We start from the raw sequence: 72089 nt of genomic DNA, 5'->3' as shown, positions 1-72089 counted from the left end.
AAAAACAAGGGTTAATCAGTACTAACATATTTAATTGGTCTACAAATTTAAAACAATGTAAATTAGAACAAGTTAATACTTGCCGTTTGTGCCACGCTTGACAAATATCAATTCACTTTTTGAACAAATCAGTTATTTGTGTGTGTGTGTGTGTGTGTGTTACTCCTTGGTTTCTCTGCCGCTGAGCAAAATCCCTCAGATTTCTCAACTACATGAGCTTTATGTAGTCAACATTTTGGGTCTCCAGCCACCTTATGGCAATATCAAAATATTTGATTGCTTCCTGTGCAGAGGGGTGGGGGGCGCAACATCTGCGTCTGCATCACTTTCAACACTTGTGTTACTCCAGTTAGAATCGTCTTCTGCTGCAAATTTGTTCGCTATAGAAATAATTATAGTTCCATCTGACATGTATTCGGCTGTGGGGCAATCATTGTCAGCACAAATCCACTCCTCCATATCATCAAGAGAAACGCCCATCTCAGGACCACGAGTCTGTACAAATTTCTCCCAAACAGCCTCGGCATTAATGACATCAGTTTCACTGAAACATTCTAAGTCACTATCATCGTCGTTGTCTCTGTTACTGTTTTGCTTTACGTCAAAGGCAGCTCCAAGACCCTTAATCCAGCACCCGAGGTCTCTTGTAATTGATTTTTTTAATGCAACAAACACTTCCCCAAGTTGTTGATCAAAACAAAGTCGGCATGTACATGTAATTAGGTTCTCACAGAAGTACTCACGAGTTTTGATGTGACGGTCGATTGACTCTTTTCATGTTTTCAATGAACAGAATATGTTGTGATTATAATGTTTACACTGAAACGGAATTAAAGGATTAGAACGTGACGTTCACACAGGAAGACGTTTAATTGGTGTTTATTTCATTCTCTGTTGCCACCTGTTAGCATTTACCAGAAGTTTTCATTGATCGCTATTTCACCAGACTGTTTATTTACAGTATACTGACAACTATTTATCATATAAACTTACATAATATATGATATCTTTAAACAGAGGTCTCGCTAGGATTTTAAAACTGGGTCTTTCTGCCTCTGAATTCAATCACTAAATATCAGTATATTTTCTCACTCGGCCGCTAGTCAAAGCCTTTGAACTAGCCGCCTAGCTGTTGCATCATGTTCTTTTTTTTTTGTTGTAACGTACTCTTATAAGATGGCAACAGGACATCAAAGAGTGTTGCAGTCACTGAATTCTGTCATTGTAAATATCAGCACAGTTAACTGATCAACACATTTTCCCACAAAGCAGGCGGCTGAAATAGGACCGACAAATCTTTGAATTTTCCCACGCACCTATTACATGCGTACGGAGGACTCCCGCCTCAGTGATTTTCTGCATCCCAGATCAAAAATTGGCGTCCAAATACACGTAATTAAGCGTTTTCGAGATCTCTGAAATTAATTCTTCTTTAGAACTTGCAAATTTCAAAATATGGATCATATTTTTATGGGCATTAATCACCATTTTCGAAGATGAAACGAGCAACGTATAAAGAATTTATCAACTCTTATCGTAATTTTTTCATGTTCAGCATATTTTAAAGATATTTTAAATACATTTTCTCTGGAAAAAATCGGGAGCCAAGACGGACACCACGTTATAAGCGGGATCGCAAGTTATCCGGGCGCGAGTTATCGAGGGAGCGGTGTATACACTTACTGGGTAAGATAATACAAATTTATATATACCACTGACACTGATATCAGCATCATTTCTACCCCAAGGCATTTGCTTTCTGGTTCAATTCCTACCACAAGGGACTTAATCTCTGGGTTAGCTGTCAGGAGTGACTTGATCCCAGCATTAATTTCTGGGTCAATTTCTGCCCTGGAGGACTTTGGTCTCTTGTTGAATATTGGTTCAAAATGGACTGTTCACTGGGTCATAAGTCGGAAACTAAAGATCAACATTCCCAACCTATAACTGTATCTACAATTAATGGGCATAAAAAAGAAATTTAAATATGCAACTACAATTTGCCAGTCTACTTTTACCCAGGGACTTGACCCTAGGCACAAATTTTGTTGGTGGGTTGGACAAGCAGAAAAGAGTGGAGATCTGTATTTACAACACTATTATTTATCCATGTATTTATATCCAAAGCTATCACCCTGCACGTTTTTCAATACAGTAGTGTCTACATTATTGAACCATGCATGATCTGAATTTTCCATTCACCCAAACCAATAACAACAGGTCTCGGTAAGATCTCTCTGATTCATATTTCAGTACTGCCTCACTGTAATGCCATTTATGGCAGCTTTGAGTATAAACGCACACCTTATATATGGACTGTCTATATTGGGTTGCTGTATAATGAGGGAGTACTGTATAAGGAACAGTTAATGTGAATTCATTTAACTTTGTATATTGGCTGTCATGAATATTAAATGTTTCAGGCATTTTTGGTGGTAATTTAAATTGATGGATTTAACAAAAAGATCGTTTTTCACATGGTATTTAAATCTGTGCTTTGTAGCAGCTAGGAAATCAGTGAAATTTGGTAATGTGTCAAAATTATCATAGTAAATTCATTTCATTAAAATTGGAACCTTGTGAAAATTATCAAAGTAAATTCACAGTCAGAAAAATCAGTACCTTGTAAAAATTATTAAAAACAAATATTTAGTCAGGAAATTGGTACCTTGTAAAAACATTTAACATAGCAAATTCATAGTTGCTCAAAAACTTGTTGCTGGAATTCTCAACCCTAATCCATAGTGCCTAGTCTTGTTAAGCAATTGTACCAACCACTGATCCATAGTGTCTAGTCTTAATAAGCAATCATACCAACCACTGATCCATAGTGCCTAGTCTTGTTAAGCAATCATACCAACCACTGATCCATAGTGTCTAGTCTTAATAAGCAACCATACCAACCACTGATCCATAGTGCCTAGTCTTGTTAAGCAATCATACCAACCACTAAGCCATAGTGCCTAGACTTGTTAGGCAACTGTACTGACCATTAATCCATAGTACCTAGTCTTGTTAAGCAATCATACCAACCACTAAGCCATAGTGCCTAGACTTGTTAGGCAACTGTACTGACCATTAATCCATAGTATCTAGTCTTGTTAAGCAATCGTACCAACCACTAATCCATAGTGCCTAGTCTTGTTAGGCAATCGTACCAACCACTGATCCATAGTGCCTAGTCTTGTTAAGCAATCATACCAACCACTAATCCATAGTGCCTAGTCTTGTTAAGCAATCGTACCAACCACTAATCCATAGTGCCTAGTCTTGTTAAGCAATCGTACCAACCATTAATCCATAGTGCCTAGTCTTGTTAAGCAATCGTACCAACCATTAATCCATAGTGCCTAGTCTTGTTAAGCAATCGTACCAACCACTAATCCATAGTGCCTAGTCTTGTTAAGCAATCATACCAACCATTGACAAATCAAAATTACGTTATTGTCCTGGTTCCACAAAAAGTTTAAGATACAGTCTATCAGCTTAGTTACTCCATCTATTAAACAAAAAAAAAATCATTCTCTCTGACTCAAATGTTTAAGTCGCTAAAGTCATATTATACACCAGTCATCTTAATCTGGACGACAAGATCAATCAAATAATGCTACAGTTTGAAACCAATAAACTTACTGTTTACAATAATCACTAGTGACTGTAAATAAAAATGTAAAAAATGTATCATTATACCTTGTGTGGATTTGTTCTGTTCCGATAGATTTAGAAGACTCCAGGCAATCTCACTGTCCTTTTTTTTCTTCTCTGCATCACCCTCTGCAATAATCACAAAACACACAAGGTTCATGGGAACTCACTTAATAGGCAAATGAATTCAACACTAAAGGTTCATGAGCACTTGCTCACAAAGAAATACAGAATTCAACACTGACAGAGTGCAAGAGAACTCACAAGGCATGTGAATTCAGCACATAAGGTTCATGAGAACTCACTCACAAGGCAATATGGAATTCAACACTCGAGGTGCAAAAGAACTCACGAGGCAAGTGGATTCAACACTCAAGGTTCAAGAGAAATATCATGGCAAGTGGAATTCAACACTCAACGGCCATAAGAACTCACAAGGCATGTGGAAATCAACATTCAAGGTTCATAAGAACTCACAAGGCAAGTGAACTCAATACTCAAGGTTCATGAGATCTCACTTACAATGCAATATGAAATTCAATACTCAAGGTTCATGGGAACTCACAAGCCAAGTGGAATTCAACACTCAGTGGTCATAAGAACTCATAAGGCAAGTGGAATTTAACACTCAAGGTTCATAAGAACTCACAAGGCATGTGGAATTCAACACTTATGGTTCATGAGAACTCACAAGGCAAGTGGAAATCAATCCTCAAAGTTCATGAGAACTCACAAGGCAAGTGGAATTCAATCCTCCATGTCCATGAGAACTCACAAGGCAAGTGGAATTCAACATCCACTTAAATGCACAACCATTTCTTCACCCATCAATAACTATTGTCCCTACTCATAAAAGAAACAAATTCAAAATCAAAATTTGTTTGAAATTTCCCCATTGATTTCATTTTAGTGACTGAGCATTTTTTATAACAATATTATTGTTTTACAAGATTAAATATTCACAATCTCTGCTACAAAGGTCAAATGATGGAATTCGTTAAATTAAGGTTGACAAAAAGTTAAATAAATGTTTCTTAGTTATTGCCATATAAAGTATGTGATATAAGGTCACTGCCATGCTGCCATATGCACTATGTGTTATTAAGTTGCTACCATAATGCCACATATAGTATATGATATTAAGTCACTGCCATACTGCCATATGCAGTATGTGATATTAAGTCATTGCCATACTGCCATATGCAGTATGCGATATTAAGTCATTACCATACTGCCATATGCAGTATGTGGTATTAAGTCATTGCCATTCTGCCTTATGCAGTATGTGATAACAAGTCATTGCCATAATGCAATATGCAGTATATAATATAAAGTCACTGGCATACTGCCAAATGTACTATGTGATATTATGTCACTGCCTTATTGCCATATACAGTAGGTGAGTATTAACTCATTGCCATAATGCCATATACAAATATATGACATTAAGTTATCACACTAGCATATACAGCATGTGAAATTAAGTCACTGACATACTGCTGCCATGAATAATATATTTATTGCTTGATTACACCTGTAACATCTGAATAACACAGTACAAACCAGTGGCAGTTGTTTGCTTGACTATACCTGTAACATCTGAATAACACAGTACAACCAGTGGCAGTTGTTTGCTTGACTACACCCGTAACATCTGAATAACACAGTACAAAACAGTGGCAGTTGTTTGCTTGGCCACACCCATAACATCTGAATAACACAGTACAAACCAGTGGCAGTTGTTTGCTTGGCTACACCCATAACATCTGAATAACACAGTACAAACCAGTGGCATTTGTTTGCTTGACTACACCTGTAACATCTGAATAACACAGTACAAACCAGTGGCAGTTGTTTACTTGGCTACACCCGTAACATCTAAATAACACAGTACAAACCAGTGGCAATTGTTAGCTTGGCTACACCCATAACATCTAAATAATACAGTACAAACCAGTGGCAGTTGTTTGCTTGGCTACACCCGTAACATCTAAATAACACAGTACAAACCAGTGGCAGTTGTTTGCTTGACTACACCCCTAACATCTGAATAATACAGTGCATTCCAGTGGCAGTTGTTTGCTTGGCTACACCCGTAACATCTAAATAACACAGTACAAACCAGTGGCAGTTGTTTGCTTGACTACACCCATAACATCTGAATAATACAGTAATATCTGAATAACACAGTAGCATCTAAATAACACAGTACAAACCAGTAGCAGTTGTTTGCTTGACTACACCCATAACATCTGAATAACACAGTACAAACCAGTGGCAGTTGTTCAGACATGAGAAGAAAAACAGTCAATATATTTTCAGTTTACTGTACTTTCCAATATGGTAAGGTGTAGAGGTTTGCTAGGGGAAGAAATGGTTGGAACATCAGATTAATACACTCTGTATGGAAACAACCTGCTAAATTTCTCCTTATCTAGTCACTTAATATAAGCGATGGAAAATTTCCTCAAAACATACTGTATGTACTTTCTAATCAAGTTCTTGCTAATTAAGTTAAGTCCAACTGCAAACTGCATGAACCCAAGTCTGCCATCACATAATATACCAGCAGATCCCAGTCTATGCAATAATATAGGAGGAAACAGTAGAAGAAGAAAAACACAATCCCTGATATGCTGGTGCATTATGTGATAGCAGACCAGGGTCTCTGTTGTTTGCAGTTAGGTCTCGACTTTTAATTAAGAATAGATGGTATAAAAAGTGTTCTCACAAAAGTGTTCAGCTTATGAAAGTCCTAGAAGTGATCTGTGTAGTAAGTCCTAGAAGTGACCATTGTTGTAAGTCCTAGAAGTGACCTGAGTTGTAAATCCTAAAAGTAACATTTGTAGTAAGTCCTAGAAGTGACCTGTATTATTAAGTCCTAAAAGTGACCTGTGTTGTAAGTCCTAGAAGTGGCCTGTGTTTTAAGTCCTAGAAGTGGCCTGTGTTTTAAGTCCTAGAAGTGGCCTGTGTATTAGGTCCTAGAAATAACCTGTGTATTAAATCCTACAAGTGACCTGTGTTTTAGGTCCTAGAAATAACCTGTGTATTAGGTCCTAGAAGTGACCTATGTTTTTAGGTCCTAGAAGTGACCTGTGCTTTAAGTCCTAGAAATAACCTGTGTTTTAAATCCTAGAAGTGGCCTGTTTAGTAAGTCCTAGAAGTGACCTGTGTTTTAAGTCCTAGAAGTGACCTGTGTTTTAAGTCCTTGAAGTGACCTGTGTTTTAAGTCCTAGAAGTGACCTGTGTTTTAAGTCCTAGAAGTGGCCTGTGCTTTAAGTCCTAGAAGTAATCTGTGTATTAGATCTTAGAAGTGACCTGTGTTTTAAGTCGTGGATGTAACCTGTGTTTTATCTTGACATTTTATATATCTTCTTTCTTCATATGGAATTTTAGGATTCTGAAGGTTTCAACAGGTAATTTATGGTTTGACATCCTAAAAGTCAAGATAGGAAAGTACACTATTTTCAGGGAATCTGAGGAAACTACACATTTTTAGGGAATATGAGGAAACTACACATTTTTAGAGAGTCTGAGGAAACTATACATTTTGTAGGGAATCTGAGGAAACGACACATTTTTAGGGAATCTAAGGAAATTACACATTTTTAGGGAATACGAGGAAACTACACATTTTTTTAGGGAATCTGAGGAAACTACACATTTTTTTAGGGAATCTGAGGAAACAACACATTTTTAGGGGATCTGAGGAAACTACACATTTTTTTAGGGAATATGAGGAAACTACACATTTTTAGGGAATCTGAGGAAACTACACATTTTTACGGAATCTGTGGAAACTACATATTTTTAGGGAATCTGAGGAAACTACACATTTTTTAGAGAATCTGAGGAAACTACACATTTTTAGGGAATCTAAGGAAACTACACAGTTTTAGGGAACCTAAGGAAACTACACATTTTTAGGGAATATGAGGAAACTACACATTTTTAGGGAATCTGAGGAAAGTAAACATTTGTAAGGAATTTGATTAAATATTCATCCAGTTAGATACCCGTTTTAAATGTTGCGTGAACGCTATTGTTGACAGTCCCAAGAAGTGAAAGTCAGTGCTGAAGAGTTTCCCACTCAAGGACTATATATCAGTAACCGAAAAAGCCTATACAGAATACTCAAATGCCGTACCTTTGCTTAGTTCTCCTCCACCAAATCCATACACTGTACTCAAACTGAAATATAAACAAGAAAGGAGTATCATCAATATACATATTAGCATTTCCCAAGATAAAACAATTAATAAATAACCACAAGGGATCAAGCAATTAATAAATAACCACAAGGGATCAAACAAAATGGGCAGCTCTCATCAAAATGCTTTCCATATTTATCAAGTTCTCCACATGTATCTATTTTATTTCATTTTGGTTTTACATTTTTGCGTCTGCAAACTGGCTTTTGTAAACCATTATTAGAGAGTATGTTAAAATTAGCAATGAAGCGCTAGCCATCACCAAAAATATTTTCTGTAGTCCTACAAATTATTATCCATAGTTTCTTATTATGGTGTACTAGCAGATTTTAAGTGGCCCCCTCCCCCATCAAGGGGGCTTAGGGGTGCAGAATAGGCCCATTGCACCCTATTGCATGTCATTAAAAGGGATTAATGGTGGCTACCATTTTACCATGGGACAAGTACCATGATGATGCACTTTCTGAGAATGTGTTAGACTTTTGAAGAAAAAAGAGTTTATGTCAAAAATTTAACATGGCACTATAAGGATTTTACCCTTTTCGGATTTATCTTCATTATTTATGGGTTTCTGAATACCCAAACTAATAGTCTGCATTGTACAGCTAGGACTGAGTCAGCACGACATAAACTCAATACCTATTTACAACTTACTAGTAAAACTCATAGTGACTGGCACAGAGTTGAAATCATCTGCAATGCTCTGAAAAGCAATATACAGTAAAATCTACATTTTCTACACTTTCTCTCAAGTATATGTTAAAATTTTAAGTATTTGTTATTATTTATTATCTTGAGATGTTTGTTGTCATTTTACATATTTGTTTTTAAGCATTTATTATCATTTAAGTATTTGTTCCTATTTCAATTATGTTATCATTTTAGGTATCTGTTATTATTTTAAGTGTTTGTTATTAATGTAAGTATTTGTTACCATTTTAAGTATTTTAAGTATTTATTATTTTAAGTACGGCTGTATCTGTTATTATTTTAAGTGTTTGTTATTATTTCAAGTATTTGTTATTGTTTTAGTATTTGTTATCATTTGAAGTTTGTTATTATTTTTAGTATTTATCATTTTAAATATCTTTTATCATTTTAAGTATCTGTTATTATTTTAAGTACCTGTTATCACTCTAAGTATGTTCTTATTTTAAGCTGAATTTAAAACAATTAAAAAAATCACAAGAAATGAGAAAAAAATGCATTTTGAATAATATTGGAAGAAATGGATAAAATATAAGTTTACTCCAAAATCCTTGTGCACTCACTGGGATGCAATCAGAAATGTCTGCTTTTCTGTATCTCCTCCAAATTCTGTGCTTGCTTCAGATTGCTGTGAACAGGTAACCAGTCTGGTGATACTGACTGGTACATGTGTAGGTTCATCTCCATTGACCAACTGCTTGGCAACAATTCCAAGTGTCTGTAAGAAGAGGTTTCTATTCGTCTGGCTCGAACATGTGACTTGAGGACTGGATGTACCCATTGAGTGTACGATGATGCTAAACAATATACAAACATAAATCTATATTAAAATTTCATAATGCTAAAAAATTATTTATTTAAAACTTTTTAAAACTGATAAATGAGATCATTTGTAGCTATGACATCTGTATAGTTAATACCTATAAAACCCTGGCTACACAGAAAAACAAATTAATACATAAATTATCAATTACTGAGTGCTATGTAACTCCATAGCTGTATTTTAAATAAATATAAATATTGTTGCACTTTCTGGCACAGTGCCAAGATATTAATCTTTGGTTCCTAGAAATGCCAAATATGGATATATCCAAAGGAAAAGCCAAGTTTCCTTAAAGCAGCAACCCTTTCAACCAGTAGATTACATGTCAAATATATATATATATATATATATATATATATATATATATATATATATATATATATATATATATATATATATATATATTGAAACTCCTCAAAACTGAAACCTCATTGTACAGAAATCCCTTCAAGACTGATTTTTTTTGTCCCTAATTTTTTCTTAACTAATATATTATTTTCTCCCAGTAAATGTTTCAATTTACTTGGAGAAAATTATGATATTAATTAAGGAAAAATAAACCATAAACTCTGAATGTCAAAAGAAATTTCAATCCCAATTTTAAATTTTAAACTTAACCCCCACCAAAAAAATAAACCTCAAACTTGGAAAAACTGTTTAGCTGCTATATTATTGACTCACACTGAAATAGATTAATTACAGTTATAAGTACTGTAGCAGGCTGATCTGTGAGACAAAGACAGTGAAAATGTCCCAAGGGCACACAAGGTTAAAACAATACTGAACACATATGCTGACACAGATTAGGGCTGACAATAGGTTAATCTGAAGTCTTTGCACCCAAGAAAAGAGCCAGCTTTAAGGTGAGTTGTTCATAACTAAATGCCATTTAAGAAAGATTGTTTATTTGTTTATTATTTAATTATGACTGATGGTATGTTTTTTATACAACATCAACAGAACACTGTTTGCTTGTTTTTTTAATTACATATCATGGCTGTATTAACTAGGCACGTGGCCTCACTTCTGATGCTTTGCCAACAAAGACAGACAAACTCTAAATTCACTCAATGACCCTAAAGTTTAAGATCTTATACTGAGATTAAAATCTTTGCGATCATTAAGGTTGAGTGTTATCTGTCTAAAGCACAAGAAATGGAAACCATTAACACAAGCCTTATTAGTTTAAGAATGATGTAAGAAAAAACAGACATGTTTCATGCCTTCTTCAAGCCTGGCTATTTAACCGTGAACATTATAAATTATGGAGCATTATTTATAATTCCCATGGATGGAGAGAAAAATCATAAAAGTACTGTATTACATTCCCAAGATTATTCTTGAGAAAAGGACTGTATTTCTATGTGAAACAACTGTATTTATTTATGTGACAGGATGTGATTTTTGGAAGGAACATATGTTATTCAGCTGATTCTTCCTTAAATACATAAAAAATACATGTAATAAATAACAGCTTATTAATGTTGTACAATCTAAAGCAGACAGACAGACACTGATGTTATTGTGATTATAGTCTCTATCTCTCTGTGGTCACATAAGCATTTAGAAAAAGACTTTTTATTACATCTGCAAAAATCTCAGCAAAGTGAAAACTTCTCGGAACAGATGAAATCTTTTAGTCCTAAGGGTTTTCACTTTTGAGGAGTTTCACTTTACTTTGAAACATTGCTTTGATTGCATTTTGTTATCTACATTTACATATATTTTGATTTGTATGTATATTGGTTAGCTAGTATATCTCTCAAACTGATGATATTAGTTCAGGTAAACTCAAGCAGTAATTAGTTCAGGTAAACTCAAACAGTAATTAGTTCAGGTAAACTCAAGCAGTAATTAGTTCAGGTAAACTCAAACAGTAATCAGTCCAGGTAAACTCAAGCAGTAATTAGTTCAGGTAAACTCAAGCAGTAATTAGTTCAGGTAAACTCAAACAGTAATTAGTTCAGGTAAACTCAAGCAGTAATTAGTTCAGGTAAACTCAAGCAGTAATTAGTTCAGGTAAACTCAAACAGTAATTAGTTCAGGTAAACTCAAGCAGTAATTAGTTCAGGTAAACTCAAACAGTAATCAGTCCAGGTAAACTCAAGCAGTAATTAGTTCAGGTAAACTCAAGCAGTAATTAGTTCAGGTAAACTCAAGCAGTAATTAGTTCAGGTAAACTCAAACAGTAATTAGTCCAGGTAAACTCAAACAGTAATTAGTTCAGGTAAACTCAAACAGTAATTAGTTCAGGTAAACTCAAGCAGTAATTAGTTCAGGTAAACTCAAACAGTAATTAGTTCAGGTAAACTCAAGCAGTAATTAGTTCAGGTAAACTCAAGCAGTAATTAGTTCAGGTAAACTCAAACAGTAATCAGTCCAGGTAAACTCAAGCAGTAATTAGTTCAGGTAAACTCAAGCAGTAATTAGTTCAGGTAAACTCAAGCAGTAATCAGTCCAGGTAAACTCAAGCAGTAATTAGTTCAGGTAAACTCAAGCAGTAATTAGTTCAGGTAAACTCAAGCAGTAATCAGTCCAGGTAAACTCAAGCAGTAATTAGTTCAGGTAAACTCAAGCAGTAATTAGTTCAGGTAAACTCAAGCAGTAATCAGTCCAGGTAAACTCAAACAGTAATTAGTTCAGGTAAACTCAAACAGTAATTAGTTCAGGTAAACTCAAACAGTAATCAGTCCAGGTAAACTCAAGCAGTAATTAGTTCAGGTAAACTCAAGCAGTAATTAGTTCAGGTAAACCTTCAATTAAAAAATCATAATTGTGTAAATTCTGAAATAGATTTTAACTCAGGGATCTCAAACTCAAACCACCCTGAGGGCCACATGAGGACATTTTCAATGGCTCAAGGGGCGCATTGCCTTTATTATCTCTCATGACACCTTGTGACGCCAATCATTTTGCAGGCCATAGTATATGACTTGGCAGGCCGCATGCGGCCTGTGGGCTACATGTTTGAGATCCCTGCTCTAACTTGTAAACTTTTGGTAATATGAATATTTCATCAACAGATACAGACAAACAGGCACACCAAAATGTACTCAAAGGGTGGACCGATGTACAAGCAATTCAACTTACCTGACATTGGATTCCTTGCTTGTACTTTCTTGTGTAAAGGATTTAGGTACATCCACTTCCTCATCATTTACTTTTCCAAGATCCTCCTCCTCTCCTTCCTCTATATCCTTGTCTTCAGTACCTTCATCTCCTTCCCCCTCTCCTTCCTCCTCCTCTTCCATATCTTCCTCTTCTTCCCCATCCTTATCAACATCTTCCTCTAGTGCCTCATTATCACAAACACTATCAAAAAGGTCTGCTATTTTGGCATCCTTGGTCATGGCAAACTGAGCTGCCAAAGCAGACTGGTCAATCTGAGAATCGTCTATAGCAGTTGGTACGGGGACAATCCCGAGTTCAATGCACCGCTTTTGATGAGATTTAGATTTCATGTGTTTTGTCAAGTTGCCTTTAGTTTTAAAGGAGAATCGACAATGCCGACAATGATATGGGCGAAAGTCTGTGTGGGTTCGAATATGTTTCTTCAACATGCTTGGTTTCTTGCAACGAATTCCACATGTTTGACAGACATACTTTCCCCTGCCTCTACCACGGACATATAAATATGGATCCAAACTCTTAAAACCACCTTTAATTATCTTCTCCTGGGAATCCTCTTTCTTCAGAACAATAATATTTCCCTGTCTATCTTTTCCTGAGGGTCCAACTTGTTTCAAACTACTTTTGGAATCCGTCGGTCCGTCTTCTGTTGGGATCTGGAATTTAGAATCTGTCGGTCGGTCGATCTTAGGAATATTTATAACAGCCTTAATCTGAATCTTATTAGAACCTGGACCTGGTCCCATATTCAGGACCTGCTTTTGTTTATAGGTCCAGTAGCTACTATGAGTGACCAGTCCCTTTGTGGGTGAGGTTTCTTTGCTAGTCACAAATACCGGATTTCCAGCATAGTGTGAGTCATAGAGTGAAAGAAGCATTTTTGTTGTGAGCCCATAAGGATTTGGGTCTTTCTGAGCTGTCCGCCAATTGGAGTACATTGACACTTTTTTATTGTTCCCTACTAACACGTACATGGGCTGGGGCCTCTGCAAACAACAGAAAGTCACATATGTTCCACCTCTTAGACTTGGATATGAATGACCATAAAGGTACTGTATTTTAGCATTTGTAGTTCCTTCAGATGATGCAAGATCTTTTGTTTTTTCTGCTGATGAATCTGCTGTTGAGTTACCTCCTCCATCATTTTTCCTAAGCTTATCTTCAGAACTTTCCTTCCCACTTGACTCTGATGCATTCAAAGGTTGTAACTGTGGTGGTGCTCCAATTAATACTGGAATAGGTACACTGTTATTCACAGAAAAAGGGATCTGTTTCTCCAAAGGAGTTGCAGGCACCAACAAACCTTTAAACTTACCATGCAGACTTGCTGGGATTTTGCCATGACTAGATCGTAATACAGCCATATGTATATCAGTGGAGAAACAACAGACTAATCCTCTTGGATGAGCCAAGTGATTAGACTGATAAACAGGTGTGACTGACATGAGAGGATCTAAAAATGGCTGGGCAAGCACCACTGGAACATGGACATTTTTCAACTGCCAAGTCACTGCTGTCTTATCTTGTGTTTCTTGTGCGGATTCCGTTACTTCTACAAGGACTACATCATCGGAACATTCCACAGGTCTGCTTTCATGATCTTCTCTAGCTACCTCCTCAGCTCTTGGAACAGACTCAGACCTTGAAAATCTGAGTATCTTCAAGTGCTCCTTTTTATTGGGTGACCCAGTGTTCATGCCATGAGGACCACGATCATACAACTCTCTACTCTTTCTCCTCTCTACCACGGACTTGGTTTTGGTTAATTGATAATCTCCACTTGCCAAGTGCTGGGTGGATTCATTCTCACTAGATCTCTCCATCACAAATTGATCTAAACTTAAGGATCGCTTCATCAGAACCTTCTTCTTCAGTTTCCTCATTAGAATCTGACCTTTCAACTTTGGTTTCCACTCAGACTGCTTATTTTCTCTGTAAATTGACTGAGATGCTGATGATTCAGTTGAAGAATTGGTGTTTGCTTGGGAGAGAGGGATGAACTTAGACTGCTGTGAACTATGAGCCGCTGAAAAACTGGTGACAGGAATATCTGTTATTATTATAGGAATGCCAACTGTATCTTGATGAGCAACAGGAAGTAAGGTGGCCCAATCTTTCTGTCCCTCAAATCTAGGAAGGGAAGAAAAGGAAAATGATTGACTTTTACATCGGAGTGTTTTAGGTTTCACTTTTTTCTTTGGCCAGATGGTGGGTTCAAAGTTTTCGAAAATCAAACTAGATTTAGGCACTCCATCTTGAGCTTGTTCTATTTCCTGTGTTTGATCTTCATCATCCTTATCTGTGTTCACTCTCATGGTCACACCAGCACTGACAAACAGTTTGGCTACTGCCTCTTTGTCAATGGTATTTCCATCGTCAGATCCCATGGAACTGTGCTGATTTGCTAGTGACACTGGCTTCTCTTTGCAATAATAAGTCTTGTGCAGTTCAAGTGTCTGCTCTTTTAGAAAAGACGTATTACAAAAGGAGCAACGGTAAGGTCCATATTCATCGTCACTTGCTAAGCTAACCTTTGAGGTAACTTGCTTATAGTGAGAACTGGGAGTTGAAAAAAGAGTTGCTTCCCCTTGTTTACTCTTTAACAGCAAGTTCTTTATAGTGCTGCCATCATTTATTTGTATGACATTTCCTGGCAGTGGTTCTCTTTGTGGCAAGGTGGATGTTGGCATTTGAAACCTAAACACTGGATGAGCAATTCTAGAACTGGGTGATGTGACATCAACACTTTTCTGTGTCAAGACAACAGGGTTACTGGTATGTTTGAATGAAGTCATAACTTGACTAGGTGTTAGTATTACAGTTGATGGGTTATTGTGACTGCTACTAATAGCTGCATTCTGGAAACGAAATACAGGCCCCACAGGAGTTGATGGTTCCCGCATACATGTACTTTTGTTGCTGATATTAGCAGTTTGGAAACGAATTGATGGCGTATCATGAAAATGTCCTGAGGACAAAATATTACTTGATCCGGGAGCTCCACCTCCCTTATTTAGTTTAAATTCTATTTTAATTTCCTGTGGCTCATTTCTGTGTTTTGAGTTATCTCCTTTTACCTCAGCACTAACCTTCGTAGGCAGGAGAGCTGAGAGCAGCTTAATTTGTTCACTGCTGTCAAGAGTGACTACCTTCTGTGGTGTGAGAGAAGCTGTCTGACTTGTAGCTAGCTTCTGCCCAGGTTTGGAGACAGCCTGTGGAACTGCAATCAAAACACCAGAACCACTCGTTATAGGCGGTGTGAACATGTTGACTGTTTTAATAGAGGTTGGAGTACTGAACTGTGTCATGGTCTTTGTATTTGTTGCTGGAACCATGAATGGCTCAGACCTGGATACACTCCTACTTCTTACATTGGCTGATTGCAATGCACTGCTTCTGGTCTGACTCACAGCAACATTTATATTTTGTGGCAGTTCAGTCAAAGAAACAGTCTGGTATGGCACATGAATGACTGCACTATTAAAGGATGGATTAGGACCGGGTTTGGATTCAGAAATTTGAAATTTTGTGTTCAATACAGAAGCACTTTCAGTAATGGAAGTGACCATCATTGGTCCCTGTAAGTTGGTCTGACCTGACCTCTGCTTCTCTCCTGCTGAAGCTGACACAATTATGACAGGTCTGGAAGATGTTTCACTTGTGTTGGTCTGCATATTGGGCAGTGTGTAAATAAGACCGGGCCCAATCTCTCCACTCTGTGATACCTGGACCTGATGTGGAGTTCCTCTATGACTATCAGGCTTGGATTGCATTTGCTGTGTTCCCAAAAGTTCCAGTTTTTGTTGCTGTGGCTTATGTTGTTGCTGCTGTGCAGATGTAACCAAGCCCTGTACAAGTGTAAGACCTGCGCTTGGCTGTGGAGATTTATTAACTGGCATGACAACAGCATTAGAGTTTGTAATCAGTACAGGAACTGATGATGTACCAGGTTGAATAAGCTGTCCCACACTTACTGGTATCTCCTTTTCACCTTCTATTTTCTTTACAGATTCAGTTTTAATAGCTTGGGCACTCCAACTCCTATTGCCCAATCCTGCTGTTTCCTGACCAATAAGAATCAAGTTATCTCCCTTGGAAACCTGACCTAAAGAATGACCTCCCTTAGAGACCTGACATGCTGATGACTCTCCCTTCCAATCTTGGAAATGTGATACAATTACACTGATCTGGTCTTGTGTTAAACTCACTTGAGGAGTTCCTCTAGTTCCTGTGCCTGCAGAGTCAAACAAACTTTCCACACTCGCTGGCTGACCTGGAACAGCAGAAATGCCTGATGAAGAAAAGACATTGGATATTGAACTAACAGCTTCAACACTTTCTGATCTGTAACTTATGCCACTTTCACTATTTTGTCTTCCAAGCCTTTTTGCCAATTTTGGTCGAGGTGGGTCAATCTTGGGAGTGTCAACTATTGCCTCATTTGCTGATATTAATTGCTGAATCCTGTCCCTCAGAGCAGCAAGAGAAACAGATGGTTCTTTTGGAAAAATCTTTTCACTTGAGACAGAGGATTGTTCTGAAAAACATCGTCTAATCTTTTGAGCCCTGCCTGCAGGCTGTTGCAACTGGATCATTACTTGGACGTGCTTGTTCTCTAAAGTATGTACTGATGTTGACAGTCTAACACCTTCTTTTGCAGCAATTTCAAACTTTTCACTAAGTTTTTCAAGATTTCTTAATGCTTTTGTGGAAGTTTCTGCATCAGTGTTTGGTGAAGGCAGATTTACAACTTCAACCTCATTATATGATTGTTTGCCTTGGTCGCTGTTAGTTAACAAAACCGATGACCTCTCTAATGGGCTCATAATTTGACTAAACTGCTGTTTCCATTGATCTGACTTGTAAGGAGGTAACTCACTCGGTTCTTCCACCTGTTTTGGAGCTATTTTTGGATATACAACTGTCTGGGATGGCATTAATTGGACACTTGAATTTTGCATTAAACTTTTATTACTGACAGAAAAATCCCCTGTGTCTAAATCACTCTCAATCACTGATTTTGTTTTTTCCAATCGCGACAACCCTTTTGGAGTTTCAACTTTAGGTCGGTCTTCACGCGACCTCTCCAGGAATTTTGCCACCTCTTGAAGCACATGTGAGGGGGCCTGTGTTCTCTTATCAACCTCCTCAATCTCTTCCTCACCTGATTCAGTTGCTGAATCATCACTGATATATTCGTCTCCAACTTCATCATCTCCTATTTCCAGTTCAAGAGCTACCCTAGGGACGTCAACATCTTGCTCATCAGAACCCAATCTTCTCTTTTTTTCCTCAAAGTTGGTCTTTATAGCATGTGCTCTGGATTTGCAGTGCTTGTTTAAGTTACTTTTTGTTTTAAAAGAGAATCCACACACAAGACAAGGATATGGTCTCTCTCCAGTGTGTGCTCGAACATGTTTTTCAAGAACACTGGGTTTAGCACACCTTCGCCCACAGTATGTACAAACATGACGCCCAGGCTTTTGGGGATGTTTACGTTTCCTCCCACTAATGTTCTCTCCTGATGCTTTTTGCAGCAACTTGTCAACAGCCTGTTGGTGACTTTTGGTAAGTGGAAATTTTGGCTTTCCAGAACTGCTTGATCCGTCATCACTTAATTCTCCTGTTTGTTTAATGTATACAAGTTTTAAGCCTTGTTGTTCTAAGGTGTCTGACTTTAGCTGGTACTTCTCCACACCTGATTCTGTCACCGGAATTTTTACAGCCTCTCTGTACACTCCAGGTTCCCCAATGAGCCCTTCTGTAGTGTCCTGACTGCCCTCTGATTCAGCATTATTAAACCTCCTGGCCTCAGATTGGTCAACTTGATTGGTTACTATCTGGGATTGTAGAACATCTGGATGTTGTTTTGTGATATTCTGTAATTCTGTATCTGTCACCTGAAAAAAATAAGAGAAATTTATTTGAACAGATAAAAGTTATAAAAGTCTCATGAAGTGGAAGACTGTTTATTTGCAAGACTGCATCAACTGGAAATTCCTTAACTTCAAAGTCTGGGACTAAAATTTTAGAACTTGGGCCATATTTTCCCCCACACACGATAAGCAGGATCCATTATGTAGGCCTCAGCTGCCTATTGAATATCATCTTCCAATAAAGATTGCACAGTTTAATGAAGTTTACAAAAGTCTAATCAAGATGTATCTCAACTAAACGTTTTAAAAGCAATTCATTGCTTTATCTATCACCAGTAATGTGCCATGTTCAAGCTGTCAATGAATGTCATATTTGCAGTTTTATCAACTTTAAGCATGTAAATTTAGAATGATATGACAAATGAAATATATAATTACATATTCCACATCAGTAACTGAGTTTAGACAGACCATGTTTATCGTAATTCAAAGTTAAGTGTGAAAGACTTGACAATATGTACTACGTCCAAGGTTATGACACAGATACTTGCTAAAAACTTTTATGTCACTGTTACAATTTTAGAACCATAATGCTGATTGTCAGGTTTCAAAGGTACATGATTATCTGGAAAAATCTGAGATCTATATGTTTTTCTGTTTGCTGCGGTACATGAAAAATAGAGAGATTAGGATTTAACCAGATTTAATCCCAATCTAACTTTATAGTAATGAAGTTAAATAGCAATGCATCAGGGTTAGGCAAATTTGTACCCAAATTTCTTGGATTAAAAATCATGTTAGAAAAAAAAGAAATAGAACAACCTGATCTTATTTCAAGTAAAGAAAAAATCTGCAGTCAACAGAACTCAGAAATAATCTGTTACTAAAAGGAGCAAAAGTGGTATGAGATTTCTGACTGATTCAGAGTTTTTAGATGGCTTTGCTCATGAGTGAACCAAATACAACAGAAAGCCAAATGAGCCATGATGCATAAACCATGGCTAGAAGTAGGAGTATCATTATAAGTCAAGGACATTTTGCTTTGTTTTTGTCCCAAACTCAAAATTACAAAATTACAAACTTCTATCTGGCTTGTAAGAAAACTTACCTGAAACAGAGCTTCAAGGGAAAGATTCCGTCTTTCTGTTGATCCAGGAGAAATTGCAGCAGCTGTCTGGGAGACTAGTTCCCCATCTGTCTGAGACTGGTCTACTATTACAACAGACTGGATTCCTGGTATAGCAGAGTGCTCTACCTTATCTTCTGAGTCATCCTCATTCTCTGTAAAGGGAGACAACCTGTCAATAGCTGAATTGAAATTGCAGTAAATGTGCATACTTTATTACCAACCTATTCTACCAAACCTACCTTAGCCCTGACCCGGGGAATGAATGAATATATATATATATATATATATATATATATATATATATATATATATATATATATATATATATATATGTATTCAAACCATGCATAAATGCAAGAACATATATTAGAGTTGTATACTGGTTCACCAATGTATTTTTATCTGGTGGTACATACCACAGTACTTTTTCAGTACTTAATTAGTTTCTGTCAGTAAGAAGATATGGAAAATCCAGAGAAAGCTTGTTATGAATTTAATTATATTTTAAGTATCTTTTCATTTCTCTTGGAAAACCGATTCCAAATATTATTATTGTTTTAATTCCAACTATAAGAACTACAATTATATTCATAAACCTTCAGTCACATGTAAGACACATGGCACGTATGCCATGGTGGCCTAAAGGGATGTTGTGAAAGATATTTGATCCAACTTTTGGGAAACTTTCAGATAAAAAAAGAAGACAACATTTTATTTTAAAGTCATTTGTTAGTGTATGTGATTACAGTTATAGTAATTTGACATTTCACCACCGACAAGTATTAAAATTAGTAACCTGACTGACCAGCCTTTGACAATCTGTCACCATAGTTAAAGTAAACTGACTATCTCAGCTTTGACTATAGTCACAATTGTTAGAGTAACTGGACTATCTCATCAATGACAAACTGTAACTATGTTAGTGACTTAAATGTCTTCCCTTTTACAGCTGTGACTAATGTTTTAGTAACCTGAAGTGTTGCCATTTCAAGAAATGTTTTAACCAAAGTTGATGCCAATCAAATGGATAATTAGTTGAAACAATACTAATTTTGATGTAAATTTTAATTTAACATTTTAAAACAAACCATAACGTGCTTAGGAAAGAAGCTCAGCTAGTTTATATTAATCTTTGTTCTATTTCAAAATAAGAATTTACATGAATGTGTACCATGTTGCAATTCATTTGAGGTTACATTAGAATAAAAGACAAATCAATGAATGATTGCAAATGATCAGGTTCACAAGAAAAGAGACACCACTACATTTTACACTGGATTAAATCTTAGCAAAATTATTTACGTCATATTGGAATTACAGTAAAATAAATAAATTCTACCTGTACAAATTTAGCAGGTCATTGCAAAGACTGAGAAATGGTGTCAAATATGTTAAGTGTTATTTTAATTTCGTGTCACACAGCGTTTACAAACATCAGCAAAGTAACGAATGTTTTGTATGACTCCATTTTGGATGCAATGAAAATTATTTAACAGTTATGGTATACCATATATACTTGATTACGAGCCAACTGCCAAAATTCAGATCTGCCATCGCATAATTTGTAGAACAAAAAAACTAAGATATACCGTATATACACGCTGACAAGTCAAGATCTGCCATTGCATTAATAGTAGAATAAACAACTGTGATATACCATATATACACACTTATAAGTCAAACCCAACTCCACAGAAACAGATCTGCCATCACATAATTTGTAGAACAAAAGAAATAAGATATACCGTATATACACGCTGACAAGTCAAGATCTGCCATTGCATTAATAGTAGAATAAACAACTGTGATATACCATATATACACACTTATAAGTCAAACCCAACTCCATAGAAACAGATCTGCCATTGTATAAATAGTAGAATAAACAACACAGACCCTGATTGCTGGCATGTTGTGCAATGGAAGATCAGAATCTGTACTGTTTGCAGTTGGACTCAACTTATATGCAAGTATATACTGTACATGGATAAATGACTTTGTAACCTCTATCATTAGTGTTGGCATCATCCAGCAATGGCAAGACAAGCAAGTCATCATCCATTTATATCATTTCCTCAAACAGATATCAATAAATACACATCATTTCATTACAAATTAGCATGTCTACCCCTTAGTTTCTGTCAGTGCCCTGAAATTATACATGCCCTAGGATGAACATGAGTTTGTTGGAATGCTATTTCTCATGTTTTAACTACCATTGTTCTGAAATTATACTTGCCCTAGGATAAACATGGGTTTCATGGAATATTATTTCTCATTTATTAACTACCGTTGTTCTGAAATTATAACTCCCCTAGAATAAACATGGGCTTGATGGAACATTTTTTTCTCATGTATGAACAACCATTGCCCTGAAATCATAATTGCCCTATGAAAAACATGGGTTTGCTGGAATGCTATTTCTCATGTATGACCTACCATTACCCTGAAATTACAACTGTCCTGAGATAAACATGACTGGTAGAATGCTATTTCTCATGTATGACCTACCTTTACCCTGAAATTACAACAGTCCTGAGATAAACATGACTGGTAGAATGCTATTTCTCATGTATGACCTACCTTTACCCTGAAATTACAACAGTCCTGAGATAAACATGACTGGTGGAATGCTATTTCTCATGTATGACCTACCTTTACCCTGAAATTATTTGTATTACTGCAATTCTTAGAAATATAAAAATACTCAGGTGCATTGCTCTTTATGTATAACCTTGTGTGTTTACTGCTATTGTAGGCTGTGACCTCTGTCTCTCTTCTTGTTGAATCTCTGTGCTTTTACTTGAAGACTGGTTCCCTGCTTCTGCTCCTGAAATTTCAGACATACAAATTTCACAACTACTTAATCAACTGAGCCTCAAATAACATGCATGGCTGTTTAATATTTAAATGCAACACAGTCGTAATTATTACAGTATAATTTCATTAGAAAATTACAGACAATGTTAACATTACGCACAATGTTAACATTACACACAATGTTAACATTACACACAATGTTAACATTACACACAATGTGTACTGAACATATTAACTCAAGTCTATGTAATATCCTCTGAAGTAAGACAACTACAAGGATTTGAGTCAGACGTGAGTTATGCTGTGCTATTCAGGAATAGGCATATTTGAGTTACTTCCTAAGATGTTATTACATGCAGTCCTTTATGACTAAATAGGTCATGTACATAAAAACTGGTCAGGTACAACCAACTCTTGAAGTAAAGGCAAGTGAAAGTTAATATCTAGACACAGAAGTACAGCTAGAGACAGGAGATTTCACAGGCCTAGATCACTGAATTACACTCAACTGCATCCACCTGGGTGAGTGAAACATGGTCATTACACTTTGTAGGTATTAATTATCCATGTTGGAGTTTACTACTGACAGTCATGTTTTTTTAGCTTTTTATTATGGACATATGGGGCCCCTAAAGTTAACTGCCATATATAGTCACTTGTAAGTCGACTTCATCTGCCTCTGCACAAAAGAACGTATTTGTGTTAATGAGACATAAAACACTACAATGAACTTGTGTTTATAAAATAATCCCAGACTTATTCATCTTTATTTAATTTTCTAGATTATATTTAACTCAATCAAAGTCTAGATTCTATTTAACTCACCAATCAAAGTCTAAATTCTATTTAACTCACCAATCAAAGTCTAGATTCTATTTAACTCAATCAAAGTCATGATTCTATTTAACTCACCAATCAAAGTCTAGATTAACTCACCAATCAAAGTCTAGATTCTATTTAACTCAGTCAAGGTCATGATTCTATTTAACTCACCAATCAACGTCTAGATTCTCTGTAACTCAATCAAAGTCTAGATTCTATTTAACTCACCAATCAGTCTAGAAGGCATTTGCTTTTTAAACCAAAAACACATTTCCCTACTCCCAAACATGTCCTCCCCTTAGAACGGTATCATTATATGACCTTGAAATTATGGTCACAGTAACCAGAATCTAATGAAGTCTTGGGTTCCAAGCAAAGTACAATGTATCCAGTATTGCACCTAGGATTCAAAGGGGCCGCTACCTGAATCCCTTCAAATTTGGGGGACAAAAAAAGGGACAAAGAAAAACACTAGATTGTTATTAACATACTTTGTTTGGCAACACAAACAACTTTGTGTGACAACATAAACAACTTTGTGTGACAACATAAACAACTTTGTGTGACAACATAAACAACTTTGTGTGACAACAAAAACAACTTTGTGTGACAACATAAACAACTTTGTGTGACAACAAAAACAACTAAAATAACTGTTGGCAGTTCTGCCGTCATACCTTGGCAATCTGCATTCACTATAGTCTTTTCTATGACTATTTACACTACTGTAAGAAACATTTTATCAAATGGATATCTGTTTTGCATAAAAAAAGCCCCACCATGAAAATTTCCATTCTCCATCTGATTCTCATTTACCTGTGTTGTTCACTTTTTACCTACCAGCATTTAGAAAAGAATTCCTATTGTTTTTAACTTACTTTTTGTAAATCTAAAAATTAGTTGAATAATGCCATACTGTTTATTTCTGGCAGGTTGTCATCCAGAAATTTATTTCCTTTAGTCATTAATTCAATCTTGAAAATAAATCATTACACTAGCAGCCATAACACGAGTTTGTGCTGGATTTCAGCAAACTAATACAAACCTCGAATCAATCATCATCATGAATCAATTACCATATACCAGTATGTTGTTTTTAAATGGTAACTCTGACCACTCCAAGCACTAACAAAGAAGTGGACAGATGAACACTGAAGAAAAATGGCAGGTGGACTTTTTCTATTTTTCTCTGATGAAAAAGCATGCCCTGGGAGAAACAGGAATCAAAATTTGGGAACAAAGAACACAGTAGTCAAGATTTGGGGACATAGGAATCAAGATTTGAGGACACAGGAATTAATATTCAGGGACTCAGGACAATAATAATAATAATAATAATAATAATAATGACCTTATTTAAAGAGGGTAACACAATTAGCTAAAAACTAATCTACCTTGAGGCCCTCAATAAATTGCAGGAACAAAAGATCCCAATATCAACAAGTAATACCAGATATATATATCCATCTGATTGGACTGTTTCACTCAGTAGTGTTTCTAATTGCTTGCAAGTTAAGTGAAATAGACAGTGAAACAATGGACAGCACAAATTAATATGACTCTGTGGTGGAAAGGTGGGAATGGGGAGCAGAGCACTTCCAGTGCATCCACAAATGCTATTCTTGGACCCACAGTATTCATGGCACACAAAGGCATAATGGACAAAAAAATTAATTACATGAACAAATATCAAATTAACTATTCTCTTGTTCGTAAAAGTGAAGAAGATAAAAATTTAAACAATATCTGGAAACGGAGGGTCAAAGACTCTCACTTTTAAAGGTTCAAAGAGACCTGGCATATGCTTGTGTCTGTGTGGGAGGGGCCATAAATATGATTTTACAAAAATGGAACTATTTATTATGAATCTTTTTCCATGTTTAAAAATGTAAAATGCACACCAGACATCGGTCTGCTGTCAACGGGCCTATTACAGTATAGCAATTAATGTTACCCATTTTGGTATCGATTAAACAAACGTAAACTTGATTACTTTAGCAGAGTAAATCATAGATGTTAATGTAATAGACATAGTTTTTATTAGATTAAAGTGTACTGACCACATTTCACTCAATCTGGTGGAGGGTGTAATAGATACAGTTGTTATTAGATTCAAGTGTACTGACCATATATCGCTCGTTCTGGTGGAGGGTGTAATACTTATTATCAAAGTGTCTGACCATATTTCCCTCATTCTGGTGGAGGGTGTAATAGTTATTTTCAAAGTTGTACTGACCATATTTTGCTCATTCTGGTGGAGGGTGTAATAGTTATTATCAAAGTGTACTGACCATATTTCGCTCATTCTGGTGTAGGGTGTAATAGTTATTATTAAAGTGTCTGACCATATTTCCCTCGTTCTGGTGGAGGGTGTAATAGTTATTATCGAAGTGTATTGACCATATTTCGCTCATTCTGGTGGAGGGTGTAATAGTTATTATCAAAGTGTCTGACCATATTTTGCTCATTATGGTGGAGGGTGTAATAGTTATTATCAAAGTGTACTGACCATATTTCGCTCATTCTGGTGGAGGGTGTAATAGTCATTATCAAAGTGTACTGACCATATTTCGCTCATTCTGGTGAAGGGTGTAATAGTTATTATCAAAGTGTATTGACCATATTTCGCTCATTCTGGTGGAGGGTGTAATAGTTATTATCAAAGTGTACTGACCATATTCTCTTGTTCTGGTGGAGGGTGTAATAGTTATTATCAAAGTGTACTGACCATATTTCGCTCATTCTGGTGGAGGGTGTAACAGTTATTATCAAAGTGTACTGACCATATTCTCTTGTTCTGGTGGAGGGTGTAATAGTTATTATCAAAGTGTACTGACCATATTTCACTCATTCTGGTGGAGGGTGTAATAGTTATTATCAAAGTGTATTGACCATATTTCGCTCATTCTGGTGGAGGGTGTAATAGTTATTATCAAAGTGTACTGACCATATTCTCTTGTTCTGGTGGAGGGTGTAATAGTTATTATCAAAGTGTACTGACCATATTTCGCTCATTCTGGTGGAGGGTGTAACAGTTATTATCAAAGTGTACTGACCATATTCTCTTGTTCTGGTGGAGGGTGTAATAGTTATTATCAAAGTGTACTGACCATATTTCACTCATTCTGGTGGAGGGTGTAATAGTTATTATCAAAGTGTATTGACCATATTTCGCTCATTCTGGTGGAGGGTGTAATAGTTATTATCAAAGTGTACTGACCATATTCTCTTGTTCTGGTGGAGGGTGTAATAGTTATTATCAAAGTGTACTGACCATATTTCGCTCATTCTGGTGAAGGGTGTAATAGTTATTATCAAAGTGTACTGACCATATTTCGCTCATTCTGGTGGAGGGTGTAATAGTTATTATCAAAGTGTACTGACCATATTCTCTTGTTCTGGTGGAGGGTGTAATAGTTATTATCAAAGTGTACTGACCATATTTCGCTCATTCTGGTGAAGGGTGTAATAGTTATTATCAAAGTGTACTGACCATATTTCGCTCATTCTGGTGGAGGGTGTAATAGTTATTATCAAAGTGTACTGACCATATTTCGCTCATTCTGGTGGAGGGTGTAATAGTTATTATCAAAGTGTACTGCCATATTCTCTTGTTCTGGTGGAGGGTGTAATAGTTATTATCAAAGTGTACTGACCATATTTCGCTCATTCTGGTGAAGGGTGTAATAGTTATTATCAAAGTGTACTGACCATATTTCGCTCATTCTGGTGGAGGGTGTAATAGTTATTATCAAAGTGTACTGACCATATTCTCTTGTTCTGGTGGAGGGTGTAATAGTTATTATCAAAGTGTACTGACCATATTTCGCTCATTCTGGTGGAGGGTGTAATAGTTATTATCAAAGTGTACTGACCATATTTCGCTCATTCTGGTGAAGGGTGTAATAGTTATTATCAAAGTGTACTGACCATATTTCGCTCATTCTGGTGGAGGGTGTAATAGTTATTATCAAAGTGTACTGACCATATTCTCTTGTTCTGGTGGAGGGTGTAATAGTTATTATCAAAGTGTACTGACCATATTTCGCTCATTCTGGTGGAGGGTGTAATAGTTATTATCAAAGTGTACTGACCATATTTCGCTCATTCTGGTGAAGGGTGTAATAGTTATTATCAAAGTGTACTGACCATATTTCGCTCATTCTGGTGGAGGGTGTAATAGTCATTATCAAAGTGTACTGACCATATTTCGCTCATTCTGGTGAAGGGTGTAATAGTTATTATCAAAGTGTATTGACCATATTTCGCTCATTCTGGTGGAGGGTGTAATAGTTATTATCAAAGTGTACTGACCATATTCTCTTGTTCTGGTGGAGGGTGTAATAGTTATTATCAAAGTGTACTGACTATATTTCGCTCATTCTGGTGGAGGGTGTAATAGTTATTATCAAAGTGTACTGACCATATTTCGCTCATTCTGGTGGAGGGTGTAATAGTTATTATCAAAGTGTACTGACCATATTTCACTCATTCTGGTGGAGGGTGTAATAGTTATTATCAAAGTGTACTGACCATTTTTCGCTCATTCTGGTGGAGGGTGTAATAGTTATTATCAAGTGTACTGACCATATTTCGCTCATTCTGGTGGAGGGTGTAATAGTTATTATCAAAGTGTCTGACCATATTTCTCTCATTCTGGTGGAGGGTGTAATAGTTATTATCAAAGTGTCTGACCATATTTCTCTCATTCTGGTGGAGGGTGTAATAGTAATTATCAAAGTGTCTGACCATATTTTGCTCATTCTGGTGGAGGGTGTAATAGTTATTATCAAAGTGTTTGACCATATTTTGCTCATTCTGGTGGAGGGTGTAATAGTTATTATCAAAGTGTTTGACCATATTTTGCTCATTCTGGTGAAGGGTGTAATAGCTATTATCAGAGTGTATTGACCATATTTCGCTCATTCTGGTGGAGGGTGTAATAGTTATTATCAAAGTGTACTGACCATATTTCGCTCATTCTGGTGAAGGGTGTAATAGTTATTATCAAAGTGTACTGACCATATTTCGCTCATTCTGGTGGAGGGTGTAATAGTTATTATCAAAGTGTACTGACCATATTTTGCTCATTCTGGTGGAGGGTGTAGTAGTTATTATCAAAGTGTCTGACCATATTTTGCTCATTCAGATGAAGGATATTGTCACTGTAGTTCAATGAGCTAAGATGGGTGGCCTTATGATCTAAAGCGCTCACGTTTACTGATTGCTGCCATCTCACCTCTATCCATGTGGGTTCTAGTTTCGGGCTTGGCCAATGTGGGTATGTAAGAAAGCTTGCCAATAGCTTTCCATGGGTCACTTGTTCTTACCCAGGATTTCGCTGTGTTCCCTATATCATTTATACAGGCCACCATGTATAGCCAATCATGGGCTGAGAAATGGCATTAAACCCAAAACAACAACAATGAACAGCATGAAACCTGTCTCCAGCTCTACTTTTCTCCCCTTGTGGATTAATCAAAGGAGTGGGGAAAGCTTCCTGCTGATGGTGAAAAGTTCAAATAGTCATTATTTGTTTCCAGCATTTTTTTACTGTGCATTTCAGGTTTTGGTGACCTGTTATTCCAAAGTTTATTCCAGGGTGTGCAATGCTGAGACTAATGCTAATTTCTCAAGAATTGCATACAAAATTAACCAACTGCATAAAAAAGTCAACCAAACGGATAACAATTACATTCAATAGTTAACCTTTGGCATGAAATAAGACATTGCTGGACAAATGCAACCTTCACCTCTTCATCCTAATCTCTGAGGATTATCTCTTAATGTGACCTACCCTTAACAACTTTAGATTTCTTTCCTCCTGTTAAGTCAAAAGTGAATTCTTCATCCAGTGGGCCTGTAAAATGAAAAGAACAACACCAATTATCATTACATGCATCATGAACACCAGATACATATCGGCTAGATCTCATTATCTGATGAAAAGAACAACACCAATTATCATTACATGCATCATGAACACCAGAAACATATCGACTAGATCTCATTATCTGATGAAAAGAACAACACCAATTATCATTACATGCATCATGAACACCAGAAACATATCGACTAGATCTCATTATCTGATGAAAAGAACAACACCAATTATCATTACATGCATCATGAACAATTATTAACTATCAATTATACATTTGAAACAAATAAATTCAACAGTTATATTACCTATGCTCTCTCTAACTGCTCGCACTGCATCATGGGAGGTCAGATACTAGACTTAGAACCTTAAAGTTTGAAGATTGCGCACAACGTGGACCCTTCAATAACTAACTCTGGACTATCAGTTTTCTAAAACTGTATCTGGAGGTGCACATTTTTCACAACAGATTTTATGAAGAAGACATCAAAACTACTTTGCAAGAAAAGTAATTACACACAACTTAACAGAAATACAAAATCTGCACACTAAAAATTGAAGAAAATAAAAATTGATACGAAACTAAAAGTGAGTGAAAACTGATGGTCAATAAGACCAACTAAAATAACGATTTTGTAAAATCACCCAGCATATTATGGGTCACAATCCAGAACAGTGTCAATGCTAATCACCCAGCATAGTATGGGTCACAATCCAGAACAGTGTCAATGCTAATCACCCAGCATATTATGGGTCACTGGGTCCAAATCAAGAACAGTGGCGATGCTAATCATCCAGCATATTATGGGTCACTGGGTCCAAATCAAGAAGAGTGTAGATGCTAATCACCCAGCATATTATGGGTCACAATCCAGAACAGTGTCAATGCTAATCACCCAGCATATTATGGGTCACAATCCAGAACAGTGTCAATGCTAATCACCCAGCATAGTATGGGTCACAATCCAGAACAGTGTCAATGCTAATCACCCAGCATATTATGGGTCACAATCCAGAACAGTGTCAATGCTAATCACCCAGCATATTATGGGTCACAATCCAGAAGTGTCAATGCTAATCACCCAGCATATTATGGGTCACTGGGTCCAATTCAAGAACAGTGTTGATGCTAATCATCCAGCATATTATGGGTCACTGGGTCCAATTCAAGAACAGTGTCGATGCTAATCACCCAGCATATTATGGGTCACTGGGTCCAAATCATGAACAGTGTTGATGCTACTCATCAAGCACATTATGGGTCACTCCAGGGTCCAAATCATGAACAGTGTCGATGCTAATCACCCAGCATATTATGGGTCACTGGGTCCAAATCAAGAACAGTGTCGATACTAATCATCCAGCATATTATGGGTCACTGGGTCCAAATCAAGAACAGTGGCGATGCTAATCACCCAGCATATTATGGGTCACTGGGTCCAAATCAAGAACAGTGTCGATGCTAATCACCCAACATATTATGGGTCACTGGGTCCAAATCAAGAACAGTGTCGATGCTAATCATCCAGCATATTATGGGTCACTGGGTCCAAATCAAGAACAGTGTCGATGCTAATCACCCAGCATATTATGGGTCACAATCCAGAACAGTGTCAATGCTAATCACCCAGAATATTATGGGTCACAATCCAGAACAGTGTCAATGCTAATCACCCAGCATATTATGGGTCACAATCCAGAACAGTGTCAATGCTAATCACCCAGAATATTATGGGTCACAATCCAGAACAGTGTCAATGCTAATCACCCAGCATATTATGGGTCACAATCCAGAACAGTGTCAATGCTAATCACCCAGCATATTATGGGTCACAATCCAGAAGTGTCAATGCTAATCACCCAGCATATTATGGGTCACTGGGTCCAAATCAAGAACAGTGGCGATGCTAATCACCCAGCATATTATGGGTCACAATCCAGAACAGTGTCAATGCTAATCACCCAGCATATTATGGGTCACAATCCAGAAGTGTCAATGCTAATCACCCAGCATATTATGGGTCACTGGGTCCAATTCAAGAACAGTGTTGATGCTAATCATCCAGCATATTATGGGTCACTGGGTACAATTCAAGAACAGTGTTGATGCTAATCACCCAGCATATTATGGGTCACTGGGTCCAAATCATGAACAGTGTCGATGCTAATCACCCAGCATATTATGGGTCACTGGGTCCAAATCATGAACAGTGTTGATGCTACTCATCAAGCACATTATGGGTCACTCCAGGGTCCAAATCATGAACAGTGTCGATGCTAATCACCCAGCATATTATGGGTCACTGGGTCCAAATCAAGAACAGTGTCGATACTAATCATCCAGCATATTATGGGTCACTGGGTCCAAATCAAGAACAGTGGCGATGCTAATCACCCAGCATATTATGGGTCACTGGGTCCAAATCAAGAACAGTGTCGATGCTATTCACCCAGCATATTATGGGTCACTGGGTCCAAATCAAGAACAGTGTCGATGCTAATCATCCAGCATATTATGGGTCACTGGGTCCAAATCAAGAACAGTGTCGATGCTAATCACCCAGCATATTATGGGTCACTGGGTCCAAATCAAGAACAGTGTCGATGCTGATCTTCCAGCACAATATGGCATACTTGATCTGGATCAAGTACTGTGTAGATCCTAGTCTTTTAACACAATATGGGACATTGAATCTAGATTCAAAACAGGGTAGACCTGCTTTTTTAATACAATATGGGATGTTGGATCTGGATCCAAAACAGTGTAGATCCTAGTTTTTTATCACAATATGGGACATTGAATCCAGATCCATCAAGTCGTTCCCCCGTAATTCTCGCGGAGGTGGAATTGCTCTCATCACAAAGAACTCCATGATAAAACATCTTAACTATACCACAACATTGAATTTCGATCACACATCGTTTGAACTAGTCCAAACCACACTCACACTGGAGCAAAGGTCAGTCCATTTTTTCTGCCTATACCACCCTCCTCCTAGTAGAAAAAACAAGCTGGCTGACTCTCTCTTTTTGGAGCAGTTTCCAAATCTCCTGGACTATGGAAATTCGAAAGGTGGCAACCTGATTATTCTCGGAGATTTCAACTTTCACTTTGACTGTCCTGGAAACTCAAATACATCAAAACTCATAGATTCCATTAATGTTTTCAACCTCAAACAGTCAGTTAACCAACCCACCCATAAACATGATCACATTTTAGACTGGATTCTTCACAGACCTGATGATAACATTCTACGGTCCTCCCTGGTATCCCATGACCTTGCATTAGATCACCTCTGCATTATATGCCATCTTGACATATCAGTCCCTAACCCTCCACCTTTATCTGCTACTAAGAGAAACCTCCATATGATACATAGAACCAAACCAGTGCACGACATCCAAGCTAACCTAACAACTTGCTTACCTCCTACCGCAGAACAACTCGATAACTGTCTGCGTTCATTACTTGACAAACATGCCCCAGCTGCCAAGTGCTGAGTATCAATTCAAAAGTGTTCTCCATGGTATAGCAGTGTTAGGGACCAGCTTTGCACTGCTAAAAGAGACCGCCGTAAAGCTGAGAGGCTCTGGCTTTCCACCAGACTCACTAATCATAAGCAAATCTATGAAGCAGCTAAGAAGAATGTCACAAATATAGTCCATGCAGTGAAATCAGTCCACTACACTACTAAGATCATGGAAAGTTCCAGCGGCAAAGAGCTCTTCAAGATTACTAACAAGCTAATGTCAAGGAACAAATCAGCACCACTTCCAACTACCTTCTCTCCAGCTGACCTTCCGGACATGTTTGCAAATTTCTTCCATGACAAAGTACAAACCATTAGAGATAAGCTTGACACCACAATTTCAGTTGACTCGTCGTCACCATACAGTTGGGATACAGAATTTGAGCGGCAACCATTAGCAGCATTTGATCCTGTCTCTATGGATTTCGTACGTACAATCGTGATGTAGAGTGCACCAAAGTCATGTGAACTAGATCCAATTCCAACATCACTGCTGCTTGAGTGCTTAGATCCAGTATTGCCTTCACTAACTGATGTTATTAATACCTCTCTCTCATCTGGGGAATTCCCATCATTTTTCAAAACTGCCATTGTAAAGCCTCTGCTGAAGAAACCAACACTAGACCATAACGATTTAAAGAACTACTGCCCAGTTTCTAATCTCCCATTCATTTAAAAAATTTTAGAATAGGTTGTTCTATCCCAGCTTGTATCTCATCTAAATTCAAATAGTCTTTTTAACAATGTACAATCTGCATATTGCCCTTGCCACAGTACTGAAACAACTCTTCTAAAAGTAGTTAATGACATTCTCTCTGCATTAGATAGCGGAAAGATTACAGTCCTCACCCTCCTTGATTTGTCTGCAGCATTTGACACAATAGACCATGATATATTACTTCACTGTCTCCAGCATGTATTTGGCATTCATGATACAGCCTTACTGTGGTTCAAGTCCTACTTAGTCAACAGGACACAAATTGTATCTGGAAATGGAATACACTCCAGCCCAGCTGATCTATGTTGTGGTGTTCCAAAGGGGTCTGTTCTTGGACCTGTTCTCTTCACTGTGTACACTCAGTTGCTCTCAAGTGTCATAGATCATCATCCAGTGTCATACCAATTGTACGCTGATGACACCCAAATATACAAATCTAGCCACCCAACTGAAGTTGATGCTACCATCCAAAGTGTAAAGAGGTGCATTTCTGATGTGAAATCATGAATGACATGTAACAAGCTGCAGATGAATGATGATAAAACTGAGGCCATTCTGATCACAACACAAAGACTTTCTCATTCACATCCTTTACCTCAAACAATAAATATCATCAATGCCAACATTAAATTCACACAACCAGTATGAAACCTAGGTGTTACTCTGGACAGTACCCTCACATTGCACCAACATGTCATGAACATATGCAAGGCTGCATACCTTGAGCTGAGACGCATCAGCTCAGTTTGCAAATATCTTTCAGTTGATGCCACTAAAACACTTGTGTGTTCATTAGTACTTTCAAGACTGGACTATTGTAACTCAGTTCTGTCTGGTTCATCTCAATATCTACTCCAGAAACTTCAAACAGTTCAAAACACAGCTGCTTGGATCATACTTAGAGTACCACGATCAAAGCACACCTCCCCGCTGCTCTGTACCCTACACTGGCTATCCATTCGATCCAGAATCAAACACAAAATTTGTTCTCCGTGCTACATTTCACTGTCGGACTCTAGTCCAACATACCTATGTGACCTCACCCATGTGTACACACCAGCAAGATACTTACACTCCTCTTCAGACAATCGTATACTCATTATTCCCACTATGAAAACAAAGTCATATGGACAGCGTTCTTTTGCATACCAGGGCCCAGCAACGTGGAATGAATTGCCCACTGAACTTAGGCACAAAGACACATTGATCACATTCAAGAGGGCTCTCAAAACTCACTTATTTCGACTGCAAGAACAAACTTAAAGACTTAATAATGTTTCCTACCTGAAATATTCTCAGCATGTTTTTTATTTTTTAATGTTATTCTAATTTCGTGTTTGCTTTTGTAATAATATTATTATGTTTCTTATCTTATCGGTGTTGTCTAATGTTGTAAAGCGCTTAGAGCTTCTAAAGATTAGGCGCTATAAAAAGTCCTCATTATTATTATTATCTATGCCAGCTACAAGTGAATGGAAACATAGGCAAGTGACCTTAAACATGAACTGATATTTTCATCGTACTCCACCCTATAACAGGCCTTAAACTGTATATCAGCTGACACTTATTTGTGACAATCTCTGAAATACCAAAACAAAACAACCATGTAAACTGCATCTGTTTCTACTGCATTTCTTTCCTCATTCTTTGACCACTCCGGTGGCCTAGTGGTTAGAGTGTCCTCCTCGGATGCGGGAGGTCGTGAGTTCAATCTCTGGCCGAGTCATACCAAAGATTTACAAATTAAGATGGTACTAACAGCTGCCTTGCTTGGCGCTCAGCATTAAGAGGTTAGTGTTAGGACTGGTTGGCCTGGTGTCAGGATAATGTGACTGGATGGGACATCATGCTACATGTCTGTGACATGATGCCCCAGTGCTAGGCATCGCTATAAAATGCCACACTGCAGACATTGTAGCGATATGACTGAAAAACTGTTAAAGCCAAGTTAAAAATCCAAATCTACACTACTCATTCTTTGAAAATATGGATGGACAATCGATACCATGGTTAACGATACATGCATATGTATTTATATGTGTGTGAAATTTTTGCTATGCCATGAACACCTGCCTGTTTTTTTCCATAACATGAAAGGGGCCACTAAAAGGTATATACAGGTTTTGACGTTTTTGAAGAAACTCCGCAGTAATTTCCTAAGAGAGTTTTATTCAAGCATACATGTATTTAGTTTCATTGAAGTATACATGTACATGATACAGAGTTTCATTGAAGTATACATGTATATGATACAAGTATTTAGTTCATTCAAGTATGTATGTCTATGATACATGTAATTAGTTCAGTCAAGTATGTATGTCTATGATACATGTAATTAGTTCAGTCAAGTATACATGTATATGATACATGTAATTAGTTCATTCAAGTATACATATATATGATACATGTATTTAGTTCATTCAAGTATACATGTATATGATACAAGTATTTAGTTCATTCAAGTATACAAGTATATGATACAAGTATTTAGTTCATTCAAGTATACATGTATATGATACAAGTATTTAGTTCATTCAAGTATACAAGTATATGATACAAGTATTTAGTTCATTCAAGTATACAAGTATATGATACAAGTATTTAGTTCATTCAAGTATGTCTATGATACATGTATTTAGTTCATTCAAGTATACATGTATATGATACAAGTATTTAGTTCATTCAAGTATACATGTATATGATACATGTATTTAGTTCATTCAAGTATGTCTATGATACATGTATTTAGTTCATTCAAGTATACAAGTATATGATACAAGTATTTAGTTCATTCAAGTATACACGTACATGATACAAGTATTTAGTTCATTCAAGTATACATATATATGATACAAGTATTTAGTTCATTCAAGTATACAAGTATATGATACAAGTATTTAGTTCATTCAAGTATACACGTACATGATACAAGTATTTAGTTCATTCAAGTATACAAGTATATGCTACAAGTATTTAGTCCATTCAAGTATACAAGTATATGATCCTAAGTCACTATCATGAAGTTCTAACTGCTCTTCAGATGAAGATTAAATTTGTATCTCAGTGAGAAACCTGTCAAGAGTTTGTTTTGTTTTATTTTGATTGTTTGGTTTGGGGCTGTGTGTGTTTTGTTTGTGGTGGGGGGTCTTCTTTTTTCTTCTTCTTGTTTTAAAAAGATGAATAATGGAGGCCAAATTATGACAATCTTAAATAAACAGACCTATGACCTTGCTTTTTATTCTGTACATTTTATCTTTAAAGTATCTGGCATGAGTATAAAATTTAAAATAATTTAAAAATGCGCCTGTTTGATATATATAGTCAACTGTTATTTGGCTGAAAAAAATTGGGATAGCCAGAAATCTGTCTGGGATATACCACCGATTTTTTCCCCTTGGAAACAATGACGTCAAACTAGCCCATGTATATGTAAACCACGTGACAACAACACCCCTCTAATCGGGGTACGAAATCGTCACACATTGCTTTGTATCGGGCTTTATATCACAAAATTCAGTGGAAAATGTGTAAAGCCGTAAAATTATTATTATAAAATATATTCATTCAACATTTCCGTAATCAATAGCTGCAGTGACTCATTCAGACTGACAAGCTTGCGAAATCCCATTGGCCTCGAGCTATGGAATCCTGTATTTGGATGAGTCCATATTGACGAAAGGGGCCATTTGTATTATTGCTATTAATCAATAATTATTTCTAAACTTATCGCTGGACAAAAAAAGAAAGAAAAAAAAAAGAAAAGCAGAGGCCTCGATGAAACGAATACATCAGACTTTGATACATCTAAATGCATTACATTAATTTTATTATCGGTCATGGCATTGTTTATTTTTGGAATGCAGAAACATCCCTATTTTTGGAAAGACATCCGATATATCTGACAAACACTAAAAGACAAATTGTGTTTAAAAAAAATAACAATGCAAACTCTTTGAAAATATACAGTGTATTCAAAGTGTTCGTATATGGTAAAGTAGCTCGCAAATATACATTTAAATACCATTTCCGAGATTCATTCTCCTTGCACACAGGAAAGGGCAACCCCCAGCACTGTAACTCACAACACATCGAGGTGTTTCCCAAACCCACAGCTAAACGAGAAAATTCTCAGCTCAAATCATATTATTTCGCCTTGTAACATTAATAAACATGCATCTAAACACAAAACATGAGTATTTTGATCAATCACCATCATATCATAAATTATGTAAATAGCGGTTACGTACGTTTAAGCGGCGAAGGTTGCGACAGATTTCTATTGCGTGGCATCCCCCAATGGCTGCCTTTGGATCAAAACAAGTTGACCACAGGTTAGGTTTTCCCAGGTCTTCCAAACGAATTCATGAATAGACTGATGTGTTCATGCTGACATAGTAGATCAAAATAACCTCTAAATATCACAACTGTTCAGATGAGTTATTATTTGTTCAACATGCAAAAAAAATCAGCCGCAAATATGGGGAATTCGTGTCCTAATTCTTCATGTTGATGACGTCACGATAACTCTACCTAGCAGTCCGAAAACGAGGTTGCGGTTTTTCCCCCTTTTTCCCGCGTTTCGCACACCCAGAGACAGTGTTTTACAGGACCTGTTGTATTATTGTTAATGCGACACACTCATGTGGCTTCAAGTGCAGTGAGAATTACAACTTTTTACCCAAGAAAATGTTTATTTATTTCAAAATTACTGGTGAAATGTTATCAATCAGGATAACAGTTTCCTTTATTTAATATGGAACTAACGTACTGAGTACTTGCTACTAGATATATGGCTTTCCCTCAGCCTGGTTAAAGGATAAATACACTGATTGAAATGACTAGGCTAGCGCAATCGAACCCATCACCAGACGAGCTAGCATGCAATCAATTAGTGAATCAAACGTCTCCATAAAAAATGAACATAAAAAGTAACTAATTCATTTTTTCTCCACTATGCATGAAAAATCAACGTTTTAGTTCTTGTTGAGTTTAACGCCATTTTTCAGCACACGATAGGCTATACATGGCGGCCAGTATTAATGGTGGAGGAAGAACCCGTGAAAACCCTGGAAAGAACCACCGACCCACGAGAAGCTACTGGCAAGCTTTCTCACATACTTACATTAGCCGTATCCGAGACTCGAACCCACGCAGACATAGGTGAGATGGCAGTGATCCGAAACGGAGAATGCTTTAGACCACTCGGCCAGTCAACTTTAGTATGTATGTTGAAACTTTAATATGAGTTCCAGCTCATTGAACTGTAATTATCTTATCATGATATTGTGTCATTCATTGATAGAGCTAATACAAAGTTTTATTATTTTGTTTTACACAGTACTACGGCTGAAGCGGAAGTTTATATTTAATTCGGACATGTCCAACGTGAGTGACGTCATTAGTACCAAACAGAACAGTTATCTGCGAGATGTTATTGCCCTATCGGGTCAGCATCTTACAGTTTAAACCAATGTATTGTACCAATCGACATTTAAGAGACAGACACAAAAGTGTATTCAGTTGAAAAGGAATGATATATTTAGTTAACATTTTGTGTGTGACAAAAAGATCATTTTCTTATTTAAAAAAGTGATATTTCATGCTTTTGCTTTTATTGTTTCTGTAAACGATTTTTTATGTTGTTTTGTTTTTATCTCAGTAAATTATCTATAAATAGCATCAGAATATTATATTGATATAGGGCATAAATAATTATTATTATCAGTCACTTAAAACTGAATGAACTTCTCAAACGTTTGACTACTGTGTTAGTCTTTGCAAGACGTTGTTTATGAAAAGCGATTCTCGTTTGCTAGAGGAGGAGAAAACCTTCAGTCAAACTTGTATGTAGCTGCGAGGGTGAAAGTTGTGTCATGTGACTGAAATTACGTGTTGCGAATGTCCCCACAGGTCGATCTCCCAAACTGTGCAAATCCGTTTAGGTGTATTTTTTTTTAAATGATCCGTCCGATCAACAAACAATAACGCAAGGAAGTGGTTGCAAAGTATTTAGTGGGGGGGGGGGGATCAATGCATTGGGATGCAAAATTTTAAACTTATGATTTTCTGTTGAGATGTGCTCTACTTTGCGCCGGATTACAAAATAGGCAGAGTAGGCACCGGCCTAGGGGCCCCGTGGCAACGGATCAAAATAATATTGATAAAACGTATTAGGAGATAATTTCAGGGAGGGGGCCAGAATTCGACTGCCAAATGGCCTAAGGGTCTCTACAGGGTTAAATCCGGCACTGGTTCTACTGAATCACGTCTTCATACTTCACTCCATAATTTAGTGCCTTCGACGAAAACCGAATTTCTCAGTCGTTATATCCCACTGCTATTCGATTCATGCATTTGCCTTAGCTACGATGTCGTAGCCGCAAACTGATCCTTACCTTACCATGGAGCAAATCCAAAGACAAATTGGATGACTTTAGTTAAAATCCACTGCCTAAGTAATGTGTTTGTCTTTTTTTTTTTTTGTTTTTTTTCTCCATGAAGTTCGCTAATGATAACGTTATAAAGCTTTTATCAGGTAAATTATACTGGAATGTTTACGCTAACATTAACGTGTCCACTATGATAGATAAAACGAGATTCTCGCGGTAATTCGTTTTGTAAATAAGGCTTGCTATGCCATATCTGAATATTCTACGCTAGTTTTTCAGTGATATAATATTTGCTACGACATGTTTACGTGTCTAAATCAGGCAGTAATGTCCTTATATGGCTCACAAACAAACAAGGCCCAAACCGTCTGGGTACCCTAGATCGTCGGTTAAAACATAACCGACGAACCAAGGTATTCGGATGGACTGAAAACGGAAATAGTTATCGGTTGAACTAATATGATGGATTCTCCCAATGGAATTATAAGTTAAATAAGGTAACGTTATTTTATACTATTTCTACAGTTATATACAACGATTCTGATATTAAATAAGATGATTATTTCATTACTTTCAGTATATGAAAGGAACATGTTTAAAGTTTTCTATAGTAGGCTGAAAATGCGCCCGGTTTCAATCACACCCGGCTGCTCCGTTGTTGCACATAGGGTCATATTAGAACCCCGCCCACGAAGTAGGATACTGAAATTAATACTAACATTTGCCTCATAGAACGACAGCGGATAGAGGGCGCTGATTAATTTGAGTAAGCCACCTCGACGATTCTGTTCCTCCATGTTTATAATTTTACCGTTATTTTCTTTACCCCACCCCTCTTTTGCTGCGTATTTTAAAATAATGTGTTTCATTATATTGGCTTGGTAGTCGGCAGTCAAGACGACTGTAATTTTACCTATGCTAATAACGGCAGTTTTCTCTCTCCAGTTCAGTAGCTACAAATGTACAAATGGTTGATAGAAAAGCACATTATTTTGAATTCAAACCTCTCCCGACTGCTGTCACGAATAAAGGAAAATGTGTTGTCTTTTTCAGCAACTTTATTAAATGTATAAATGCTGGCCGATTTTCATGGTTAGAACTCCGATGCACAGTCTTTTAGAAAAGAAAGAAAGAAATAACCAGTTTGATCCGAATAGATTTATACTGAATCTAAAAAAAAAAAAAAAAAAAACAACCACAAAGCACCTTAATTTTATAAATATTTAATTTACTTTCCAAACGTTTAAAATATCTGATAATACTTTTTTGAGTTATCCATTGTGTGTATGTTTCCTTTTTAGTGTTACGGCATTTCTAAAGTACATGTACATGCCACAGGATTTTATTATTAAGCATTATTTAGTTCGAATGCATCAAATTAAAGAAAATCAGAATTTTGGATTGTTCAATTACATTTTTCAAGACAAAATATAGTGTCATAATTATTCCGTTTTATATTCGGGAGTGAGGATGGTGGTGGCTTTGTTTCCTCCGACCCCCTGTCAAGGCATTGTTCTGGACCCACAAGGGACCTAGGCGGCACCTTTGACGTTGGGACAACTTTTCAGTATTGTGGTATTTTCCCAGCTTTCACCCATGTGGTCGTTTCAATGGCAAAGAAGGCGTGGTTGGTCAGGTGAATTTTTATATATTTATTTTGGAGGTGTGGTATCAATTTAACTATCACAATATGCGTTAAGGGTTTTAACAGTTTTCTTTAAGTTATTTTAACATAATTTACCATTAATGTTGTAAATAACAATTTCTGTGATTTAAGAAATCACCCTTTAAATTAAAATGATTTAAAAAATATAATATAAAAACAAATGAGCAAGCAAATAGACGTTGGAAGAGAGTGCGAGAATAACTATACTAATGAATGAATGAACAAACGAATGAAAATTAATGATCGTTTGAGACTATCCATCACTCACAGCAGTTTTAAATCTTTCTTGTGGATCCTGTACACCTGCAGAATTAACTAACTTCTTCCAAAATCTTGGACAAAATTCAACACGACCAAGAATCCAACGATGAGTTTGACATGGAAAAGACATTCTTCTCATGACCAACGTTGCACCTCCAAGGGGCATTGGCGGACAACGTAAAGTTTCTTTAGTAAACCAACTTCCAAGTACCAAACGAATTGATGTGACTCTAAAGTAAGTAGAGAATAATGGCAAAATAGAATGGAAATGACTATGAAGAAGCATCAGTTATTCGGACGGAGTCAAACAGCCATTGGAAGCAAAACTCCATCTGGAAGAAGCAGACATTTACAAAGACACTGTATAAATTTGTTGAACAGCAAAAACTTAAAGACGTGCTAGCTCCTCAATATACGTTGAAAATTTACCCTGAACTTGTTTTCAAGAGACTGGAATTTACATTCTTTTTTTTTAGTGTGGCTCATTGTGCTTGCAACGATTGCATTCACGTACGTTTATTTCGTCAATTTCGGAAATGTACCGTGATTCCTGAGGACAATCAAAGATATTTCGTGGATTGAGTACTGATTTTGCTGTGTGGGTTTTAGTCCCCTTCGAAGAATAGTAAATACATGGAGAGAAGAGGAAATACACCGTTACAGGATTTGTCATCGATACTCTACAGTTATTACTTATAATTTCTCAGGATAATACGGACAGTTTATATTACTCCAAACAAAGAATTAAGTTTCCAATAGTCACCTTGAACAGACCCAAGATCGCTTACAAAAAGCAGGACACGTACAGTTTAAGATTTCATGAGTTATTTCGAGATGCCATTAAGTGGAATACCTAAACATCTGGAATGAGAGAAAAGGCTAAAGGCTATTCCCCCCCCCCCCCCACTTCAATTATTGAGGCGAATCAAACCGCTGGGCATTTACCCGAAGAAAATGACTATGACCCCGACTCTGTTCAAACAAAACAACGAGAAGCTGTATACGCTTGGCACCAAACCCTCTCTTCAGACTATGATCCTATGTAAATATTTTACGACATTCTTGTGAAAGATTTTGACAATTATTTGTAGATCACTGAGCTATCGATCATTTGAAGGAAGTTTTTTTCATTGCCAAAGAGTGTGTGATTAGTCTATCGAAATAAGCGAATGCTAGAAAATAAGTAGCCATCATACCGCCTCATCCCCATTTACCTGTCAGCCGTTGATATTCAGCAAAAGATTTCCGTTGGTTGCATTACTTGTGTGAAACACATATGAAGTGGATACAACATGCAAGAAAATAAATTTGTATCCTTATCTACGATGGATTGGGATTTAGGAATCCACAGACACTATCGAATATCAGGAATAATTAGTTCATTGATGCCATAATTAATTTCCTCAACGAGATCTGAAATATCCTTTCACAGAGTCTACAACGGAAGAATCGTACAACAAAACCCCAGCATTTACAACGTCAAGGATACTAAGTGATAGAAATGTTGGAACAAGACTACAATCGACGTTTCAAACCAGATCACGAATTTAAAATCGCATCGTCGAAGATTACGATTTGTTGGATATCGAGCTGATGATTGCACACGACAGTTTGTTTTGGAGGACAAGATAATGCTACGCATATACGAAACCCACCAATATCAAACAAAACAAATCAGATAGATTGATGCTTGATATTCTTCGATGTGCAGATATTCTCGATTCCGAAATTCTGACAGCACATTTACGTCACTTACAACACATTCTTCAGTACAAAGGTTTGACCAGATCTCCAATTATGCCAAGGACGAACGTTCATTCACTACGTAATAATTGCCAAGGAAAACAAGTGTTTCCTTTATGTCGTACGTGTGTTACAATGTGTAACGCTGGTGAGTGTCGACTTGTTTCATGCTCTCGATCGTGGATACCACTTTTTAAAAGTATATAAAATTTGGCACTTTCCTGCCACAAGGCAATACAAACAACATGAAAACGATTTGCCACCACAAGGCAATACAAACAACATGAAAACGATTTGTCACCACAAGACAATACTAACAACATGAAAACGATTTGCCACCACAAGGCAATACTAACAACATGAAAACGATTTGCTACCACAAGACAATACTAACACCGTGAAAACGATTTGCTACCACAAGGCAATACAAGCAACATGAAAACGATTTGCTACTACAAGGCAATACTAAGAACATGAAAACGATTTGCCACCACAAGGGAATACTAACAACTGAAGACGATTTGCCACCACAAGGCAATACAAACAGCGTGAAAACGATTTGCTACCACAAGGCAGTACAAATAACATGAAAACAATTTGCCAAAACAAGGCAATACAAACAACATGAAAACGATTTGCCAAAACAAGGCAATACAAACAACATGAAGACGATTCGAGCCTGTAAATGTTTTAAGTTTATGTTAAAATAGTTCTCAAACTGAAGCAAGAAGGTAGCGCTTATCCTTCCAAATTCCTGAAGAATAAGATGAATTCAAAGAGCTATATAATGCACCACCTTGGAACACGTCGAGAGAAAAAAAACGATCGTGTGCTGATATCATGTTTGTGGGGTAAACAGGAGCATCCGCAGCATTATTTTCAGGTGTGTGGGTGGGGGGTGGGTGGGGGGCAAACATGTAGTGGTCAGCCATTTAGTTTTACCGATGTAGACCAAAACATGAGCTGGCGCCCATGGGAGTAAACTAGCTCAACGTCCAAAATTGCCAAGATAAAATACTTGGTAGATCCAAGTCCATTCAACCAACTCATCGACGAGAAAGGAAAACTCATTACGCACGTGGAAACCAGGCGCGAAGATTTGATCTTAGTGATTACGAAGCTGTCTCCAGAGTTTGCACTACCAGACGAGTTTGACAACGTCAGTATTGCTTCTGACGTAACAGCCAATGCCCGTTAAAACTGTACTTTGTCTTGGAAACTTTAGGAGACAGAGTCATTTATTTTCATGCCAATAGTTTGATGAACATCGATTGACTTCGTAGCTTTGACGCACACATCGAAGACGAACGTTTAGGAGCGTCGACAGACGGACATCCCTGAGACACTATGTCGAGTTTTCCTAGTGCATGAACCACAAAATAAGGTTATCAGCGTACTGAGACAATTAAGGCCAACCTCATACCAAATGCTAAGTAAACGCATTCACTCACACCTCTAGTTGGAGTCGTGTGGTGAACGTTTGCATAGCTTTCAAGTCAGGTCAAGGTATAGACGTTCGCGTTCAAAGGTTAGTGCCACACAAAACTGTACTTTTGTCAGATCACAAAATCGTCAGCACACCCTTTTAAAAACTGTGTCAGATCATCTGCCAGAAGTGGTTGAGATTTCCTGTTCGAATCAGGTTACATTACGGACACATCAATCTGCAGTAAAAAAACATTTCCAATACAGAACGATCATTCTGAGTACGGACGCAAATAACGAGAAATGAATTCAACAAAGAAACAGAGTGATCGACCCAATCCTGACTTCAGGTTTAATGAATTGGAGTACGATGCTGTGCCACGCAGCCGGCGTGATGCTGAAACTTCGACATCAACCATACAGTACGACCTTGCCGCTCCACTATCGAAACTATGCCTCTCGTGTACCCATATATGGATCTTATCCATGCTTTTACAAACCATCCTGGATACCATGTACCCATATATGGATCTTATCCAAGCTTTTACAAACCATCCTGGATATCATGTACCCATATATGGATCTTATCCATGCTTTTACAAACCATCCTGAATACCATGTACCCATATATATGGATCTTATCCATGCTTTTACAAACCATCCTGGATACCATGTACCCATATATGGATCTTATCCAAGCTTTTATAAACCATCTTGGATACCATGTACCCATATGTGGATTTTATCCATGCTTTTACAAACCATCCTGGATGCCATGTGCCCATATATGGATCTTATCGAAGGTTTTACAGACCATCCAGGATTCCAAGTACCCATATATGGCTCTTATCGAAGCATTTACAAACAATCCTGGATACCACAAACTCATCGAGATTTACAAGCAAAAGAATACTCGTTTTCCGTGGCTTTGCCAGCTATTGTAATGTTGAAAGTAGATTCCAGACATTCCAATAGAAATGGAATACATATTTGGAAGGAACCAGTCCAAATCATTAACCAGAGCAAGGTATGCACGTTGTGGACAAGGGGATTAAGAGCAGTGTTTCAGCTGTGGTCTGGAACTTCACGAAGGGGTATATAAATATACAGCTTTCCTTGAACATGTAAGATGGTTTCTGTGCTGTCGCTACCTTCCACTGGTTGATCCAGAATATGATCCTAGTGTTGGATACGTTACAAGAGGAGGGGAATCGTATTTTACCTTTGGAGTTGCGAAACCGCATTAATTTGTAAGATTCAAGTTAAACTCAACTTCAGAATAATTTTTCGAGTTTTAAATTAATGTTACTTTCATATAATGAAAAGACTAATTTATGGGAAATGCTATGAAAGCCACAAAACTCTACATGGATATAATGGTCTCGATATTACGACTGTCGTCAGTGTGCACCAAATTACAATTTTGTAAATGGACACTTTGGAATAACAAATTCAGAATCTACCACTTGAACTGTGAGCACCCATTTACAGACAGCCTGTCAAAATTCAAGTGAAACCCAAAGATCAATAAATAACCATTGGTATCTGAATGCTATAAGAGTGAATGAAGACGAATGTCGCATGGTGGGGAAAAAGAGGTTTTTCTGCCAAAACGCAATAAAACTCTTCTGCGAAGACGTTATGACGCTTGCCATGCTGAGACATCTGACATTAGTGCTGCACCAAATTCAGTGAAAGGAAGTCAAATACAGCGCTTAAGACTCAATTGATTACCAGCTAGTATTCAAAGAATTGCTTCGACAAGAGGAGACATTTCCATTGAATTTTGGTCGTGGAGTGTGTGTTCGTGACTACATTTCGTGGCTTTTGTTGAGCTAAACATTGGGATGTGTTATCAATACTTACCAAATGCGAATCAGTCAAAAGAAAACTATGCTGTTTCAACAAGGAGGAGTCTTTTGCATGCTGATAGGACCCTTGTTAAAAGTGGCTGCTCATTTGTTAGGATCAGTGGCCTGGTCGTTCCGGATATTGTCATAGTAAGACCAGTGGTGAAGCCTGGGCGTTCCGGATATTGTTATAGTAAGACCAGTGGTGAAGCCTGGGCGTTCCGGATATTGTCATAGTAAGACCAGTGGTGAAGCCTGGGCGTTCCGGATATTTTCAGAGTAATCGCAGTGATGACCTCAGGTCGTACCAATATTGTCAATGTAGAGTACACGAATTTGTCTTTGTTAACATTTCCTCATTTGTACTATTGCTGCCTTGGTGCACCATTTGTCTTGCTTTGAAATTGAGCTTTTCAAGTTGGTCAGTGTCATTTGGACCAAAGAAATGTCATACCTTAGCACAACAGTTAAGATTCTGCATGATACATGCATGATATAATGGCTTTGTCAAACCTCTTGCGTTATACATACATGTCCAATTCCTTTGTGTATTTATTTCTTTTAAGCGTTCTTACTTTTTACTGATAAATTTGAAAGGTAGGCCGATGTTATCCAGCATGTTGCTTTTCTTTATACGAGGATTATCAGTCGGATTAAAATCAGTAACTGCTTGTCAACAGGTTATCCAGTGTCCCACACAGCGAGATCCTGCATCGTGCAAGTACCGCCAGCATGTACACCCTGCTGAGCAAATGCCCCCTTCGATGGCTGGGAAACGTCCGACGCATGGAGGATGGGAGGCTGTCAAAGAACATCCTATATGGACAGCTGACCACTGGCACGAGAAGAGTCGGCCTCCCCTCACTCCGTTTCAAGGATGTGTGCAAGAGGGACATGAAGGCATGCGACATTTCACCTGATGGCTGGGAATTGCTGGCCGAGGACCGAGGCATCTGGAGACTGACGGTAAGCAAGGGCATATCAGTCGCTGATGCGAGGAGAGGCCAGTTGGCGGTAGAGAAACGTGAGAGAAAGAAGAACGCGGCAGCAACCACAGTAACTCAAGACTTCCCACTATGTCTGCACCAGCTGCAATAGGGACTGTCACTCGCGTATAGTCCTGCACAGCCACAGCAGACAATGCCAACACCCCAGAGACAGACAACACTCCAGAGGCGCTATTCGCATGGTCTCTCGAAAAGACCGAGTCGCCAATGATGACGATGATATATATATATATATATATATATATATATATATATATATATATATATATATATATATATATATATATATATATATCGTTGCTGTTATCCGTATTCATTTATAACGCAATTAAATAAATCTCTATGTCTTTTCGTTATATATCAGTCTATAGTATGTTTATCGATCTTTCCGCTTTCTTTTCTAGCTGGAATGCTTATTAAAGGAATTTGTCTGTATGTATTATTTTAAAATTGGGGCTTGAGTTAGAGACGAATTTCCACTTTATGTTTGCGCTTCGCGATCCATTTTGATCTATTCAAGTGACAACATTTCAACATTTACCTAATCATTTTGCATGTGTGTTCCAGTGGAAATTAGAAATGTAGAAATAAACATTATTGAAAGGGTAATTTGATGACAAAACAGAGGCAAAAATATAGAGAAAGGATCATGTGATTGCAGAACGTAAAGCGGATGATATGAAAATAGATTGAGAAGTGAAATATGATTGAAAAGACCCCAAAAGACAGAAGAAGAGATCGAAAAGTTATAGATAAGACAAAGATTATGGAAAGACAAAAAATATACAGAAAACAATTAAAGCTATATAAAAAAAAACAGAGGGAAAACAGAAAACGAAGGAAAACCAGAGCAAAAGAATTGAAAACGGCCGAAAAATGAACGGTAAAATGTTATGGAAAGAAGGTAGAAAGAGACAACAAGAAAAAGAGAAAATATAGAAGAAAAAAAAACGGAAACCTTTGAAAGGAAAGAAAGATTAAAACAGAAAAAGGAAATATGATGGAAAGACAAAACAAAAAAGAGAAAGCAAGATAGAAATAAGACAAAGTAGAAAGACGAAGCAAGAAATGAAAAAGAAATAGCAAAATTCTAACACATTTTGATCTCAACCAAATCACCCCTATTATCAGCAGTCATCACACTATTTCATATCTGTACATCGACTCTTTATTATGTGTGTACTTGTGTGTGTGTGTGTGTGTGTGTGTGAGAGAGAGAGAGAGAGAGAGTATACATGGTGGACTAGCACGCGCATAGCTACGATGTCGTAGCCTCAACTTGAGTTGTTGTGGTTGAGGCTACGAACTGATCCCATATCATGTAATGGAGCCAAAAATATCATCACTAAAGTCAGAAAAACAAACAGTGTAAAAATCAACTACATAAGTATAATCATGTTGTGAAAGAAGTTTGGCTTATTTTGAATTTATTAAGCCCTTACACGATAAAATAAATTGGTATGGTTACTGTAACTTCATACTGTCCGCCATGACAGATAACGCGAGACTCTCGCCGTGACCCTTTTTCTACGCAAGGCTTGCCAGATCATATTTTGGATATTCTACGCTATATTTTTATCAATCAAGTGCGAATAATCGCTTCTTGGTGAATTTCGAAGTTGCCGATAACCCGTATTTACTTTTAATGCGCAGAATTTCTGACCCAAACGGCGCCAAATTTTTACTACGATTTGTTTACATTTCCAAATAAGGCGTCAATGTCCTTATACGGCTCATAAACAAACGAAGCTGAGAACGGAAGTAATCATTATTTGAAATAATATGGCGGACGATCTAAACGAAAATATCGGCTAAAAAAAGGTAAACGAGATTTTACAACTATTTCTACAATAATTTTCAACACTTCCTGTATTAAATAAGAGGACTACTCAATTTATTGGATTATATGCAAGGAATATGTTTAAAGTGTTATTATAAGGCTAAAAGAGCGCCGGGTGTGATTCACACCCGGCTTGCTCCATTAACACGTATATGCTCATGTTAGTACCCTGTCCACGAGGTACGAGTAAGGGTACTAATATTAGTACTAGCACGCGCACTCTGCTCTAATTGACCAGTTATCAACAGTACAGTACGACAGTAAGACAGTCCCGGATGAAAACGAGCCTGCTGTTAAAATATTCCGTACAATCAGCTGCACGATATGTTTATTAAAACGATTACCGAACATACGATTCGAATGTAACACCGTTCTTATTTTATAACTTGAATTTTCATACTAGTGGTATGATTAATAAATAAAAGTATACAGAGACGTGAATTAGCAATAGACACGATTGATTCACAATGGTAATTTCCTGTCATTATTCAATAAATCGATTCCTCTTTGAATTATTCTTATATTCAGTAAATGTTTAATTCCAGTGTCGACTCGGATCAAAATTAATTGTAATCGGATATTAAGAGAATGATAAGCTGATTCTTGATAATCCATGCTAATTGTATAAGTCTTCAAGAAATATCAACAGTTTCTTTGATATTTGTGTCGTTTTTGTTGTTGTTGTTGTTGTGCGGTTTAACGCCATATTTCAGCACACGATAGGCTATGCATCGCGGCCAGTATGTATAGTGGAGGAAGAACCCGGGAAAACCCAGGCAAGAACCACCGACCCACTAGTACTAATATTAGTACCCTTACTCGTACCTCGTGGACAGGGTACTAACATGAGCATATACGTGTTAATGGAGCAAGCCGGGTGTGATTCACACCCGGCGTTCCTTTAGCCTAATAATAAAACTTTAAACATATTCCTTGCATGTAATCCAATAAATTGAGTAGTCCTCTTATTTAATACCGGAAGTATCGAAAATCATTGTAGAAATAGTTGTAAAATCTCGTTTACCTTTTTCAGCCGATATTTTCGTTTAGATCGTCCATCATATTATTTCAAATAATGATTACTTCCGTTCTCAGCCTCGGTCGTTTGTGTGCCATATAAGGACATTGGCGCCTTTTTTGGAAATGTAAACAAATCGTAGTAAAATTTTAACGCCGTTTGGGTCATAAATTCTGCGCATTAAAAGTAAATACGGTTTACCGGCAACTTTGAAATTCCACCAAGAAGCGATTATTCGCACTTAATTGATAATTGTATAGCGTAGAAAATCCAAAATATGGTCTGGCAAGACTTTCGTAGAAAAGGGGTCACGGCGAGAGTCTCGCGTTATCTGTCATGGCGGACAGGATAAGGTTAGAGTAACCATGCCAATTTATTTTATCGCGTAAGGGCTTAATAAATTCAAAATAAGCCAAACTTCTTCCACAATATGATTATACTTATGTATTTGATTTCTACACTGTTTGTTTTTCTGACTTTAGTGACGAATTTTTTTGCTCCATTACATGATATGGGATCAGTTCGTAGCCTCAACCACAACAAATCAAGTTGAGGCTACGACATCGTAGCTACCGACCCACGAGAAGCTACTGGCAAGCTTTCTCATATACCCACGTTAGCCGAATCCTAGACTCGAACCCACGCAGACAGGTGAGATGGCAGTGATCCGTAACGGAGAGCGCTTAGACCACTCGGCCACTCGGGGCCCACGATATTCGTGTCAGATACAGTTTGCTACCTGTCGATCAGAACGACTAGACTTATCAACCTGGACGATTAAATTTACCGACCAAGACGACAAGACTTATCGACGAAGACGACTAGACTTACCGACCAAGACGACTAGACTTACCGACCTGGACGACTTAACTTATCGACCAAGACGACTAGACTTACCGACCAAGACTAGATTTATCGACCTGGATAATTAAATTCACCGACCAAGACGATTAGACTTACCAGCCAAGACGACTAGACTTATCGACCTGGACGATTAAACTTACCGACCATGACGACTAGACTTGCCGACTAAAACAGCTAAAACGTACCGACCAGGTTGACTAGAACATTTGGAGTCATCATTTCTTTGCAAGTGCTTAACTGTCGTAAATGTTTTTTTAACAGATTCTGAATGACAACAGTGCATTTTTCTACAGTCGTACGTGCTGTCCCTGATTTATCTCAGATTTGTCATGACTCGTTGTGATGAAAGAATTGATCGATCATAATAATCATATACATACCTAATCAAGCAATTGCAACAATAGCGTAAGACCATCCAACTCACGAGCGCAGCAAACGAGCGAGTTCCTTCCTAACTGAGTGTGTGTGTGTTAGTGTGAGTGTGTGCATGTGTCGGATTTTTAACGTAGCTTTAACGATTTTTCAGTCATATCGCTACGATATCTACAGTTTATAGTGATGTCTAGCACTGGGTCATCATGCCGCATACATGTTGAAAGATGTCCCACCCAGTCACATTATCCTGACACCAGTTCGACCAAACCCAACACTAACCTCTTAATGCTGAGCTCCTAGCGAAGCAGCTGTTAGTACCATTTTTATAAGTCTTTGGTATGACTCTGCCAGGGTTCGGACCCGCGACTTCCCACATCCAAGATGGACATTCTAACCACTAGGCCACCGCAGCGGTATTCATAACTGCAATGTGTTTCATTATTCTTAAATAGTTGGGCTTGTTGTCAGTTATTTCTCGTTAGCGGTTTGTGATGCTAACTTTTTTAAAAATGAGGAATGTAACGTGTTGTTCGTGTGCATATATGTATGTATGTATGTATGTATGTATGTATGTATGCATGCATATATGTATGTATGTATGTATGTATGTACGCACGAACGTATGTATGTATGTTCGTATGCATACATGCATAGGATTGACTGGCACATTGTAACAGCCTTGGATATATTGGGATATCATAATGAAACAACATGCAAAGATAAAGGGAAAAGTTAGAATTTTTTTATGAAAAAGTCCAAATTATGACATAAGTCAAACTCGTTTAATAGCCCATAGGAAATGCTATTATTGAGCGTATATCGGGGCATAAACTCCATGAAGTACTCTGCATGGACCATAAATACAACAGTACGCATGGACTATACATTCGACAGTACACTGGCGTGGACTCTAGAAGCAACAGCACGCTCGTATGGACGAAAGCAAACGGAACGTCAGTTATCACAAGGTAGAGAGATGCCAGCTTCGTATCGGACAAGCAGTTGGGGCAGTATTTCAAGCATGTTGTCCAGTTTTCGTTATAAGTGAAAACGTTTAAGCAGCAGAGATGGCGAACCTACCAACTTTTCTAGGAGTCTTTTTTATTGTGTTGGGAAAAATAAGACTTCCTACGAAAATGAAAATATAAGGTCAATAACGTCAAAAAGCCTCGGACTAACCGAGAGTTTTTCTAAATGGATATTTGTGTTACTTTATCGTTGTCTGCGGTGTTTTTCAACAAGCATGCACGCGAGTTTACCCACCGTGACAATTATTTGTGGTCGTGCCCTCTTTGCTCTTGTAATTAAGTCATTGTTATATCAATTATGGCACCAGCCTGGGAGTCTCATACAGCCAGACTAGCTCGAGAGAGATTAGAAGCAATTGAAAAATTCTTTCCCGTTCGTGATTCTGTTAGACAAGAACTACAAGAACGTCAATAATCTCAAGTTGAATTTGCAGAGGGTACATAACTATTGTTTAAACCTGTTACAAAGGCTACCAAAGATCTTCTTCCCACGTTGGAGCAAACCGCTAAGGCAAATGGAAAAAATAGCAGAAAGAACTAAGAAAACAAAAAAGATTTTACAAGAACTTCCAGCTGAAATAGCTGCAGCTCAACCACAATTACAAAAAAAAAAAAAAGAAATATAACAAGTACTTAGTAGTGTTGACAAAGTCCACGAGGACGTCGACGATGTAAGGGATCTCGTTACACCAAAAATATAAACAAAACTAAAACCACCAGCCCGATTTACCGAAGAAGGTCGTAGACTACTTCGAGAGGAAACTCAAGATCGTGATAAATTATTATTCAAAATACCGCCAGTGTTTCAGAAAAGAATTGGGTTCCTTTTGCATTTCGAAAGTCTCGTAGTATATCTAAAATCCCTGATAAATATAATCATGAATTTGAAAATTTTGAGAAACAAGTCAAAGAGGCTAAACAAGCGCCATTACTGGGTAATGTATTGTCGCCGGGAAAATTGCCATTCAGCCCACATCGTATTAAGGAAGAAGAAGCAATTGCAACTGGTATTGTTTCAGGTACCAGAGGAAGTGTCCTTGTTACTCCATGTCCTAGCAACATTCTGTCTGACGTAGAGCGACAAGAATTCTGATTGGCAGGAAACGTGCTGGAAATAATTATCCAGACATTATTAATGAGGCAGCTGATATTTGTCGAAGATTATTTACAGGCGGTATTATAGACATCGATGTTTATCGGTCTCTTACCGATGAAATCGTCGATGATTATCAAAGTGATTAGATAAATTAAAAAAATGATCGTACGTAATGCTCAACGTGGACCTGTACTGGTCAGGGTGATGAATTCGCGATTACCTATTTTATAAAACGATTTTCGGTGATGGGCTCGGCGATATTGTTCAAGGTTTATTCAGAAGGATATCCCCAAAATAAATGCCGATTGTAAAACAGCTAGGAACGAAATCTATTGATGTCATTCGTGAAAAAATTCCTGGCGCGATTGGTGATGTTGCCGGCAATCAAGGATAGACTAGCATGATTAATACGACGAAAACCACAGCCACCAATGAAACTGGCCAGCACTGAAGTTATGCTGCAAATGTCAGTCAAATAATAAATCAAGCCGCAATTAAAAAAAAATCTAGCAGAGATGACTGGTGAAGCAGGAATATCCATACAAAAAAATACAAGTTTTATTTCTGGAGGTCGTCTTTGTTTTAGACGATAATAAATATAATAAAGATGTTTAAGCGTATATCCGAGCCAGCGTTCCATATGGACGCACCAGCCCTTAAAGATGAATGGGTACGTGATTATCAGTTTTATTCTTATGATGCACGACAACCAAATCAGCGTGGAAGAATTGAATTACAAATTCATGATACGAGTAGATACTTTTTACCCGCTGAGGATTTCTTGAAGTAGAAGGGGAAATTTTAAAACCAGACTATTCTATATACCAGGGGTGTCAAACTCAATCGCTCAGCGGGCCAAAACTCAAATCACACGTAAGATTGCGGGCCGAACAGGATAAACATTCAATAAGCGGAAAATTAAACCTTTTTTAAACATTAATATAAATTAAAACAGAAAAAAGTTTTAATAATAAAAAATCATTGGCATACCCATTTTCGCTCTTATGCCATTTTGTCAGAGCTGGATGTTTGGCATCTTTTCTTGGCTACAAGTTCGTTTATGTTGGGAGTAATGTTCTGTGTCATTGAGATTCTCATGATGGACTGCAAATGTTCATCAGTGAGACGACTCCTGTGTGATGTTTTGTTAATCTTCATCACAGAAAACAGCTGCTCACACAGATATGTGCTACCAAACATGCTCAAGGTTCGAGCCGCATGTAGACGAAGCTGGGGCATCTCTTCAGGAATGAAACGAGTGAACTGTGCAGGTCCCACAAGACTGTGCATCTACCGACAGACGCTTGATTGATATCACGTTAGCCGTAGCGGGAAAAGGTGATGTAATATCCGGGCACTACACTACTTTCATTTCTTATGCGCCAATCCAAAACGAGCAACTGAACGTTGCTAGGTTACTGTAACGACGAACATCCACTCACTACACAACTTTTATTTTCGCTTATTCTGATCGAAGCGAGAACGCTGTCAGGTAGCCTATCGTTCGGCAAGGCTGCTAATTAGGGAATTTGATTTGCACTTTATATCGCAGGGCCATTAAAAATATGTTTGCCTAAAATTCTCTCTCGGGCCGGATATAATTGTACGCCGGTCAAGACCTCTCGGGCCTGATATAATTGTACGCCGGGCCTGATGTGGCCCGCGGGCCTTGAGTTTGACACATATGCTGTATACGATGCTAATTATGGCATTGGTTTTTATCAATAATGGTTGCATAGCACTGTTTTACAGTGCTCCGTATATGATTGATGGAAAAAATATCGAAACGATTCAGAAAGACGTTAATGTTGCTACAACAATAATAGGTTTAGCAAGATACTCTGATGATTATACGAGGTCAGCTGGTCTGACAATGATGTTTGCCAAAGATGATTCTGACGACACCGTTTATAATCAATTTCTAATAAGACAACCAAAAAACGCTGCTGGTAATTTCGATATTGATGCAGAAACTATGATTATTTATCCTAATCAAAATTACAATGCAGGTTTTGCAAAACTTCAACTTGCGCTGATGGGTAATCGTAGAAGATTTTCATGCGCGGTTCCACTATCCCACATCTTTCGATTTTGCAGAAATGTTAGAAAAGTTATCTTCGGGACTAAGCACACTGTAGTGCTCGTTTGAAAAGGTGATGATAACGATGCTATCTGGCGAGAAGATATTGCAGGAGTTGATGCTAGTAAGGTAATACTAACAAAACTTTCACTGTGGATGCAGGTAATGACTCCATCGATTGCTGCATTTTATGAATTCAGGCGGCAAATCATTGTTGTCATGGTTATCCGTAACCACGGATAATGTTCAGAGCAACATTAATGGTTATTTACATGGAATATAGCATCCCTGCAAGGTGTTTCTGCATCAAGAAGTATCTCTATTGCTTTTCAGAATTCTGATCGAGTAAGCTCACAGAATCATAGATATATTATTGAATTTGACCAATAATCATGTAGCACATGGATACATTTATGGGACGTGATAAAAATGTAGATACTGGTTTGCAAAATATTACAATTAGGTTTTGCAAATCAATATCCGATCTATTACTTCTCTCTGCAACATCTTGATTTAAGTAGACAGTCTGTTGTTGATATCCATTTTAGAGCTCGCGTAAATCCAGGTGGTTTTAATTACAGAGCTATCGCGGTTATACTCAGCGACAACTCAAGGTGCTGGTTGACGAATGAGAGTTATTGACGCGCCCGTGGAAAATATGTAATTTCGAAAATATGTAACGCCATTAGATCACTGTTGATATTTATAGTGTCATATCATCATGTCAATGTCACTCTGACTCCTGGTCAGATTAAAAGGCTTCAATCAGAATCAGTAGCGCGTGCTGAAATAAGAATACCACTAAAGCGAGATCAAATAACAGGTATAAAAATAAGTTATCGGTGACGGAATGTCTGCTCAAGCATTTCAATGATGCCAAACAATCCGAGACCAGTGTTAAACTCAATCTTTCTGCAGGTGCCATCAGAGACCCGATTAAAACATGAGGTATATTTCCACTTCTTGCGAAGATACCAGCGTTGATAGCTTCTGCAGCTCCATTTGTTACAAATGCAGCTGCGTTATGTGCTGTTGGAACCACCGCTGAAATGGCATTAAAGAAAGCAATCGGACAATGCATAAAAAAATAGGGAAAGGCCTAAGATTACCAGGAACTCCTTATCGATACGGAAAAGGTATAAGACATCCAGGAACATTTCATTAGTGTCACCGGTGACGGTGTCACGATGTGAAATTTTGATTTACTTAAGGCTGCTTAGAAATTAAATATCAAACATGTTAGAGGTTTTTTTATGCGCGATCATTTACCTTTCAAACCAAACAATATTAAAACAGGCATTATCAATCTTGATAATAGCACCGGCGTTGGCACTCATTGGGTAGCATACGCGATTGATCCACGTGGAATTATTTATTTCGATTCATATGGGTTGGCTCCACCAAACGAATTTAAAAATTACGTGAAATCAATAAAAACTCAGACGTTGAAAACGCCTATCTGGTATTCAACATTACCAACACAGACAATAACTGGTCCGTCAATATGCGGCCGTGAGGCTATTGCTGTACTCGACGCTATATCAAAATCAACATTACCATCTCCCAAAGACGTGCATGTTCATACAAGTATATGATTTAAATACATATTAAAGTATAATGGTAGATATTTACGGAAGATCCTCTTCGTTCGAAGACAATAAAAAATTCGACGACGTAGATTTATTAAATTGCGCGACTAAAGATGAACTCGCTGATATTATGAACCTCTCTGGCGTTGACCGAGATGAAGTGGTTATTTTCCAGGATAAATACGACGTTATAAAGACGAGTAATATCAAATGGAATGACATAGTTCGTAGAGTTCTCAGTGGTACCAGGATAATATCCCAGTATTTGCTGACGGTAGTAGAATCAGAGATTCAAATATATCAACTGCAGCTATTAGAAATGAAATTGCAAAAAGTGTTGCTAATCGTTTGCGGACCACGGCTATACAAGGACAGGTGAACTCAGCATTAACGGAAATAAAATAGTTGTTTTAAAAGATCCAACATCTGATGAAGATTCCGCAACAAAAATATGAACACAATACTTATAATACAGTAGATACTAAATTATCCACGCTACAAGCTGAATATGACTTTCACGTAAATATGTTTACAAATCGGATCAGAAGTTCTGGTAAAACAACTCGTGTTATTGAATTATTTCGGCACAGTTCAGTTGATATGGTTGTTTTAACACCTACACACAGACGCACAAGCGAAATGAACGAACGAGGAGTAAAATCATGTGCTTATCATAGCTTCTTCCGATGGAAAGAAAACACATGGGTTCCTGGTCGAATGGGCGAGAAATATATTAACTATGGACAAAACTCCGTGGACGCTAGGATACGCAATGACGATCCATTCATCACAATATTAACCATCTTTGATACAGTTGTTTGGATCGTTGATGCTCTTATCGAAAGGTCAAACTTAGTTTATCTCGCAGTGTCTCGAGTGAGAAGAATATCTCAGCTGCGGAGGATTATCATAAATTTCACAGAAAAAAGTAATCAAACTGCTGCTAGCAATGACGACGAAATAGCATGAAATAAAATAGTTATAAACAATGTGATGAAAAAAAACACGACTTTGATCTTGACGCTGAATTTATAATGACATTAAAACAACAACCGAATAATCATTGTGCGAGCTGTAACAAAGTAATATTGTGGCAGTATTCAAATAATAATCCAAGACAATTTACTGTGGTTAGAAATAATAGTAGTCTTGGTCACACACGTGAAAATGTGATGATGGCCTGTCTCGAGTGCAATCGAAGTCGAGGCGCTAGTTAAGTGAAGACTGTGGTAACTGTGTGTCTTCAGGAATTACTTGTAATTGTTCACGTACAAATCCTCGTTGAGGAGCAGTTGAATTCAATCTGTATATTGCAGGTCTACCCGTGGATCTTACTACGCTGGAAATCGTATGTGTAGTTAGACTCCAAATAGGATTAGTCGCTCTTTTTTACCACCTTCAAGTTCACCGGGTTCATATAAATATCTTACAGTCACATTACCTAATACTGGTTGTTTTGAAAGGTCATGTCTTTGTATTGGTATGTTTTTTGTGATTGCATTAACGGGTTTCATATCATTTTTAATGCAGCTATCACACTTGGTAGTCATGTAACCCATTCACGAGATCTCATATCTTTTTGAATTATTTCCTTCGCGTATTGATATTTAGCAAGCGTTCGATTAAATCATTCAGCAATTGCCTGATCACGATGAATTGCGATATGTCCTCGTCTAATTTCGACATTATGTTTTTTTCATCAACGACGATACTGCACCAAGAAATTGCTTGCCATGATCATCCTGTAGTAGATGTGGCCATTGTAGACCACATTGTGGTCCAGATCCTCACCGATAAATTCGTTCAAACGCAGTTGCAACTAAAGTTGCTGTTTTAGCCGATAACGGCTCTGCCTCTTTATACCTACTTGCAAAGTCAACGACAGTCAACGCGTATTTGTCTGTTTATTGACGTTTTCCTATTTTGATAGTATCGTGTGGCAAAAAGCATATATCCGCCTGATGAACTTCATTTGACATCAAAATGTGCGTACTAGATTCGTTTAGGTGGCGATAAATAAATTTGCCACATTGCCTGGCGTGCTAACCATTTTCAGCAGCAACACGTGTAACATTTGCTGTATCAGAGAGTTTACTAATCGCTGCTCTATTCTTCCAATATCCTCTTGGGCTATAATAAATTGATTCCATTATTTTTATAATCGGTTCATTAATTACCTGCTCGGGAAATAGCATTTCCTAATAATAATTTATCTTTCATCGCAGATCTTACCAGCCAAATAGCTAATGAATCTCTGAAAGATTTTAATTTTTATAGACTTTAATGCATGAATTAATTTCACATCTGCAATATGTCGTTGCTGAAGATCTTTATTTTATAAGCTACATCATGAGTATGACATGTCTGATCAATAGCGTTTATTGGATACTCTCCGGGTCTTGGTTGATCTTGTTTATCAAGTCGGACATCAAGTCCGGTACCTGGACCACAATAATTATATAATGGAAGATGTTTCTCTCCTGGGTATTTGGCTCATGGAGTTCCTGGTAATTTTCATAGCGAAGCGGCAATATCACCACCTGACACTTTGTGTCCGGAGATAAATTTATATTTTTTTTGGTACCACATTTTACACACTTGCCTGTAACCGCATGCTTTTTATATTTTGTTATCGTAGTTGTTAATCCACTTGTGGGGTGGATGTTCTGCATCGAACACAATATAGATTTATATTCTTATATATACATATAAGAGTATATGGATGTAATTGATTCCTCGGCGACAAGAAAGCAAGAACCAGTCAGACATCATCCAGCGTTACCAAATTCTATCAGAGCAATTATCATAGGCCCATCTGGGTCTGGTAAAACACAATTGCTACTTAATTTGATAATGAGATGGATCAAATGGGATAAGTTGTATTTAGTAGCTCCGTTAGTTGACGACCAACGATGCTACGAAGTACTTAAAAATTTTAATTAAAATGCAAAATTGTTAAATGAAGATGGCAATGATATTATTGAATTTGTTACTGATATTGATGAAGCGCCATCTTTGATGACATTGATGGATTTATTAACTTTTTTGTAGTATACGACGACGCGATGCTTGATAAACAGTCAAATCCAGCTAGAATGTTTTCCAGAGGCAGGCATAAAAACACAGACGTGATTTATGTTGCTCAGCGATATACACAAATACCAAAAGTGATCAGAGACAACTGTAATATTTTAGTTGTATTTAATGGAGTTGATACACATCACTTTAAGAAATATTCATCAGGCTTGGTGTAGCGGAGACATGGATATAAGTAAATTAAAAAACTTTTCACGTGCACAAGCTACCCCACACGGATTTATTACAATACATTTACATGATCCCCGTTCACGATATCGTATAGGACTTGATACAATCTTTGGATGAGAGACTGATCTAATTCACAGCAGCAGAGAGGGCACGACCACAAATGAGTGTCACGGCGGGTGAACGAGCGTGCAAACTTGTTGAAAAACACCGCGGACAACGATAAAGTAACAAAGAAACCTAACCCATTTAGAGAAACTCTCGGTTAGTTAGAGTCTTTGGTTTGAAGTTATTGACGTTATATTTTCATTTTCGTAGGAAGTCTTATTTTTTTTAAAAAGACTCCTAGAAAGTTGGTCTGTTCGCCCTCTCTGCTGTTGTTTATATATTTTTAGTCTGTCAACTACTTTATAACTCCTTTAATTACTACTGCATTTATATTACATTTAGATTATACATGCTTACTAAGTTTCTTATGGTCATGCAGTTTGAATGTACTATCAATGGTGGGCTGTGAGATGTTCACATCTGCCAGACGGCGTATGTTATCTTGGTTTTCGTCAGCTGTATTTAAAGCACCAGGAATCAACTACATTCTCGATTTTTCTTGCATTTCGGTCCGGCTTCTAACATAATACAAATCAGCCAAAAGTGCTATCCAAAAGGGTATATTTCTTCTATTTGAGTGAATTTCCCATATTTGTGACCTTTTAAAGTGAGATTAAAAAAAAAACGTAGCGATAAAATTATCTGGCTATTTTCCCAACATTTGTTCTTTAAAGAATGTCTGACCGTAATAATACCCTTTCTTCAAATTGTTCCTGCCGCCCCCCCCCCCCCCCCCGTTCTCTCACTATGTCTTCTCATCCTATCGTCATATTATTATATCAACCTCTTTTGTTTATTTTCAGCATAGTAATAAATGTATGGAGATGGGATGAAAGGTATCGTCAGCTTGGACGCAAACAGACTGGGGCCTCAAGAATTTGAATGCATTTAATGTTGTTAAAATTACTGTGAATTTCTTTGTTCATCAAGCTAGTTTTTCCCCGCTTTAGAACAAGAGGTTCATTAAGCTGGGTCGTCTGTTGTACGTCTGTCCGCCCCATTTCCATTTGTCCACACAACTCCCTTAATTAATACTGCATTTTGTTAATTTAATTGTCGACATTCTGCATTATTATCTGATGGAGTTATAGCCCCTGATGTTTATGCCCAACCACTTTCGTTCTCATAAAGTCATTACTGATCATTTTATACTATTAACTTTAGTCCACAGTTAGCTATTCATGAAAATCTAGGATCAGTTTCACTGTTAGCTTTCAATGTCATCTCTTGAGTGAGTTTTAGCCCTTGATTGTCAGATATACCTACTTTCGTTTCCAAATAATGCATCCCTAATTAGTTTGAAGTTCTTCCAAAGTTCGAAAGCAGCTTGATATTGGTGCGATCTTGAGTGAGATTGATTTTCATCGTTCGAAGTCTTTGTTTTGCGGAGTTATTCCCCATGATTGGATTGTCAGACGCAGCGACATTTTAGCTGGTAGATGGGCGAAACCGTATAAACCAATTCATGAGAGAACTTGCTCTGTTTGTAACCTGATGAATATCATTTTGTACTTGAATGAGCATTTATAAAATGTTGAATAAACGTTTATGACATTATCCATGTCAGCTCTGTTTAGTATTTAAAAGATCTAATTGTACTTCTTTACTGGGTCTAGTTGTACTTCTATATTGGGTCAAAAAAATTTAATGGGTCTAATTGTACTTCTTTAATGGGTCTAATTATACATTAATGGGTCCAATTGTAATTCTTTAATGGGTCCAGTAGTATTTCTTTAATGACTGTAATTATACTTCTTTTATGGGTCCTTTTGTATTTTCTTTAATGGGTATAATCCTTCGTCTTTAATGAGTCTAATCGTACTTCTGTGATGGGTGGAATTGTACTTTTTTAATGGGTTTAATTATACTTTAATGGGTCTAATTATACTTTAATGGATATAATTGTACTTTAATGGGTCTAATTATACTTTAATGGGTCTAATTGTATTTTAATTGTTCTAATTATACTTTAATGGGTATAATTGTACTTCTATTAAGCATCTAATACTTCTTTAATGGGTCTAATTATACTTTAATTGGTATAATTGTACTTTAATGGGTCTAATTATACTTTAATAGATATAACTGTACTTCTCTTCGGCATCTAATACTTCTTTAATGGGTCTAATTATATTTTAATGGGTCTGATTATACTTTAATGGGTCTAATTGTATTTTAATGGTTCTAATTATACTTTAATGGATACAATTGTACTTCTAGTAAGCATCTAATACTTCTTTAATGGGTCTAATTATACTTTAATTGGTAGAATTGTACTTCTATTAGGCATCTTATACTTCTTTAATTGGTCTAATTGTACTTCTTTTATGCTCTAATTGTGCTTCTCAAATAGGTCTAATTAGATTTCTTTAATGGGTTTAATACTTTAATGAGTCTAACTGTACGCGTCTCACGCATCTAATACTTCGTTAATTGGTCTAGTTGTATTTCTTTGATGGGTCTAATTGTACTGATTTAATTGGTCTAATTGTACTCCTTGAACGGGTGCGATTGTACTGTCATTTAACTAAAATGTCTCTTCTCCAGCTTCCTTTGATTTTTTTCTCAGACCGATACAAGCTCTTCTGTTCCAAATGCATTTAGTCGATTCAATGTATTTACCTGAGCGTTTGATACGCCTGTATAAGTCACGTCTTACACTTTCACTTCGCTGTTTTATGTGTAAACGCACGCCATTATTTCACTTCGCTGTTTTATGTGTAAACGCACGCCATTATTTCACGAGCTGTTTTATGTGTAAACGCACGCCATTATTTCACGAGCTGTTTTATGTGTAAACGCACGCCATTATTTCACGAGCTAATGCATTACATTAATGTTTCTGTGTATTATGAAGTAGACCAGTGTAAAAAAATTAGTCCTATGTTATGATTTAAACTTGTACATGAAATGCATAAATTGAAATCATAACATGACTGTTAATTCAGGTTGACTTGATGGATGCTGCTTCCTTGTAGTGCAATATAACACGCATTTTAAGTAATGTTAGGATATTAACTTGTACCTAATATCACTTCGTCTACAAAGGACAAAATCTGACTTTTTTTGCAAAATTTCTTTATATTCCTGAACTGTAAATATATATACTAATAAAAGACTATCCGGACTTGTTTAATTGTTTAATTTTAATTGGCGTGGCAGACACGCACAATCAGTGCAGTTTCAGACAAACTGATGAACTTGAAAGCTGCTGTAGAAACAGTTAAAGAAATGTTTAATTTTCGATAAAGTAAGAAATATGAACATTATTAGGTTTCATTGTTACTTCGTTTCTCTACATTGATGTGCAAATGCTTAATCCGTGCAATCTTTTCGACTGGGAAGATTTCAGACAGGCTGGAAAATATACGAAAAGAAAGATATAGTTAAAAAATATATATGAAAGTAACAAACGCGATGAAACACCAATAATGTATTTGCGTTTTTTTTTTGTTATCTCCTACATGAAAATATTTGGCCTTTCAAACCACTCGGTTACGCATGTACAAGTGTGACGTCATTCTTCTTATCCACTCGAGTCCTATCTTTAGAAATAAATACGGTTAGTAAATCCATTTCAGAGACTGGATTATTGAATTACACTAATTGTAACGTCTTTTGAAGCAACACGTGCATTCCGTTTCCGTACCGTTAAAGAATCATTGTCAATCGTTTCAATCGCCTAGCGTACCGTTCCCGTTTCGTACCGTTTTAAACAGTCCATCAATCGTCTCTTGTTCTTTGTATCGTTTCGTACTTTACTATTTGGCACATTTTCAATATTTTCCCGACGTCTCGAGACCCATATTTGTGACAATGTTCGGTATTCTGCATTAATTCAACACTAACAAATTTAACATTGAAAACAACCAATCAGATCGTTACTGTTACAGGTTCAGTATCATTTCGTACAGTATCGTACTCTTCTAAACGGTCTTAACGTTGTCTCCTATTTGTACCGTGTCGAACCATTTTGAACCATTTGCGTACAGTAACGTCTTTTTCTGTTTCCATTGTTGCAATATACGCTAAACTTTCGTAAGTTAAATGTAAATAAATCGTTAAAAAATTCTAGTGTTTTAAAACGTGACTTTTCAGTATAATTACTCCAAACGAAGCATTCGTCACAAGAGAGTATTCTTGACAATGATGTAACGCTTAGGTCAGAATAGTGCGAACAAACAATGTCTGTTGCAGTCAAAAATATGGACGCTCGGTCAGGCAATTGACAACATGTTAAAATACTGTAGTCTGCATGGAATTATGAGTTTGATTACCACCAGATTTATTTAAGGACACGTTGTATTCACATTTCTGTAGATAAATGTGAGTCGAATCAGGAATTCTAATGAAAAGAACTCGGATTATGTTCACCCAAGATGTTTGGAATGGTAAATGTGGCCGCTGCTTTGCCTGTGTAGACTCTACATCTGCTGTACGGATATCCGTGTCATTGTTAACCTCTTTGTTACAAAACCAGTCTGTGTAGACTCTACATCTGCTGTACGGATGTCCGTGTCACTGTTAACCTCTGTTACAAAACCAGTCTGCGTAGACTATACATCTGTTGTACGGATGTCCGTGTCACTCTTAACCTCTTTGGTACGAAACCAGATTAATACACGCTTCTTAAACGTTAAACTAATATTTGATTTTTTTCTCTCGAAAGTTATTTACCTTCAAAATACAATGATTATTTTTACTTCAAGTTTCATGCTGATGACCGTTATTTATGCTAAACAGCAAGTTTCACTTTTAGCTATTTAACTGCCAAATATTAACTACTGTTATAACATGCAATAGATTTGCATAACTTGATTGTACTCGTCTGTACTTGGCTTGAATGAAGACATGGAACAGTTAAGTATATAGCTCAGTATATCAGTATGGTACAAATGAAATATGATCTAACCTCTATGATAATATACATTCTCCATGTTAAAAATTCACTAAATATTAGCACGCATCCTCCTGTAGAATCCAGGGATAACAGTTTCCGCTCTGTATGGCGTACATTTGTAACTCACTATAATAGCCTCTTTATGTCATGATTTCTGACGCAGAGATAAGTGGGTGTGTCTGCTACGTAGAAATTACCATATCAGCGACTTGGTGGCATTATTTTTAGGGATGTGTGCCTAGTCGAAGGGGTATGAGGATTGATGCGTGTAAGCAAAGCGATGAGCGCCGTTATCGGCGGACCCAGTTTCGAAAATCACAGTAGAGTGCGAACGAAAAGTTCTATAACCTGTATGATAATATTTTTTTCCATATTACTGAATACAGCCTATTGTATTAATTGCAGCAAATTACCCCCCAAAACAATTATCCACAACATACAATGAAATGTTTGCACCAGGTCCTGGCTCAGTTCCTTTAGCAGTACGTGGTATATCCTTGACGAGATCCTGGCTCGGTTCCATTAGCAGTACATGGTATATCCTTGACGAGATCCTGGCTCGGTTCCGTTAGCAGTACGTGGTATATCCTTGACGAGATCCTGGCTCGGTTCCATTAGCAGTACGTGGTATATCCTTGACGAGATCCTGGCTCGGTTCCATTAGCAGTACGTGGTATATCCTTGACGAGATCCTGGCTCGGTTCCATTAGCAGTACGTGGTATATCTTTGACGAGATCCTGGCTCGGTTCCATTAGCAGTACGTGGTATATCTTTGACGAGATTCTACTCAGCTAAACTTCAACAAAACCATTTAAATGAAACAGCTAATAATTACTTCTTATCTCTTAATGTGTCCTGGCGTCAAAAATCACACCCTTGTATGTTTTATTGTCTCGAGTGTAAAGGGTTTGATGTGTGCTAGAAAACTGCTTTTCATGTCTCAAAGATTTTATAAAATTGTATTTTAATTTCTTCCCATTAGATCTCATCTTCACAGGTTATCATAAATATGCATTTAATTGTCAGGTAAAAATGTAAATCTCACAAATATTGATCTTTATTATTTTTAGAAAATATTATGAACTTTCTCTTTATAATGCAGGAATAAATTTATAATGGAATTAAGACACCAATATCAACTCTCCTTGATCTTTCACCTTATAAAAAAATGGTTACTGTGTTGCTTTTGCAAATCCAATAAAACCAATTTTCCATTTGAGAAGGAAAGAGTGAAGGAATAAATGAAATAAATGGATGTCATTAAGGAATAAGGAGGGTCCATACAAACCTGTTATGGAGTGTGATCTAAGCAAGCACATTTGCCGTTAATACAATGCTGATTGCGGTCAAACAACGAACTGCAAACTCCCTTCAGGCACGTGTCCTGGGTTGTACAAGCTGTCAGGAAATGAATGTGTGACTATCAGATACAACTTCTTCAGTTTGTGAAATGATTTGTTTTGTACAAGGTCTGAATATGAGATACATGTATCAATCAATCGGCAGAGTATTTGGTTTGATTTGGTTTGATTCTCTACGACACAGCAACACAAGTAGGTTACTGAGACACGAAGGATCTGTACAGTTACATGTGTCAGAAGGTTATCATTTGAACAATAACAAAGAAAAAACAATACAATTTATTTGTATTTAAAATAAAATATAAATTTCCGCAATGCAGAAAGGACTTTGTAAATATTTCAACGTATTGGATTGTTCTATTTTTCCTGCAATCTTTTGATAAAATTTAAGACAAATTGAAGTAACTCCGAACAGTACATTCATTAGACAGATGCCCTAGTCACTAGTATGGGAATTTTACAAAATATGAAACAACTGAATAAAATAATTGAATTGCGATGTCTGTTATGTTTGGTATATCATCATGGATATAAGAAAGCCGAATTTCTACAGTCAGAAAATTATTGAAGAAAATACTTTTGAGGGGGATCTTACCTGTTGATGTTTGAGATACACATGAGCAAAGTCTCTCAAAGAATGCGCCATTTGGAGTGATACACATTTTCTGCGTGTCTGCCGAGCACGTCATATGTTGACAGTTATCCGCCGTTAGGCAGTGTTCTGCCAGACATATGGCTATTTGAAAAAAGATTCAATGTAAAAAATATCATCAGGATTCAATAAAAGCCAGTTGAAGTAGCATCATATAAAATAAATAGTGGTGGTCAATAGTTTTCTTTATATTGTTCACAAACTATTTAATTCAGATGCAAATGCTACTACTACTACTACTACTACTACTACTACTAATAATAATAATAATATAATATTTATTTATTTGTAACATAGGCCACCGGCCGAAATGATGGGCATGTATTAAAATTATGGTTAAACCACAAAACATAACAATTCTAGGATTAACAAACTGATTTTCTAATATTTATCGATTTTGCTAAATAAATAGCGAAAATACTTAGGATATTAATATTATTATCGATTCTCTGGATAAAGTTATAAAACTTTATTTGAAACTGCTACACGACGGGCCGCCCAGAATCCAGAATTTCTACGGTTTTGAAAAGTCCCATCGAAACTTGCAGCTATATGGACATTCTTCGCTACAGCCAATAAGTTCCGAAATTTAAAAAAAGCGGTCGGGAAAACTATATATATATATATATATATATATATATATATATATATATATATATATATATATATATATATATATATATAACGCACAGGAATATAACTCGAATTCACTAAGTAAACATGACGCGTCCCTCCGCATGTAAAGCAAACACAACAAAAATGAAACAAGACTTATCGGTCTGCATATCAAGTAAGAGCCTTAATTCATTACCATACATATGATACCTCCCTCCTTTGGAAAAACAAATTGCAATAACACAATGATCTTGTGTTATCCAGGTAATGGTCAATTGAGTAATTTTTCCGCTTTAAATTCTTTTCTGCCATGAAAGTAAATGGCAAGGTCGAAGTCATTTTCTGGCTCTGCGCAGGCTCTGAGAACTGAGATTTCCTGCATCAAACGTTATGCGTTATAAATGTTGTCTGTAGAGCTGCATTAAGTTCATTTGATACGTCGATATGTTTATGATCACGCCTTAAATTGATTCCGTTCAGTAAATGATCGACGACAACCATTCTAAGATCAATACATTTCTTAGCTTTGTTTTGTTTCTGTAGAAATGTTGTAACTTACCAATTAGGTTTGCAATTGCGAGAATCAGGAGCTTCATTGTAACGTATTGTCTTTGGGTCACCAAATAGCCAGTAGATACGTCTACATGATCTCTTATATATCTATAAGATTTCGTGACTTTAGTTATCTAAATGACTACATTCCAATTTTGATTTCATGTAGCTGTGAATAAACGTGACTTAGTTAAACTGGGACAGAGATAAGCAAGCCTTGTCTTTGCTTTTAGAAGTTTATTCAAAATATGTCAGCAGGTTGCAATTAGCAACATTTCCATGGTAACAGTTCTGATGATGTCATAATTCATTATCAATATATAAATATCGTACTAAAGCCAGATATTGGTGGAAATACCTGAATATTTCTTAGTGTTACCAACTGAGTTTTTAAAACAATATTTAATAGAAAAAGTTGGGGATAGGGCACCATAACCATTATTGTTATATTTTGTGAAGAATTTAAAAGCGAACCAATAAATTTATTGGATAAACATGAAATTCAATAATTAAATTAAAAAATGTCGCATATTGATGATCTTTCAACATTTCCTCGTTTCCCACATTTCCCGTTTCAAAATGAACCATTACCAGTTCCTTTAACCCGAGTCTGTAATGATAAAATACAGAAAACAAGTTATCAGTATAGACATGTATTTGTGAGGGTTACAAAAGTTATAAAGTTTAAACTGGAGGAGATGATTGTGTCTAATCTTTCATTTTGTTGTGAGGGATTTAGTTTTGGTGGTTGTTTTTTTTTCCTACACCATTAAGTTTAATAAGATGTTGGGGTGCTTTCATTTCTTAACTGAGAGTGGCCTGCAAGGTTTGCCATCAACAAAGATCTGTACTATTCCGATCAGAAGAGTTTCGGAGGTGAGTAGTTTTGCACGTTGCAAAGCTCTTTAATTTCGGAGGTAAGTAAATGTTCCTTGTAGTTCGCAATCCCGTAATGCCTAAATAGAAGTGATCGGTTTTTTCAAAAAAAGCGGAACTTGTGAAGTTTGATGTTCCGTTTGGAATCATTGTTACTCAAAACATTTGCCTAAATTTCAGTAAAATTTTCACAGCTTACCTGTATCTTGTCATTCATTCATTCATTCAGATATTCAGATATTTAGAGATACCTATATGCCGAAAAAGACAAAAGAACACACACACACACACACACACACACACACATATATATATATATATATATATATATATATATATATATATATATATATATATATATATATATATATATATATATATAACATGTATCTAATGTACAATATACGACGGTTTGATTGAATGATCGTGAAGTAAAAGTGAATAAACAACCGTATATATGCGATAAAGAGAGAATGATGAATTAAATATGAAGACGATACTTGGAAATGCACAGACGAACCCAAAACATTATTTATATACATGAGCAAGAATCAGGTAGATACACGTGTGTAATTACATTATATGTGTACCGGAAGTCAGATCTAAAGCATTCATTTCATCAGGTAAGCGCACAATTTCAGGTACCTACTGTTGGGTTCACTCATCATCAGCACGTGATCCATTCTAGGGAATGTGATCCATGAAAAATCTAGGAGATGAGTATTACAATTATGGCAAGGAAAATTATATTATCGACATCAGAACAATGAACTGGAATGAACTAATGTTAAATCGGTAAAACTGGGTTATATCCAGGGGAGTTTCAGGGCTACGACCGAATACTTCGAACAGCTGGGGATTCATCACAACTTTGACTGAACTCGATGTGGAGGGTTGGACCAAATTATTGTATATGTACCTATTAAAATCATTGGCGATCTGCCCGTACAAAAGCAAGATGTGACAACATATTGAATGTGGTCAGTATCCCGCATTTGCAACAGATAGAGATACAATGACTTGGTTTTAAGACCCACATAGACGTTTTGAACTTTGTTTAAGCTTGCAAACTGATCGTTGAAGTGGAATAAAGAGAGGAAAAGATGTTAGTGGCGCCATTTTCGTAAATATTCGTTAATAATTGCAATATCGCAGTCAGTTTAAAATGAGTGTTTGCAAATCACGTACGGCCATCCATCTGAAAATGTAGGATAAGAGTATTGTAATCTACCTGTTTTACAACTTAGGTTGCTCCTCACGAACGTCTGGAGCAACTCATCCGTGAGTACCAGATACAGAAAGGAGGAAAGGACTTCACTCTGTCTGACTCCTTTTCTGATTTTAAACCATTTGACTGATACTTGTTAGCTACACCAGCACTATGTACATTCTAGTAAGTATCACCATGTGGTTTCACACTGCAGCATACTATAATTTGGTTCAGCCCTCCACATCGAGCTATGTACATTCTTGTGGGTTCACACTGCAGCATATTATAACTAGATACGTATAACCCTTTTAAGACATGAATGGTATTGTATAGGTCCTGTGGGGCGTTGCCAGTATCTGTAAGTTCTTGTCTGCATAAATATTTCCTCGAATATTATTTGCGATTGCTCCACAGTATAATGGAAATTATACTCAAAAGAAGCATGCCTTTTCTAAGCGTACAAGTAGGTCAAGTAATCTGCCAATGCAAGGGTCGGGTCAGAAAAGGTTCGACAACAGTATCATATTTCAATACCTGATCAGCTTTTGTCTGACGCGTTTTTTTAATAATCTGCCAGAAGAGGTGCAAGTCAAATGGTTTAGTTTCGTAGCTGAGTTCAGGTCCGGCCGGATAAGTGGGCATGAGAAAAGTAGTTCCTATTTAAATCCAAAGGTGCTGACTGGCTGTGTCATCATCATCATCATCATCAGTCTCATGACCTAGTGTGGTCGTCGATGCACTGTGCTGCTGAACATCTGACCAGTTCCCTCCACTTGTCTCGATCATGTACCAATGCCTGTGTCTCCGCAAAACGTTTCCTGGTCCATTCTGTGATGTTGTCAGTCCACTTTTTTCTCTGTCTACCTCTCCTTCTGCCACCCTGGACGCTGCCCTGCAGGACTGTTGTGGATAGACTGTTGGCTCTAGTGACATGGCCATACACTGGCTGTGTATTTCCACAGAAACTGATATAACATGATCTCGATAACTCTCCCATCCCCACCCCACGGATAATGCCCAGTGTTTT

General features: G+C 37.0%; 1 protein-coding gene and 1 long non-coding RNA gene across 2 annotated transcripts in view; both read right to left on the bottom strand.

Moving 5' to 3' along the window:
* LOC149783535 (uncharacterized) overlaps nucleotides 1-37777 on the bottom strand; it is a 73059-nt gene extending 35282 nt beyond the window's left edge. The window contains exons 1-8 of the mRNA XM_089931797.1: nucleotides 37540-37777; nucleotides 28961-29023; nucleotides 22256-22351; nucleotides 19501-19673; nucleotides 12478-18416; nucleotides 9128-9361; nucleotides 7793-7836; nucleotides 3691-3774 (exon numbers count right to left, since the gene is read on the bottom strand). Coding sequence (XP_089787923.1) covers nucleotides 3691-3774; nucleotides 7793-7836; nucleotides 9128-9361; nucleotides 12478-18416; nucleotides 19501-19673; nucleotides 22256-22351; nucleotides 28961-29023; nucleotides 37540-37582 — 6676 coding nt within the window. The 5' untranslated portion in view covers nucleotides 37583-37777. The remainder of the gene's footprint in view (nucleotides 1-3690; nucleotides 3775-7792; nucleotides 7837-9127; nucleotides 9362-12477; nucleotides 18417-19500; nucleotides 19674-22255; nucleotides 22352-28960; nucleotides 29024-37539) is intronic.
* Nucleotides 37778-64109: 26332 nt separating this feature from the next.
* Nucleotides 64110-69140, bottom strand: LOC149783534 (uncharacterized). Its single transcript, XR_016413618.1, has 4 exons — nucleotides 68984-69140; nucleotides 67753-67893; nucleotides 67085-67194; nucleotides 64110-64252 (listed from the first exon to the last, which is right to left on the bottom strand). It is a non-coding gene; the product is annotated as an uncharacterized LOC149783534 (long non-coding RNA).
* Between the last annotated feature and the right edge of the window lie 2949 nt (nucleotides 69141-72089).

This window comes from Sinohyriopsis cumingii, chromosome 14 (assembly GCF_028554795.1).
Source record: "Sinohyriopsis cumingii isolate HCF-2022 chromosome 14, ASM2855479v2, whole genome shotgun sequence".
Taxonomy (NCBI): Eukaryota; Metazoa; Mollusca; class Bivalvia; order Unionida; family Unionidae; genus Sinohyriopsis; species Sinohyriopsis cumingii.
The sequence above is the reverse complement of the archived record's forward strand: the minus strand, read 5'-3'. Positions and strand labels throughout refer to the sequence as shown.